Source organism: Nicotiana sylvestris, chromosome 5, assembly GCF_000393655.2.
Source record: "Nicotiana sylvestris chromosome 5, ASM39365v2, whole genome shotgun sequence".
NCBI classification, from domain to species: Eukaryota; Viridiplantae; Streptophyta; class Magnoliopsida; order Solanales; family Solanaceae; genus Nicotiana; species Nicotiana sylvestris.
Window position 1 is genome coordinate 103,316,186 of NC_091061.1, and position 72,089 is coordinate 103,388,274.

The 72,089-nt window shown below is 37.8% G+C and overlaps 3 protein-coding genes across 4 annotated transcripts; all 3 read right to left on the reverse strand.

Moving 5' to 3' along the window:
- Positions 1-7,761: 7,761 nt before the first annotated feature.
- Positions 7,762-34,130, reverse strand: LOC104245122 (uncharacterized). 2 transcript variants are annotated; one of them, XM_009800691.2, is made up of 12 exons: positions 33,963-34,130; positions 33,408-33,705; positions 32,502-32,578; positions 23,951-24,059; positions 22,682-22,749; positions 21,625-21,702; positions 19,416-19,480; positions 13,072-13,138; positions 12,764-12,946; positions 10,858-10,914; positions 9,898-9,993; positions 7,762-8,310 (listed from the first exon to the last, which is right to left on the reverse strand). In XM_009800691.2, exons 2-12 carry the CDS (start codon positions 33,697-33,699, stop codon positions 8,176-8,178), a joined length of 1,227 nt encoding a protein of 408 aa, XP_009798993.1. In that variant the 5' UTR covers positions 33,700-33,705; positions 33,963-34,130; the 3' UTR covers positions 7,762-8,175. The 2 variants fall into 2 exon arrangements, with proteins under 2 accessions (XP_009798993.1, XP_070030663.1); XM_070174562.1 differs by having other exon boundaries at positions 32,505-32,578; positions 33,963-34,109.
- A 12,998-nt stretch (positions 34,131-47,128) lies between these two features.
- Positions 47,129-52,474, reverse strand: LOC104245123 (uncharacterized). The gene is made up of 5 exons (XM_009800692.2): positions 52,347-52,474; positions 50,940-51,173; positions 48,174-48,415; positions 47,955-48,042; positions 47,129-47,386 (listed from the first exon to the last, which is right to left on the reverse strand). The coding sequence occupies exons 2-5, from the start codon at positions 51,166-51,168 to the stop codon at positions 47,373-47,375; spliced, it is 573 nt and encodes a 190-aa protein (XP_009798994.1). The 5' UTR covers positions 51,169-51,173; positions 52,347-52,474; the 3' UTR covers positions 47,129-47,372.
- A 7,848-nt stretch (positions 52,475-60,322) lies between these two features.
- Positions 60,323-62,343, reverse strand: LOC138869067 (uncharacterized). The gene is made up of 6 exons (XM_070146657.1): positions 62,275-62,343; positions 61,873-61,962; positions 61,609-61,767; positions 61,162-61,545; positions 60,541-61,076; positions 60,323-60,455 (listed from the first exon to the last, which is right to left on the reverse strand). The coding sequence occupies exons 1-6, from the start codon at positions 62,341-62,343 to the stop codon at positions 60,323-60,325; spliced, it is 1,371 nt and encodes a 456-aa protein (XP_070002758.1).
- Between the last annotated feature and the right edge of the window lie 9,746 nt (positions 62,344-72,089).

Sequence of the window (72,089 nt, forward strand, 5' to 3'; positions counted from 1 at the left end):
ACCACTATTAACATTTTCAATATATGTATCATCTTCACTACTATCACATTCAGAAGCTATAGCAACAAGTACACTATTTGCTGCTGTAAACTGGGTAAATACAGGAACATTTAGAGTATCATCCAAAAGGTCAACACCAAATAATTGTACATCAGTGAAACCATCATTAATTAGGGCTTGAATCTTCCTAATCCCTTCATCCCCATCTAACAAAAAATACCTCCCAGATGGGTCAATAAATATCGATTGTTGTACCTCAACAAATCCGATCACTTCAGTGTATTCTTTACACAAATCAATATAAGAGAGATGGTCTACTTCATAACCACTCAACAGGTGCACATTTCTCTTAGTATAAGACAGTGTAGGTTCCAATACCCACTCATCTCCATAATTAAAATACAAGTTCACTTTATCCATTATCCTTCGAATAAAATTACATGCAACAACAATAAAAAAAGGCAAAATGAGACCACATCAGCAATATTCAAGGCTTAAACAATAAAAATATAAAGATATGAAACCCCACCATTAATTAATTATACAAATCAACAAAAACCCTAGCTTTAATATGTAGGACCAAAACGATAAGGACCACCAAAAATAAAAGTAACATAAATAAATCTAGAAAGGCACAAAAATAGCTCAGATAACATAAAAACATCAAATGCAATAGACATAAACTTGTCAGTTCTCAAATATTCCTCAACCCTACAATTTAATAACTTAAAACTGTAATATACTTACTTTAATCGAATGATATTGCAAGATAGTGCTGGAAATCAAAGGTATTCCTGTTTTATGCGCACCAAATCGGACCAAACCACGAATCCTAAAGAAACCCTAAAATCATCATTTGATGGTTTAGATAGAGGAAATGAGAGAAATGGTAACAAAAAAATGTTTTGTCGTTGGGTATAAGGTAAAAGAACTGACCCACATAAAAAAGAGTGGGTCAGATCGATTAAATGGGTTTAAAATTATCCTAATACAATGTCAGTCCTTCTGAGCCACGTGGACAAATGAAAAAACGCCACATCATTTAATGAGAGGCCCACATGGAGTTCCATTAGTCACGAGGGTAAATTTGATAATAGAATTAACAAAAAAGGGCCAAAACTGCCCCTAACCTATTCGCTTAAGTTTAAAAATACCCTTCGTTCACCTATTTTGCAAAAATTGCCCTCACCGTTAAAAATCTGGCTCATTCATGCCCCTAACGTCAACTTTTCGGCCCACTCATACCCTAAAAACTAACAACCCTGTTTTGATTAAGAAAAAAAATTTATTATTTATTATGTGTTAATTTCCTTTTGGCTTAAATTAAAACCTCACCCCATATCCACTTATTAGCCTACTCCGTCTTAGATTTTCACCCTTCAACACCCACGGATCTCCCTCTCCATCTCAGATTTTTTGGCCTTAATTTAATTTTTAAATTAATATATTTTATTAAATCAATTTTCTGAGTGAAATTAGGTACTCTTTGAAATTATGCTTCATTGTAAGATTTTATGGTTTAAGAAGTTATCTTTTTGCCAACGTTATATTTGTTGTGCCACCATGTAGCTTTTAAGAGTTAACTGAAATCATATGAGCAAATTAGCTTCACAGTTCATCAATATTGATTTGGTTGGAAAACTGTAGGCGATGATTAAGCTGGGGAAGATGAACAGGGAAAGGGATCAAATAATAAATTAATAAAAAGAAAAATATGAAATTTTAACAAATGAAACTAAATAACGATTGGATCATGAGTCAGGTATGGAATCAAGTGGTTGAGGGACTAAAAAGAGTTTAACGGGTTGGAACGACTAAGATGGATCATTGTTGGGTTATATATAGATAAGATATGGGTTAGAATTAGATTTTTAATATTGATCAATACGCAATTGCCACGTCATATATAATAAAATACTTTTTTTGTTTCAGCAAATGTCCGTCAGAAATAAGGGCATGAATGGGCCAAAATTTTAACGGTGAGGGCAATTTTTACAAAATAGGTGGACGGGGGTATTTTTAAACTTAAGTGAATATGTTAGGGGCAGTTTTGGCCCTTTTCCGTAGAATTAACGTCCTATATATTTTCATATGGATAGATAGACAGACAGGGGGCTTTTATAAACCATTTACCATACGATAGAGGTACTTTAGGCCCTTTTTCGATTAAAATAACTGAGCCATAACAAATAAGAGTAAGTATTATAACTCTTGAAGAAGTTAATTACTTTTTACTATTATGATCGTAACTCCTATAAATTCATAAACTCTTCCATGATCTTCTCTCCTAATCTTAATGGTTAATGACATGTTCATGAATTATGGCACCCTTTAGTGTTTTTACTAGAAAGAAATAAGAAGTTTTTTTTCTTCTTTTTTACTTTTTTAAAAATCTAATTTCTTATTTAATATTGTTGCTTTGATTTAAATTTCTTAGTACGTTATCTGACCCGTAAATCTCTGACCTGAAGGTTGACTTTTATTTCTTGCGAGCCAATGTTCTGGTTAATCTCATTCTGAAAATCGGGAAAGAATAAGCAATTACAATATGTTGCTTAAATATACTCTCCGTCTATCAACCATATGAATTAAACAGAAATCTAACCAGCTAATAGGTAACTCATTGAATGTTTAATTCTTTGTCATTTTCTTTTTTGTGCTAGCACACTGTCCGATACAAAATCTTCGTGTGCTTGCATGTTATGGTCATCTAACATTTGAATTCATTACATAAAGGTCATTATTACTTATTTTATCACACAAAAATTATTTTACTTTGCTTTTGTTATCACAAAAATTATTTTAGTCAGATTCTAAAAACTCCCACCTGAAAAGTGACGTGGCAGCCTTAATTAGTGAATTTACTTAATTAAATATGATTAATGTACTTGACCCACTATACCCACATAATTTATACCCGATCCAGTATTGACTATAAAACAAAATTTGACCCACCTATTCCCTTTAAAATTTGATTCTTCCATATCTCTCTCTTTGTTACTTCCTCAGTTAGGACTCAATATTCAAACAAAGAATATTCCTTAAAAAACATGGACTCCTCTTCAGGGAATAAATTAAGCAGATCTCTGAGCTCTTTGTTCCCATCATCGTCATATGTTACTACTGTGATTAGAAAGAAGTCTAGGGGTCTCTAGGAAATTAAAAATTATGAAGGAGTATTTTTGTATTAAATTTACAGTTTGAATGGCATGGAATATGCATTTTTTAATTTTCAACTATGAGATTCATTCAAAGTGGTTGTGTTAGCTTATTAAGCAGTATTTTTTTGGGGGTTGACCATGCTTACTGGCCAAAACTGCTTGTGTTGGCTTATTAAGCAGTATTTTGTGTGGGTTGGTCTTGCTTAATACCAACACTTTGACATAGATTAGAATGCAATGTTATGAAATTTTATCACTTTATTTGGTTCTCTTTTTTTTTTTTGCAGCATTTTAATTAGTTTCATTAAATGAACTGGAAATTTTCTTAAGTTGCAGTTTAAATGGGTCAAAAAATACATTCGGGCAACTGGGTCAGGTATTTATGGGTCAAAACATGAGTTAATAAATTTAACTTGCTTAATCAATACAAAACACTAATTAAGGTTGGCACGTCACTTTTCAGGTGAGAGTTCTATAAAATCCGGCTAGAATGATTTTTGCGATAACTGGAGCAAAGTAAAATAATTTTTGTGTGACAAAAGAAAGAATAATGACTTTTGTGTAATAAATAAAATTGAATGACCGCCGATAAAATTTACTCTTAATGTTCTTGCCAAATGAACCGTGGCTTTGGTTTATCGAAAGTTCTGTCTAATGTTTTATAATTGGTTGATATTGTTAAAGATTAAGGACTGTATAGTTTTTAAAAATATATATATATTTTTTATGTATATATATTATATTGATACCTCTTGACTTCTTCGTAAGTTTACTTCTTTACAACAACAACAACGACCCAGTATAATTCCACAAGTGGGGTCTGGGGAGGGTAATATGTACGCAGACCTTACCCATACCCCGAAGGGTAGGGAGGCTGTTTCCAGGAGACCCTCGGCTCAAAAAAAAAAAACAATAAAGCAATAGGAGATGATATATTAGTACCATAAAAATGCGTAATAAAAATAACAACAATATATAAGAGATATGAAATATGAAATACAGGATATGAAATACGAAATACGAAATACGAAATAAATGGCTGGTATAGTACAACTAGAAGGTAAAGCCCTGCATCAATAGACGACCAATGACATTCCTAGTCTAACTCCTAACTGGATAGTCTCCCTCTATTGTGCTGTAGAAATATTCACTCTCCCCTAACCTACAACCTTAATGCTCGACCTCCATAATTCCCTATCAAGGGCCATGTCCTCAGTAATCCTAAGTCGCGCCATGTCCTGTCTGATCACCTCTCCCCAATACTTCTTAGGTCTTCCTCTACCTCTCCGCGTGCCCACTACAGCCAGTCGCTCACACCTCCTCACCGGTGCATCAGTGCTCCTCCTCTGAATGTGCCCGAACCATCTGAGTCTTACTTCCCTCATCTTGTCCTCCATGGGGGCCACACCCACCTTCTCTCGAATATCTTCATTCCTAATCTTATCCATCCTTGTGTGCCCGCACATCCACCTCAACATCCTCATCTCTGCTACTTTTATCTTCTGGGTGTGTGAGTTTTTTACCGGCCAACATTCAGTTCCATACAACATGGCAGGCCTAACCACTGCTCTATAAAACTTACATTTTAGTAACGGTGGCACTTTCTTGTCACACAAAACTCCCGACGCTAACCTCCATTTCATCCACCCCACCCCTATACGGTGTGTGACATCCTCGTCAATCTCCCCGTCTTTATATTTTAAAATTTATTAATGAAAATCTTGATTCCACAGCTATTGTTAATCGTGTTTTATGAGGTTATAGTGCGAATGGATCACCGTTCCAAAATTAATTTGTGAGTTTGCTTAAAACAGTTAGAAAAATCTCGTCATCATTTTGATATTTCATGAATGTCCACATGCTTTCGTCACCCTATATTCCATCATGTATTTTTGTTGATGTTTTGTCGTATTCATTCGGAATATTATTTTTACTACTTGTTCCAAAAGAGAAATCTGTAAATTAATTCAACTTTTTCTGTAATAAATTTTATTATGTCAAATTTACGAAAGCTTGAATTTGTGATTATACAAAATTATGTTCCATTTTCTGAAACGAATAAGACAGTTATGATAAACATTACATTAGGGTAAGACACCATGCATGTTTCAGTCCTAGTGTAGCATGATAAGGGTAAGACATCATATTCAAATTCTGGTGCATCATGTTTAGTAATTATATATAAAAAAAAAGGGGTTCTCATGGTAATCCTTCGAAAGGTGAAGGTAATATTTTATATTTATTATTAATATAGCATGAAAAAATAATAAAGCACATCCAGATGATTATAATCCATTTCTTGAAAAGAATGCGACTAGTGACAAATTTGTTAATATAGACCCATTCTTGAAAGTAAGTGTGGCAATAAGTGACAAGTTATGAATAAGGATATGTTTATGCATGACCGGATAACTACCACGACTCGTTTCTATGGGAGGTTTGAGATTCATAAAGAGAATGAATATTATTGTATAGCCGCATTTGAATATGTCATTGGTCGCGTATCTATAATACTCAAAAATATTCTACCAGACCTTACAAAAAGTTATTAAAGAAAAAAGTAAAACAAGAAACAGGTCTTGTCTGTAATAATTTTGACCAAGACAATAGTAACATAGTTTTCTCCGCGGAGGAGACGACATTCACCATATGGATGGTGCCATAGTATATTTGAGAGTACAACATTAATTTAGAGTGCCGGTAGAGCTAATTTATTACTACATTGTGTAATAAAATGGTTCATAGTATTGAACTATTGATATTGTAGTAAGTCTCAAACTTATTAAGTTCCAAAGACATTAGCCAAAATGACTATTATATTGAGACAAATAATGGAATTTTTAATATTTTCATATTACTACAACCAAAGCGGGGTAGAAATATATATGTTTGCCTACTTTTTTCTCTGATTTGTACTACAATATTTGTATGGCGGAATCATATGCGATAGTAAACTTGAAGTTTACTATTATGTATAGCTTATTTATAATCGTTGATATGTATATGGCTCCAATCACCTGTCATGTGAACTGTTTACTATTATATGATTTTAAATAGATATATTTATGGTCACATGTGCATTTGTTAGCAGCTTGCAATGTGATTTTTGCAAGGTTATTTGCTCAAATTATTATAGCACATATTATTATAAAATTATAATTGCTTATCTTGATAATGTTGGTTTAAATTCAAATTGGTTTAGCAAAAATTGTATATCTCCAACTATAGTTGAACCATTAGTTATGAGAACAAAAACTTCCAAAAAGAAATTTAATATGAGATGTGTTATTTAATCTGTAGTAGTACTTGTATGCATCAAGCCAACAAGTTATAATAAGTTTTTCTATCACGGTTGGTTCAGGGTTAGGAACCAAATAATTTTCATCTAGAAATTTAAATGTATGGTATATAATTTGATTGCTCTACCACCACAATATACGAATATGTGCTTAAAGAAGATTGGGGATATATGTTGGAGATCGCACAAAGATAGGTCCCAAAAAAGGCGGAGATATGTTTTGGTAATCCAACATTAGGGGACGAGAATAAGTTATACATGAAATGAGTTATTTAGATCCTCGATTCCTCGTATAAGAAAATGTGAACTTGAAGTTCAAGAGATAATTTATTTACGAAATATTTTCCGGCGTATTTATTGACTCAAAACTAAATATTATATTTCAGCAGCAAATACTTCAATCCTAAAACTAAGTCCTTGATGGACAAAATTTATGGCACACTTGAAACGTGAAAGATCAATCGATTTCAAAGATAAAACTTCTTCAAGAATCTACGTTCCCTTGGTTCTCTTCATTCTTTGTATATTAACTGTGTCATCCGTTGCTCATTTGTTTTCGTAATTAATTCCCCCGTTTCTTTGCCTCCTATTTCTTTTGTTTAGCAGACAACTAATTTCCTTTGATTCCATTACTTTCTCATTCAATTTTCCAAAGCTTCATTATCAAATTCCTAATTGTTCCTAAATTCCTCTATAATTCTCAATGCATGTAAATCCAAATACTCCTTATAATATACAGTAATATTTTGTCCAGTGAGTTTAACAACTTACTAATTGACATTAACTCAATACTCAATCATTGATAAAGAAATTATCCCCAAGCATTCCAATAACTTGTTCCACTCAAATAATCTCATGTAGCTCGAGTTTAATTACATTACATTCTTAAACTTGAATTTTAGCCGGAATTAGTTATAGAAATTAACAACACTTTACAGTGGCACAATCTATTCCAACATACAATAATATATCGAACTACTTCAACAAGTCTACGAGTGAGATTTCCAGAGTATTGATGTTCGTACAAGAATATCTGTAAATATAAATCCACCAAACATATAGCTTATCAATCTAATATTTGAGAATTTACATTCTTTAACGCCAGATGTCCTTCGCATTTTTTACTGACATACAAATTTCTAACAAAACTAAGAGATTCCTAACAAACATTAAGCATAATGTAAACATGCCAATATGACGATACCACCTAAATGGCATTATCCATAAGGATTCTTTCTTCCATTTTGCCCTATTTTACACTAAATATGCATAGATTTCTTCTTGTTGCAGGTTAGAATAATGCAAGACAACCACACATTAAATGTAATTCCACAAAATAAGAAATTAAGAGAGCAGATAGTAGAAAGTTGTACAGAACATCATTGCAATACTAGCAACAATTACGATGGTTAGTAGGATCCTAACTCGAAGTGCACAGCATACACACTGTAATTCGCCCATGACTCGAATAGCACTCTGTTCTTTAATTCGCCCATGACTCGAATAGCATTCTGTTCTTTAATTCGCCCATCACAGAATCTACTGGCACTTGGAACTATGTTAATGGAGTAACAAAATTAAATGCTTCCAAGAAATACAGAAACACTAGCAAGGATAAAAATGCAGCGCAAACAAAACAGTGAATCAGGCAAATCATCTTTTGATGTTTACATGCAGCCAAAATCCTTCATATTATGAATTAATTTACAGAAATCTTCAAGCCTGAACTGAATCTGAGCCGCTGGAAGCTGTTGAATGTGCTTTCCTTTCTGCTTGAAGCGACCTACACAATGTTTCAAGCTTTTCTTTCTGGTTCCTTGTTTTCTCCAATTGTTTCTTTAAAAGTTCACGCTGCAGAAAAATCAAGATATTTCAATATTCCTACTGTGAAAACAGAGTTCTACTAAGCCTACATGATTTGAGCATCAAGCCATATAATGGAAAAGGACAATGTTAATTCATGATAAGAAGCTTTTGACGAAACAGAAATGTCATGAAACAGCATGCTATCCCATGCAGAGAGTACTATGGCAATATTGACCCGGGCTACGAGGACAACAGTTAACAAGCTTCATGGTTTCAACACGGAGCAACACACAGAGAATAGACAGCAGATAGATTGTGTGAAGCATATTGCAAAAAAAGAAAAGTCATGATTTTTGTTATTATGATTAGGCAGCTGGTAGATGGCTTGACAGTATCAAAATTGGCGAAACCATGTATTACTGTTCAGAAAAGAGTTAGTAATATCTATTACTAATAACATCTTGTACTAGTTTGATTTTGGACTTGCTACACATTCTACTATGACTTCTAGTTTACATTGTGGAAAGGAACAATAGAGCTTTTCAGGGATATAGATGTCAATGCATACATTTAAATAGTTAAATCCCACTTCAACGCACAACCCTGATCAGGCACATGGAGAAATTTCCTTATTTCACCAATCTTCTTCAGTTTTTATTAGAGCTAACTTTATGCGAATGAATCATTTGTTTACAGACCCTCTCATGCTGGTAATTGTACAGGGAGGCACCCTTTTAGTACCATTAAACATAAAAACCCCACAAATACACTACTCTATCTTTTCAGAGTTTGACTTGGCACAGAGTTTAAGATATTAACTTTGACTTACGCATGATATAAATGCAGCGGAAGAAAATAGTAAAGCAATGGTTAAATAGTTAATTTGATAGTGAAAAAGATCGCATCAAAGTTTAAATTTTGAAATAATTTTAAGGATTTGAATTCTGGAAGTTGTGAAAGTTTGATAGAAATGGAATGTGGTCAAACGTTTTGGAACGTCCCAAAATGGAAGAGTATCGTATAAATTGAAATAGAGGAAGTAATTAACAAAAGAAACCAGCAGTAAAACTGATAGGAGTCTTAAGTACTGTTAGGGGAAAGAAACCAGCACCCAAAAATAATGAGTTAAAAGTATGCATTTGTAGTGTCAAAAATCAGCAATCTGCAGAACATCAATTCGAACCTTAATTTCAGATGGCTCATATCGAGTAAAGTCAGTGATATACAGAATATCAATTTGGAGCTTAATGGCGTCCAGTCATCTTTAAAGCTTTTCTATGCTGTTTCATAATGCTACTTTCAAGGGTTATTATAGCGTTTTCAGTTTTGCAATTACGACATGCATATGTTAGGAAACTTACAGTAGATTGCTTTACTTGGAACATTAAAAGTTAAGAAATCTAGAGTTTCAGTAACCGCAGTTGTGATGTTAGAGGAAAAACAGCTTATTGTCTTAAGTTGCTATACGACTCTGGATGTCATACTCTATGTTGCTTAGTGTTCCTTAATCTGTCTGCTGCACCAGTTTTGCATCATCACTTGCAGACAACAAACAATAGGAATAAGCAACCAAAGACAAACGAGTAATTTCCTTTCTTTAAAGAGAGTTAAGAGTGATAGAGACAGCATTACCTCCTCAGCGAGTTCAATGAGAGTAACATCTGTCTTGTCACATTTGCCCTTCAAGAAAGCATTCTCCTTCTTGAGTTCTTTTATTGATTTTGCCATCTAAAATCAGAACCGAGTAAACATCAAAAAGGATGAATATCGCGAGAGTAGATCTCAAAGAAATAGCACCTGACTTGGCACAATGACTGCAGCATGAAGGTGAACTACTCCCTCTACCCCAATAAACCTGACTTCCTTTCCCCATTGGTCCATCTCAAATAATTTGACCTCTTTCCTAAAATGAAAACTTCTTTCCCTTCAACAATTTAAACTAATATAAACTGATACTACTTTACATAATTTCAACTTTAGTTTTACATCGACAATTCCCCCTTTTCATTTCTAACCAATATTTTAATCACCTTACTACCGAATTTGAATAATAATCTACTCAAACACTATTCTAACTGTGCAAGCTAAACTATATCTAGTTTATCAGGACTAGGGGTGGCAATTTGAGCCCAACCGATTTAACCCACCCAAGGTTGGGCTGGTCATTAACCCGCCCATTTGTTGAACTCGACCCATCTTGACCCAACATATTTCAGACCATTTAAAGTTGGGTTGATTTTTAGCCCAAATTGATCCATGAGTAACTTTGCTAAAATATCTTTAAAATTACTTCTTCTTTTTTGTTTGATATGTTATATATGACCATAACACAAGAAAAAAGAGTTTTTTTCAATTATTAAACAATTTATAAGAAAACAATACACATTAATTAAAGCTTGGTAAGAGTTGGGTTATGACCCAAATTTTAGCCAACTTGACCCCGTCCATTTGATGACCCGCCCATTTATTGACTCAGCCCATTTTGACCCACCCAAAATTAGCCCAACCCGTCCATTTGACACCCCTATTTAGGACGGAATATGGAACCCTGGGAAATTGAAAAGAAGTTGAAGAGAAAAATGGAAGTAAAACCTTCTCAATATCTTGCTTGAACGTTTCAAAAACCTCATTGCTCTTCCGCAAAGCTTCCTGCAAGAGTAGAAAAAATAAGTGTTTTTTAATGTTTCATTTTCCAACTTTTCATGACACAAACACTACAACAACAGCAACAACAACAACAACAACCCAGTATAATCCCACTTAGTGGGGTCTGGGGAGGGTAGTGTGTACGCAGACCTTACCCCTACCCTGGGGTAGAGAGGTTGTTTCCAAATAGACCCCCGGCATCCTTCCCTCCAAGAACTTCCCACCTTGCTCTTGGGGATACTCGAACTCACAACTTCTTGGTTGGAAGTGGAGGTTGCTTACCATCAGAGCAATCCCTCTTGTCCTCATGACACAAACACTACAAGCAGCTAAATATAGAAACATAATCCTTTCCATTTTGATTTTGAACAATTGGTTTGTCCTATAATTTGATACCTCTAAGAAGCACATACTCCAGTTCACTTGAATAAGACATATAAACAAACATTACAAGGAAACTCTTACTTTATCGAGCACTAGGGAAGTGCATATTATATTGCTCTAAAACTATGTTTAAACAACAGGGCAACTAGTTTTCATTCCAAAGGTTGGATTTCATTCCTAGATTTTTGCTTTGGTATTTCATCAGTTCATAGGATAGACAGCAGATTACGGTCATATGGCAACCCAGACGGGAACCCTACCACTACTTTCAACCCATGCTAAGCCATCTCAGACCCACAACATCCATTCATTAGATACACAGTTACATGAGAGGAGTAAAAACCCATTAACAAATCCTATAGTAAAAAGTTTAGCAGAGAGGAAGGCATAGGAATGAGACAGGGACAACATGGAGATCCTTGAGGTCTGTGGCAAAGGCACGGCCTATAGCACCACCATTTAACCTTGTTTAAGCACTTCAAGTTCAAGATGAATGTGGAGACTGGCAAAAAAATCCTTCTCAGGTTTATCTCACCCCTATGAATCAATTGGCTCCCAGAAGTCAAGAAGGCATTCAGTTCAAAAAAAATTCTATTATTTTCTTGTCAATAAAATATATTACCAAATCAGAATAGTTTTTTCACTTTCGTGCATTTCAACTCCTCTAAAAAGGTTTCTAAAAAGCTTGATAGAAAGAACAAAAATAGTTCCCAATAACAACAAGCCATGTCAATCGCAAAGGGAATGTAAAAATTATCTCGTTTCCAAGTAAAGGAGGGTACTGATCTTTTTCAAACAGATAAAAAAAGGAAGGTACTGATCTTTTTCGAACAGATAAAAAAAGGAAGACTTCCCAACAAATAGGACAGATAATATTAAAAAAACAGAAAGGAAAAAGACCCAAGGAGGTGAAAGCTACCTAAGATCCTTAAACTTTCAACTCCAACAAAACAAAGGGAGCCATATCCCTGATACTTCCCACCCAATACATCAGAAAACATAAAGGAACACTTCTTTGACCCAAATATCAGCAGAAGTGGTATTCACTAACACAAACAGTTCTCTGATATCATAGCAGCTCTTTTCCAAAAAGGATTTCGAGTTGAAAGGTAATATAACTTGGAAAAACTAGATCCCTTCAAATTTCTTGTAACTTAATCAAATTTTGTCACCTATACTGTTCACCAAGATCAATATCTAAAGCTAATGATCTAATCAATACTTCAATATAACCAAAGATATGTCGGTCATTCGCCTAATCAAAAACCTTTTTTAAAGGAAATCAAATACTTTGAGGCATGACAGCCAATGCAAATTGTCCAAAAGAATGCCTATACCAACAGAAACTGCAAACCAATACCGGAAGTATGCATGTGATCTCACAACTGTTAGACATCTTACTGGATATGTTTGGTGGAGCAACTTCAGTTTGACACAAGTCATATTATTGTAAGACTAACAGACTAACCTGGAATTGCTGGAACTTTTCTCCATCGGCTGTCAATTGTAACCGCAAGTTCTTCTCTGTTGCTAGTAATTGTGACACTTGGTCAGCATATATTTTCATTTGGGACTGTTCCTGCTTTAATTTCTCTTCATGTTGCTTAGTTTTCAAATCAGCAAGCTGAAGTTCAAGATTCTTTTGCTTCAACTGCAAAGAGAAAGATATTCATCAGACCTTTATTCAAAAAGAAAAAACATTAACATCTGCAAAGATGTTTTATAAAATCAATAATACTAGGAAATTAGAAATAAATAAGAGCAAATGTGAATCACCTTGTTTGCAAATTGCTGTTCCGAGAGAGTATACTGATCTGCAAGTTGCTTCAGCTTGCTCTTTAACCTGCAGTTATTGAAAGATAATAGAAGTATTCAAAAGGCTAATCCTTTGAGCTTAACCAGTTTAATTTAAAAACTAAATTGACCCCCATTTTCAACTCAAACAATTCACAAAATTTGTGGATTTCCACAACTAACCCCAATTAACAGCAGAATTCTTGCTAGAAAACATCACATGCCAGTCCAAAAAGAGGGTGGCGATGGAATACATAGGAACAAAGCAGGATAAAAGCGCTTCTTTTGACAAAAAGTCATTACACTAAAGAAGCCAGTGCATGGCAGAACTGTCATTCTTTTTAAGAAAAAGAAACCTTTGCTGTGAACATTGACAAAGCCAGTCCCAACTTTCAGTAAAGCATTATAATGTTATGTTGTTGGAATACCCCACTATGCAAGTGGCAAGCAAAAGAGTAAAAAACCTATAACAAGAAATGATTTCCTAAAAACGATACCCGATCAAATGCACTAATTGATATCTGAGACCTCATGGGAGCACCAAAAGTTTACCCAATAAAAGCCCATTTTGTTCACAAAATCATTTTTCACCCTCTGAATGCTCTTCTATACCTTCCCCTCCAAAATTCTTACACAGGCCAAAGGGGCTACATGCTCCACATCTTCTCCGTCTACCCAACATCACGTCTTTAACCATAGCTGACATCAACCACCGTAATCCAAACAGATTCAATATCGTTCAGCATAACTGGCTTGCAACCTAGCAATTCACTAATATGTGATCCAGTCCCGTCAACATTTTGACATAAAGCATCAGCTTACATACCTTTTTCTATAATAAAAAAAACTTTCAGTTGTCAGAGTCATTCCCCTTATTGTCAACCATGGGAACAACTAGACCTTCTTTGGCACTCTGGAAATCCAAACTAAAAGGTGTCAGAAACTTGTATCCTCTCTTTTAAGTAACCTGTGATAGTAAGACTTCACCAAGAACAATTCCCTCCCACTTGCTTTCCATTTCCAAGTGTTATGGTCTATGTGATGTTTTGCTTATATAGTAATTTCACAACATTTTGGAGTGCATATATCACCCAGTCTTGTAGATATCTCTTAAACCTCAATTCAGATAGGCAGTGATGTCTTGTGTCCTATAGACATGAAGAATTGTCATATTGTTCTGACACAACATGTTGTAGATAGTTGGAAAAGCAGCTCTGAAGATATCATCACCACATGTGCTTCCCGGAACTAATTCTATTTCTGCTCCCAACTCTAAAAGTTATATCATTGCTAACTCTTCGTATCACTTTATGATATATCTCCACCAGTCCACTTTTATTAGGATAATGTGGTTTTTCATTCGCTTCCCCTTTTTGTGCACCATACTTGTCTATGATAAATGTGCTCGACAAATCTTGTACCTCGTTGCTGAACTTCCAGACACTTCCCTAAGAGTGGTTGATTGAATACCATCAAATCTCACTCTGGGCTCTTCATCCTTTATTCGGGATGTGACCATCTTCGAGTTCACCAAATGCAAATCTTTTACCATAATTTTTAACCACACAAAATTTCTTTGAAGCTTATCCAGTTTTTCCATGACACTAGCAAGCACGTGCATCAGAAACAAGTAATATGTCTGAGTATCTGACAAAGTGATCTTGATCAAAGTCACCTTTTCCCTTCTGATAAATACCGTTTCAGCTATCATGCTAGCCTTCTCTCAACCTTCCGCATCACTACGTTGCAGACTGCACAATAGATAATCCTAGTGGTACCCTAGATAAAGTCGCAGGAAGTTTTCTTGTTCTACAATACAACAATAACAACAACAACAACAAACCCAGTATAGTCCCGCAAGTGGGCTCTGGGGAGGGTAGTGTGTATACGCAGACCTTAACCCCTACCTTGAAAAGATAGAGAGGTTGTATCTGATAGACCTTCAGCTCAGGAAAGATAAGAAGAAAGGAGTAACAACAAGTAGTAACACCAGCAGGCCAATCAGAAAATCGAAGTGAACGAAACAACTGATAACAAAAATATAAGAATAAGAAAATACAAGACTAACACTACGTAGCACACTAATACCATTGGTATGAACGAGGAAAACAGAAAACAGTCGGCCACCTAACCTTCTAACCAAATTCTCGACCTCCGCACCTTCCTATCAAAGGTCATATCCTCGGTTAGCTGGAACATCGCCATGTTTTGCCTAATCACCTCACTCCAATACTTTTACGGTTTACCCCTATCTATCCTTAGGCCCTCCAAGATCAACCTCTTAGACCTCCTCAATAGGACATCAGTGTCTCTCCTCTTTACATGGCTGAATCTAAGTCTCGCTTCCCGCACCTTGTCCTCCACAAGGGCTACGCCCAACTTTTCCCGAATATCTTCATTCCTAATTTTATCTGACCTGATATGCCCTCATGCATCTCAACATCCTCATTTCTACTACCTTCATCTTTTGGACATGGGAGTTCTTGAACTGGCCATAACTCAACCCCATACAGCATAGTCGGTCTGACCACCGCTCTGTAGAACTTACCTTTAAGTTTTGGTGGCACATTCTTGTCACATAAAACACCGGAAGCAAGCCTCCATTTCATCCACCCCAACCCAATACGATGTGTGATGTCCACGTCAATCTCCCCATTCCATTGTATAACTAACCAAAGGTACTTGAAACTTCCTCTCCTAGGAATGACTTGTGTGTCAAGCCTCACATTCCCATGTGTTTCCTGATTGTCCAATATTGTCCCACCTCCTGCCTAGCATAACCTCGCACTTCTTAAATTGATCCTCAATCCCGACATTGCTTGAAACCACAGCACACATATTGATGTTTTAATTGCGATATTTCTCCTTCTTCCTCCTATTTGTTTTTCTTCGTCCTTTTTTTTCCTTCACCTTTTGTTGAGCCGAGGGTCTACCGAAAACAGCCTCTCTAACTTTACAAGGTCGGGGTAAGGTCTGTGTACACACTACCCTCCCCAGACCCCACCTGTGGGATTAGACTGGGTTTGTTGTGTTGTTGTAATATCACATAACATGCGGATATCTTCTGCTAACAAAAGGTGTGATACTATGATACTATCATGCCCCCTTAATTGGCTGAACCAGTTCAAAAGACCTCTTGCTACAAATTTATTCATCAATCTACTTAACGCTTCCATTACTAGAATAAATACCCCGAGAGATGACGAATCACCTTATCTCAATCCTCGTAACATTTTCCCAAACAAATGCACGTGCTCCCATTTACTAAAATAGACAATTTCACTGTCAATGTGCATCTCTTTATTTTCTTTTATCCACCTTTTTTCGTACCTCATCTTCATAATTACAAAATCGAGAAAATCTCAATTCAAGTGGCTATGAACTTTCTACTTTTGAGAATGTAAGAAAAAGGTATTATTGATCAAAATACTACTAAATTTGTGTTGTGAGGACACTTCAGGAACAATTTCAAAACTCAGTTTCTTTATTTGATAATCAGTGAGGTAGCTGAGGAAATCCATTAGACTATCTGCACCATATATAAGTTCATATTGCATTATAAACACAAAATAGGGAGACGAGTAATTTTTAGTTTGTGGATGCCCTCCTTCTTGCTTTCGGGATTTCTCTTATCTTTTTCCTATATGGTCCACCATATATACAGGCAAGCATGGTCCCCACAATCTTTTCTTAACATTCCCAAATCTTTTCCCACTCCAATAAAAAAGAAGACCCTTTGTTGTCCATGGCATGATTCAATTTAAGTTCCAATTTGTACAGATTTTCCCCCTTTCCCCTATTTTTCTAAAATACACTACCTCATTACGCTAGCAGTGCTGCGCTCAGAATATGTCTACCTTGTATGAACACTTTCTGAGAATTTGACAGTCTCATCTAGCACTTTTTTTGGTTAAGATATCAGAAAGCACCTTAGAGATTCTCTTGTAGATACTTCCCACTACACTAATAAGTTTGTAATCTTTACTGTTTGTTGCTCCCTCTTTCCTTGGTACAAGTTCAAAAGAGGATGCATTGAGACACTTTCAAATTCTTTGAACTCCTCGAATGGCTGTCTCGGGGATCTCACCTTTAACCGTGTCCTAGCATCACCAAAAGAAAGTCACTGTGAAGTCATCTGACCTTGGCGCTTTATCCCTCCACAACTTTGTACTGCTTCCTTTACCTCCTCCACCATATCCCTCTCCAACACATCCTTATACCCCCCCCCCCAAAAAAAAAAAAAGATTTTGACACCTACTAGCATTGGTACCCACACCTCACCTCCTCTTCATTGTATAATTGAGTGTAAAACTCCACTATTGCTTCTTTTAACTCATCCTCTCCCTCGCACATTGTCTCACCCACCTCCATAGGATTTACATAGTTTTTCCTAATGTTTACAACCACTAACCAATGAATGAATTTTTTGTTGAAGTTCCCTCTATCAATTGCAACGTTCTATATTTTTTGTCTCTGTGTAATCTCTTGAGCTATAAGCCTTATAGATAAACTCTCCCTTCAATTCTCTAGCGGAAGGTAGACAAGCCCAGTCCTATACATGAAAAGACTATCAGAAACACATTGAAGTGTATCACGTTCAAGTTGCAGCATCTTAAAGAGCTTCAACATTGAACTACAAGAAAACAAGTTATGTAGAGGGGGCAAAAGTAGAGACAAGAGAAAACTGTATGCTCTTAATGATGAAACTCAATATAATGAGACTCCTTAAACAAGAGCTTTATTGCAACATTCTATATTTTTTGTCTCCATGTAATCTCTTGAGCTATAAGCTTTATAGATAAACTCTCCCTTCAGTTCTCTAGCGGAAGGTAGACAAGCCCAGTCCTATACATGAAAAGACTATTAGAAACACATTGAAGTGTATCACGTTCAAGTTGCAGCATCTTAAAGAGCTTCAACGTTGAACTACAAGAAAACAAGTTATGTAGAGGGGGCAAAAGTAGAGACAAGAGAAAACTGTATGCTCTTAATGATGAAACTCAATATAATGAGACTCCTTAAACAAGAGCTTTGAATGTGGAGGTCGAGAATCAGGGCTATAGGTTAGGAGGGAGTCGAGCGTTTTTCTACGTTGTTCCGGGGGCGGGGTTAGGCTGATATTGTTTCGCCTTGGGTTGTTAGTGGTTTATGTAGTTTTTCACACTATTTTCCATGGCATTATTACTGGTTATTGTTATTGCTTTTACATTTATTTTTTGTTTCTTACAATGCTGATATTATTTTTCTGGCTTCTGTTGTTGTCACTGATCTATTGTCTATTGTCTATTTTATTGTTTATTTTCTTCTTCTTGAGCCGAGGGTCTTTCCGAAACAGCCTCTAGGGGTAAGGTCTGCGTACACTCTACCCTCCCCAGACCCCACTTGTGGGATTTTACTGGATTGTTGTTGTTTGTATATTACTTTATTTACAAGGACACAAAATAGTTTCCTAACTAATACAGAATAATCTACTGTTCAGACATATTTTGTTCATTGAATATGGACATTTTAGGCACAATAAATTTGGACTTCTATCTTTTTTTTACACCGAGAAATCCATCACGGCCAACCTTGGGACCACTCGCAGCCTTCGAAACTCGGGGATAATGGGGTCGCCCCTCTACCCTTCTCCACATAAACACCAAGCTCAGTTCGCATGGTGCAAGTTGGACATAGCTCTAGCTTATTGTCCCAAAATATGCTTACTCACAAATCATAGCATTTAAATATCACTGATACTTTTTACATGCCATTTTTGGTATAATAGGTGATTCGTAAATCACGGCGATCTGTTGTTTGTTACTTCTTTGGGTTAGTTAACAAGCTAGAAATTTAGAGGTGAATTTATTGACCCACGTCTGGCTGTGGAAGATGAACCTGGTTAATCCAGAGATCCTCCCTCCCACGGCAGTCCTATCCCTCCAAATCAGTGCGTCAATCCCATATTTAAACCATTCCATCTACCCTCAGTGCCATACTCCACCCTCAAACCTTACATAGACGCCCACTAACTTTATAACCTTTTTTTTAAAAATTTTAAGTTTTGAATTCTAAATTCGGTCATCTTCCAATCCCATTAAATAAGACCACCGAAATTAATTAAATGCCACCCAAAAATTCCCTTAATGACCACCCCTCCTATTCCCTTTGTGGTCACACCATCTACAATCTAACACTACTCTAATTCCCTGTCCATGTCAAGCCATATGTTTTGGTCTACATCATTATTTTCATAAGTGTGCCCCATATATATCATTGACAGATATAACCAAAAACATGGCATTGAAAGGCTACTAACATATGATAAATAAACACGGTAATCTTACATCTCATTCTCCTTCAACTGCAATAGACATTCATCTTTTTGCTCTTCCAGCTTGTTGCTAACTTCCTACATGGAGAGGAAAACGAAGAAGGAAACTGTTAAGATACAATTCAAGTTGACCAATCCTTTGAGGCGAAAACAAGCTTACTTTGGAATTCTAGTTTCAAGACATGTATAGTTTCCAAAGCCACCCTGACCCCACAAAGGCCAATCCTTGTTTATTGAAGTGAGCTAACAACCTTTATCTTTATCTCCCCTATTCTCTTCTTTTTTCCTTTTCGTTTTAGGTTGGATGTACAGGTGGAGGCATGGGTTAGTAAAGAAAAAAAAGTTTGTTTATTCATGGAGGAATAGATAATACAAAACATTGGCGGTATGCATACAATATAACAAGAAGGAAGAAAAAATAGAATACAGAAGAGAGTGAGGCTCTCTGAACAAAGATAACCAAAATTCAGATGATTGCAGAGACGATGCTAAATGAATTTTTTTTACCAGCCTAAATAATTTGACAAAATGGTTTCCTTGATGCACCTGCATAGTCAGGCATCCTATCCAATTTCACAAGGAGAATACCAGCGTTAAAAGAGAGATTCTGCTAGATTACTGTAATGGAGTCTCACTCTGGGGCCACAGGCACTCATCAAACTAGTGTGACCACTATGAGAACTTGGAAACATGTTGAATACATGATAGGAAGCACGCACAGCAAATGCTAAGTAACGAATCGGAGTATGGCACTCTGGGGAAGCTCACATGCATCTGATATGTTTGTTAAGTTATTGGATCAGGTGCCACATTTTGATAACAAAGGGACATTTTGTGCCAGATTCAAAAAGTACAATATTTGATGCCTTAGCGTGAAGGGAAGAAAACATAGAAGTAAAGATAAAGTTATAAACAATTTTGCCAGTTGAACTTAACTGTTTTGTTAGGACAAGTGGAAAGGAGATCAGGAAAGGCCTGCTGCTGTGATTACAAATGTGGTTGCTAACGGCAATGATAGCCAATGGTGCAGATGTACTTCACCTAAATCATAACCCAGGGGGGGTAAGAGGGGGCTGTTTCCCTTTTCTTTTTCTCCCTTCCTCCCTCCTTCTCATTCTGCTTCTAGAGCCCAAAGTGCCAAAACCTTTTTTTTTTCTGCTTCTTCTTCCTCTTACAGTCTTACTCCTCCTCTTCTTCTTCACGGTCTGTTCTACATGAGTGGGTGACAATTTCCCTTTCTTTTCTTTTTTTGTTTATATTGGAGAAATCCCTTGTGGGTTTTCTAGCCCAACTCCAGTTAGTGCTCTGGCTTAAAACTCCGGGGAGTATAGGTGAAATCTTTATTATTCAACTTTTCTAATATTTTTGCTATATGATCTTTTATGTAATATCAAATAAAAATGCGGATTGCTGAAATGTTGTGTTTGACGTTATGTTGCCTTGGGTGGTGTTATGTTGACATTTGATATCTGACATTTTCTTGGATGATTTATTAGTACTGATGGTTTCTGGAATATGTGTTTTTGATTATTATAATTATCTTTTTCATTATCTATTCTTGGCTCAGGTAATTGTGTCCAATTCGTAATGTCCACATAGTTTTGGAAAATTCATGTCTGCGTGTCCAGAGACGTGTCTAACATAACTACTCTATTTGTATATATATCTGCATCTATTCCACTTAGAGATACGCTATAAGAGGCAACATGTGAAATTTTGCAAGAATGTTTGACTTCATGTCAAAGATCTAGTCGGCTTTTTCAGCCTATCATAATTATCCTCTTCACAGGTAACAAAAATTATGATGGTACCTAGTAGTTAAGCCTGCTGGAGGCAGATGAAGCACAATAGAAGTGGAGATATGTGACAAGCAGAACTATAGAACCTTCATCATATAATATAGGAAGACTCTGTAACAGAAGTCCTCCCAACAGGCAAACAACAGAAAGTTAGAGGGAATTGCCTATTAAGATGGTAGATAAAAGACCAGGCCTTTTTCAACCTTTTTCAACATTTTACCATGAGTTTTTCTAGTAAAGTCCTTACACATACAAAATTTACTCAAATTTTCTTTATTTTTACAAATTACTTAGAGTAATATGATGCATGGGATAAGGCTAAGCGTAAATGACCACAGTCTACTTGAAAACAAAGGGCACGTCTACAAAAAACTTGCCAAATCTTCAGAAGATAGGCCTTCTCAGAACAGTAAATATTCAGACCTTAATTGCATCTTGAAACCTGTTCGATAAATCCAGCCTCAGATTTTGACCCTCAGTCGATACCCGTTTGCATTCATCCTGCAAATTACAGAAAACAGGCAATATTAAGCCATAGAAACCTAGCTGTAATTAAGGCCAAAACAAAAAATAACATACACTGGAGACTCAGAAAAAGTTATTATTACTTGGTTACCTATATCTAACCCGAGTGTAAAGAGTCAATTTAGAACCTGCCTGATAAGTAAAGTAGGAGACATCACATTGAAACATAGAAACAACCAATAAGCAAACCCATGAAAAGCCAAGAATAAATGGCACGAGTAAACAACTGCAACCCTACTTAACACAGATTTTATCCACCATAATATAAAATTGAGAAGAAGGCCATTCTTATGTAAAAAGGATTTATAATGACCATTTAAGAACACCAAAATGTAAATGATAACGATCTTGACAACTGGAAATCAAAAAACCAGTGACAAACTTTGAAAAAAAAATTGAAAAAAGAAAATGTACATCTCTGATGTCATCTAATTAAAAGATAATGATTTAAATGACTGTCGGCTAGCGATGTAAGTGCTCTAAGTGTGCTGTTCAATGAAAATCACGGTCACTAGCTGGTTTATGACAAGACAGACCACCATCAACGACACTAACCCTGCAATACTATATTTAGAAACTCAATCTAATTCGGCAAAGCAATGACCTTGGGTTATATACTACTTATTAGTAACCACTGTTACAACTTACAAGTCCGAAAATCTCTTTGGACTTCGAGCTTCCAGAAAGCTAGTCACTAAGGAGCAAAAGATAACAGATTTCAAGAAGATGGAATACTGTTGTTGTATGTGCCAAGGAATTGTATATGTTATGTAAAAGAGCAAGTCTTCCATACTCTTGGCATTTACTAACTACCAGACCTAAGATCCACCATACATATGGTGTATACTCACTGAGGAAGAGATTCTTCTTGTCCTAAGTCTGGGAGTGAGATTTTGGTGCAAACTCCTCGCCTAAGAATAAACAGAACCTACATTAGGTATGCGACAGATCTTACCATTAAAACTTTGTTTTGACGCTGCAACTCCCGGCATAGTGACTCCAGTTTATCCCGAACAGCAACAGCTGAATTAAACGAAAAAAAGAAGTGAGTAGTTTTTATGCCAATTGGTCGGATGGATTTGCCCCCAACAAGGTACATATCCTTTAAAAACACATCCGCTGTAGATCACCAAACAAGTTCTCCCAAATGTGAAATGGACAATGAAAACGAGAAACCTAAAAAAATAACATAAAATGGATTTCTGTTTAAATTGAAAAACAGGAAAAGCTTTTAACCTAACAGATTATATTTCTGCATTGTAATACTTGCACTTCATAGCCTATGTCAAATAATGTTGGGTGTATTTGCATAGCATATATCAAGTAGTTGTGTGACGTCGAATCCAAAAATTTATCATCGCTCGTGAAAAAAATATACTTAATCCATGTTCAGAGGAAACAGCAAAAACAAAAAAAAGAAGTGAGTAGTTTTTATGCCAATTGGTCGGATGGCTTTGCCTCCGACAAGGAACATATCCTTTGAAAACACATCCGCTGTAGACCACCAAACAAGTTCTCCCAAATGTGAAATGGACAATGAAAATGTGAAACCTAAAAAAATGACATAAAATGGATTTTTGTTGAAATTGCAAAATAGGAAAAGCTTTTAACCTAACAGATTATATTTCTGCATAGTAATACTTGCACTTCATAGCCTATGTCAAATAATGTTGGCTGTATTTGCATAGCACATATCAAGTAGTTGTGTGACATCAAATCCAACAATTTATCATCGCTCGTGAAAAAAATATACTTAATCCATGTTCAGAGGAAACAGGAAAACAAAAAAAAGGAAGTGAGTAGTTTTTTATGCCAATTGGCCGGATGGCTTTGCCTCCGACAAGGTACATATCCTTCAAAAACACATCCGCCGTATATCACCAAACAAGTTCTCCCAAATGTGAAATGGACAATGAAAATGTGAAACCTAAAAAAATAACATAAAATGGATTTCTGTTTAAATTGCAAAATAGGAAAAGCTTTTAACCTAACAGATTATATTTCTGCATAGTAATACTTGCACTTCATAGCCTATGTCAAATAATGTTGGGTGTATTTGCATAGCATATATCAAGTAGTTGTGTGACGTCAAATCCAACAATTTATCATCGCTCGTGAAAAAAATATACTTAATCCATGTTCAGAGGAAATAGGGAAAACAAATTATGAAAAGAAGGAAGCCCGACTATGAAAAAATAGCAAAATTAGGAATATAACAAGGCACCTGAATCTCTTTCTGCAAGAACTTGCTGATACTTCAAAGTGAACTCCAGAAACTCTTTTTCAGATTTAAAGGTACGTTTTACAGTCTTCCGTTTGGTTTCAGAGGCTTCCTAATAAATGAATATAACCAAAAAGAATTAAGTTACAAAATTTTCGGAAAAGAAGGGAACCTCCATATAACTTGGTATAAGAAACAAAATCCAAAAATTTGATAGCAAGAAAGGAAAAACCCATATAAACACAGTTTTGCTAGTAATGGGGGAAATGTAAAGGAAAAGCAGAAAAGAAGCACCTAGGGAAAGCTAGACTGTTCTTCGAACTACTTGCCAGCCAAATGACTTGTAGGGTGAATCTTAGTAATAGAGGAGGAATTTTACAGTTCATTTTAAGACCATCTCAGAGAGTTGGTGGCATTGAAGCACGTAAACCATAATGATGGTAACTGCTAAGGTGGAAAGCTACTCATAAGCAATAAAATGGACTAAGTTATTTGTTTACTAAAATTTCATTGATAGCACCTCTTTCAACATCATTTGTACATTGTCCAAGGGACATATCTTGACTCCCATCACCCGAGCATAGCTCCATTTTCATTTATCAGCATTATGAGAGATAACATTTGACTTCTCATTGTCCACAAATTTCTCAATTTTATTTGCAGTATCAACCCATCCTGCATCCTATATGATTTTGGGGACGATAATAACATCTTTCCTACGTTTAATAGAAATTATTCTGACATACCTCTGCAAATGTTGAAGTTTCAAAACATTTTTTTTATGGGTAAACAATATATTATATAAATATTTGCACTGAGCCAGTGCAACAAGCGTAATTACAGTTTGTGCAAATCAGCAATTGCGTCTAAAACATCATCTACATCTGGTGCAAAAGCCAGTTTGCACCAATAAGCGATCAACAAAATACATTAACGACCCGACTGGTCGTTTGGAGAAATTTCGTCCGGTTCGGCAGTTTGAGGTCACAGGTAGCTTCATATTATGTGTATCGACTTGCGTGCGCCGTCCGGGCGTGAAACCGGAAAGCTTTTATGTGAAAATATGAAAAATATAGTAATTTCAAGAGTTAAAATTTGGTTTTTAGTTGACTTTGGTCAACATTTTTTGTAAACGGACCCGGATCTGTGTTCCGACGATCCCAGGAGGTCCGCGGTAAAATATGGGACTTGGGCGTATGCCCGAAATTAAATTCCGAGGTCCCTAGCCTTAGAAAATAATTTTTGAAGAAAATTATTGTGCTGGTTTTTAAAGGAAATAAATAAATGAAGTAATGTTTGAACTCGTTGGTACCGGGCCCGTATTTTGGTTCCGGAGCCTGGTACAAGTTTGTTATGATATTTAAGTCCTATCTCTGAAATTTGGTGAGAATCGGAATTGATTTGACGTGATTTGGATGTCCGGTTGAAAAGTTAGAAAATCATGAGTTTTGAGGTTAAATTCATAGTTTTTGATGTTATTTTGATGATTTGATCGCACGAGCAAGTCCGTATAATGTTTTTAGACTTGCATGCATGTTTGGTTTGGAGCCCCGAGGGCTTGGGTGAGTTTCGGATAGGTTTAGGCTAGTTGCGCTTGTTTTTGGATGCTTCATTGTCGTTTCTTCAAGCAAAAATGATACCACATTGAGCAAATGAGATCCAAATTCAGTTTTTATTGAACCATTAGATCCGTATCGAAATTCCGGAGTCATAGGAAAAAGAATCATCGAATTTGGACATCGTGAGGAAGTTATGCTCATTTTCGTGTCGGGGAAAATTGCTAGTTTTTGGTGTGGTCGCAAATGCGAACTTTTTCATCGCAATTGCGATGCCTAGTTCGCAAATGCGACTTCTATCAGCTCTGCCTTGTTCGCAAATTGCGAGGATTCGCAATTATGCGACATCTGAGGCCTGTTAAGTGAGATTTTTGACGAGATTTTTACCCATTTTTTAATTTTCTCAAACCCTAAACCTCCATAGGCGATTTTCCAAAGACCCAAACTTCTCCAAATCATTGGGTAAGTGTCTCTAATCAATTTCTAACTATATTTTGTGATTATATCTTAAATTTAACATCAAATTCGTGAGCATCTAAAGGAAAATTTGGGGAAAATTGTGAAATCTTTCAAAAATGTAAAATGATGATTTGAATGACCAAATGGTATCGGAATTAGATAATTTTTGTATGGGTGAACTCGTAGCGGAATAGGTGTTCGATTTTTTAAAATTTTGTCAGGTTCCGAGGTGCGAGCCCTGGGAGTTGACTTTTGTTGACTTTTTGCAAATTGTATAAGAATCATAGTTTTGTCAATTGAAATTGTTTTCTCTTGCATTGTTTGATGTATTCAAGTCGTTTTTGGCTAGATTGAGCCGAGCGTTGATGAATCGGTAAAGGAAAAGCTAAATTGAGTATTAAATTGGCCGGATTGAGGTAAGTGTCTTGCCTAACCTTGTGTGGGGAACTTCCCCTTAGGGTTTGAGTCTTCTATGCTAATTGTAGTCCGTGCACGCGAGGTGACGGGTGTGTACTCGGACTTATTTTTGGGAAATTTGCCTCTAGGGTTTTTAGGTCCTTATGTTCATTATGTGCAAAGTATTTCGTCATGCTTGAGTTTCCTAATTGCTTAAATTACCTCTATATGCTCCATATGATGTTGCTAGCTTTCCTCTAATTCCTACGTGTTACTTGACCCCTAATTGCCTTAATTGAAGTGATTGTCTTCCTTATTGTTTTGATACTTCTTGATTGTGAGTTCCACTGTGACTTCGTGCAAATATGTTACATGTCCATTTGTTGTGGTTACCAGTGTAATTATCACATGCTTATTATGTCTTGTTGCTTTGTTAAGGTTAGTGTGCTTCTTGGTTTTCTTTTCGTGATCGTTGTTGAGTATTGACTCAAGTTGGGATTCATTTTGTGAAGTTAATTGTTGGAACGAGATTGGTTATTGTTGATTCTCTTGTCGGGATGTATTGTTTCCATTGCCGGGATGTTATTGCTTCTGATATTGTTTCCCTTGCCGGGATATTGTTGTTATACTATTGTTCCCTTGCCGGAATTCTTTTGTGATTGGTGTTGATTTGTATATTGGGATCGGGTTGCACGCCGCAACAATATTATATGGGATCGGGTTGCACGCCGCAACAAGGAGTAATAAGGGTGGACAGATGGGGTCGGGTTGCACGCCGCAACATCATTATATGATTTGGATCGGGTTGCACGCCGCAACATCATTATATGATTTGGATCGGGTTGCACGCCGCAACAATATTATATGATTTGGATCGGGTTGCACGACGCAACATCATTATATGATTTGGATTGGGTTGCACGCCGCAACATCATTATATGATTTGGATCGGGTTGCATGCCGCAACAGTATTATATGATTGGGATCGGGTTGCATGCCGCAACAAGAAAGAATAAAAGTGAATATTGATTCTTATGGTGAGAACGAGAGTAAAAGCACGAGAGATAAAGCACGAAGGGTGATGTCGTGCACTTTCTGTTTGCTGTGTTTATTTGTTGTTATCAATTCAAGTGTTTTAACTGTTTAGATTCCTTTACTGCCGTGATCTTTGTGTTGGAATTCATAGTGTTTTCAATACCTCGCCGTATTTACATATACATATTTCAATACTTCAAATTTCAAAAAAAAATCACATTTTTAATTCAATTAGTTACTCAATTAAATTCCCTTAAACCGTCTGAAGTTGTAATTTACTTAAAAGGGAATTTCTACTACGTTAATTTATCAAATCCCATGTTAAAGGTAATAATTCATTCAATGTTGTATTTTAAAGTGAAAATGGTACTTTCTTTATTCAAATGATTTCTAAAAATAACTTCATCTTTTCTTGTTGAGTTCCTAATTGGTTTAGAGGTTGTACTCTACTTTATGTTATGTAAATGAGACTCCTGGAACATCTTAATTGCATTAGTCATGGGTCCTATGTGCTGAGTAACATGAGAACGTGGTTGTACAAAGTGAGACAAAATATGTGGGCACAAGGTGCCGGATGTGCTAAAGGTTTGGAAGTTGAGATTATGATATGAGACATCGAGTTCTGAGATGGTTGGGGCTGTGCACCAGAAACGATATGATTGATTGAGTTGACATTGTCTTCCTTACTTGAGATCATTCTACTTCTCTGTGTTCTAGCTATGTTTGTGTTGATTTATTTGGTTATCTTTCGTTTCCATCCGAGTTTCCTTTTATTATTATTTCGACTGTTTGTAGATTGATTTATCCGTGTTGTTGGTATTATTTCGTTACCTTTATCGTGATATTTGTTATCATATCTTGTTTAATCTGTCTGACCAGTAGGTGTCTTGACTGTTCCTCGTCACTACCCATCGAGGTTAGTCTTGATATTTACTAGGCACCGTTGTGGTGTGCTTATACTACACTTATGTACATTTTTGTATATAGATCTAGGCATTTGATCGGTAGTAGCCGTGCGGGTCGTTGCGGTGGAGACTCAAGGTAAACCTGCTGCAGCGTTCACAGGCCTCGGAGTCACCTTCACTTGTACTTACTTCCATTTGTTCCTTTTGTTTCGGAACTGTGATGTATTTATTTTGTATAACTACTCTTAGAAACGCTTATGACTTGTACCGCCGGTTTTGGGAATTGCAATTTGTTAAGAGTTATTTAAATTAAAGATACCAAATATAATTGTTATCTCAGTTAATGTTAGGCTTACCTAGTTTAAAGACTAGGTGTCATCACGACTCCTTTGGAGGGATTTTGGGTCGTGACAAATTAAGTTTAAGGCACTATAAATTACTTCTTTTGCCTTCAAAAATTCTATTGTTTCTTTAAAGCCAGGCGGACCACCAGATCACTTGAGAAACGGTGTTCCAGGTCTTTTGAGCTTTCTTGCATAGACCCTCCTTGGTCCAGCACTTTAGCATTTCTGAAATGAAGTTAGGCATGGTCCAAGACATACCAAATATTGAAAAGAACATGTTCCATAACTGGTTTGTAACCTTGCACTGCAAAAAAAGATGGGTAACATCTTCGGATTGTTCTTCACATAAAGGACATCTGTTGCACAGCTTGAAACCCTCTTCTGGAGATTGTTTTCTGTGAGGCATGCCTCCATAGCCACAATCCAAGAGAAGCAAGAAATCTTTAAAGGTGCCATGTTGTACCATATTTTATTTTCAAGGCCACAACTCACTGTTGCTAAACCCCAGCATATTGTAACAGCTTTTAACTGAAAAAATGCCCTTGGAGTGACCCTTCCAACTAATAGAGTCCATTTTGTTGCAATCCAAAACAGTGTTGCTTAGCATTTGTAGCAAGAGGCCTACCCTCTCCATTTCCCAATCATTAATATTCCTTCTAAAACTCAAATTTCAGCCTTGCGATGTACAAAAATCAAGGAGAACTACGAATAGTAGGAGTATGTCTGTTCTGCAAAGTTTACTCCTTTGAGGATATTCTTTGACCCGAAGTAAGCAAGGAGAACTACGAGCTTGATTCAAACAAGCTTTGGTTTTTCTGTTCTTTTGTTTCATGGTGGCTTGTGTTGACACCAATGCTCCGGTGAGAGTTTGTAAACTTCAATGACTCTTCTCCCTTTTTTTCCGTGAAACTAAGAATTCTTTTCTTTCTCACTAGAAAGGGCCAACCGCACTCTGACTTCAGTGATGGAACAACCTCTGCACCCTGGAACTGCACTAAACATATAACTTACTATTGACTTTCCTCTTCTATTTTTTTGCGTTTCTTCCTTTCCTTCTCTATTTGTATTTATAATTTATCGCTGTTTTCTTTGAATTTTGTGTCTACGATGGCAAAATCTATTATGATATTGATCCTCAAAATCTAAAATTCAAAAATTTCCCCCAATTGGGTGGTTTTCTGTTTTTAATTGAAACATTACTAAAGCCAAAATGAATCAAGTTTGCCTATCTGTAAATCTAGGTACTCCTTCTATGACAAAGCTGAACCTTCCCTCTATTTTTGTCATTGTCAGACTAGTATTTTCAACAATAGCGATAGCTTCGGAAACAATCTCTCTACCCTCAAGGTAGGGGTAAGGTCAGCGTACACACTACCCTCCTCAGACCCCACTCATGGGATTATACTAGGTTTGTTGTTGTTGTTGTTGCAGTAAAGCCGACGTGTTTAGATTTGTTAGGACGCAATCTCTTCCTCTTTTTTCCCAAAAAAAATGGATTTGTATCATAACACCAATACATATATATTTAGTTGAATATAGTATAAATATGATCTTTATTTCAATTCATATCTATCCTCTTTGTTTCATGGCCCTTTCTTCCTTTACTCCCCTTAAAATTGATTCCCTTCCTAGTTAATTGCAAAACCTACCTTTTTAACGTTATTTATTTTTAGACTTCAAGGGTTTATGATTCATAAAAGTTTAAGCCCAAAAAACAAGTTAAGGGGGCAAACAACGCCCTCACACAAAAAGATTTGCCAAAGCAATCTCTTTGAGATTTCAACAAGTAAAACAAAGAGTTTCTTTCTGCCTTTACTGAAGTGATGATAATTTAGAAACTCTAGTAAAAAAGGACCTTGGTCCAAGAACACCACTCTAGTTGAAACCCTCTGCTTCTTTAGTATCCACCTTTAAATTTCTGGGCATGTAGGTATGTCTGATGTAAGCCCTCAAGGCTTAGTTCAAGTGAAAAAGGTTGAGGAACTTGTGACTTAGGTCACAGGTTCGATTCCTGCGTCATGCGAACTAAGCATGGTATTTAAGTGAAAAAGGATAGAGGAGCGGACCCATTATCCCTGAGTTTCGAAAGCTGCAGTTGGTTTTAAGGGTGAAATGGCCCCGGATGTATTTAAAGGTGGATACTAAAGAAGCAGAGGGTTTCAACTATAGTGGTGTTCTTGGACCAAGGCCCTTCTTCTTTGCTAGAGTTTCTAAATTATCGTCACTTCAGTAAAGGCAGAAAGAAACTCTTTGTTTTACTTGGTCATCAAAAACAACAACAACAACAACATCCCCAGTATATTCCCACAAGTAGGGTCTGGGGAAGGTAGTATGTACGCATACCTTACCCCTACCTGAGTTTCGAAAGCTGCAGTTGGTTTTAAGGGTGAAATGGCCCCGGATGTATTTAAAGGTGGATACTAAAGAAGCAGAGGGTTTCAACTAGAGTGGTGTTCTTGGACCAAGGCCCTTCTTCTTTGCTAGAGTTTCTAAATTATCGTCACTTCAGTAAAGGCAGAAAGAAACTCTTTGTTTTACTTGGTCATCAAAAACAACAACAACAACAACATCCCCAGTATATTCCCACAAGTAGGGTCTGGGGAAGGTAGTATGTACGCATACCTTACCCCTACCTTGTGCAGGTAGAGAGGTTGTTTCATAGAGACCCTCGGCTCGGGTAAGCACAGTAATCAGCAATAAAGAAATGTAATATATAAAAATGAAAAAGTTATGGGGAGAAAGCATAAGCAATAGTGAGATTTAAACAAAACGAACCAGAAGCAATAATAGGTAATAATATGCAAAGCAGGTCATCAAAAAAAAGAAAAAGGTATATCAGATGTAATTTTAGTGAACCTCTCCTTCAGGCATCTTCTCAAATAATCATGGTGATTTAAGACTTCCCTCCACATTTGTGATGCAACACTACACTTTGCGGTTCACACCCTTTGAGTTTGACTTCTGTCAACCATCTTTTAATCTCTAAAACCCGAGCATAGCTCCTATTTCCTCGTTGCCCATTTTCCTCGCACTAATTTGTTTCCTTTATCCCGATTTTTGTAATCTTATTGCAAATTCTTCTCACCCCTTATCAACATATATCCTAGGATGATGATAGAAGACTTTCTCACTCCTTTCAACACCACAATCTTCAGATATCTTCAATCCATTGAAGTTTGAAAAGACATTATAAGAGAATATTTGATTTCCCAGTTTCCATATCCTATGAATCTTCCATGTTCCTTCGGAGGACCAGCAGAAGATTCTACATACTTCCCGTAAGCTCGCCCTATCCATCATCATTCTACTCATCAAATTCTTCTTCTCTTAATCAAGGCATACCATCTTGAAATATTATTATCCATGTCTCTTAATTCATATCACTTATTTACAGCCTGAAAGAGGGTTTTCCTCTCATCGCCTAACCTAGGGCTTAAGTTACTTTGTAAAGCAAATCGCGATTTCAAAGAGTCAGTTGGAGCACAATATGGATTAAATGAAAGAAAGAACAAAGGACCTGCGGAGAGTGGATAGAAAGTACTATTGGAAATGGTGTACGATAGGAAAGTAAGGGGCATACAAAAGATTAAGCTGGGATATGGGAAAGATGATTATCATAGCAGGAACCAATTTAACAAAAAGGTGATTGAAGATAGGATAGAAATGGCAGCCCGGAATACATCCCAAAATGAAAGAAATATCCATTTTACTTGATAGAAAACCAGAGGATTTAATCTGAGAAGTGGAGGGTTTACCATAGCGCTACACAGAACCATGACTGGAGTGGATCAAAAAGCAGGAAATTGATACAGTCAAACACAATAACAACATAAGGAAAATGAAATTGATGTTTACTGACTACTTTTTTGTTTTCAGCACTCTCTGTTAATGATATCTCCTTCACAGTTGGAATGTTTTGATTCAACTCTCCTCCAGCTGCAGGAAAAGAAATAACACTTAGGGCGGACTGATTTAAGCTTAAAATAATCTAGCAGCAACATTGCTGTAACAAGAAACATCACGAAGCAAAGAACTGAAAATTATGGTATATTCAAGTCTATATTCATTCAGACAAGCCACCACAAACAGAAAATCGAATCAGACATTTCTCGAAGTAAGGAACATCATCATTTAAGAAGATGGTATCAGTCACTTCTCTTTTCTGATGGATATCTCTTTGGAATATAGTACTCAACACTGAACCTAACACTGATATGAAGGTTATTTTATTTGATTTCACAAGATAATTACTGAAAGATATAGCATGCTTTGGAAGCTCCAGTATTTTGTTAAATCAAGCAAATGGAACAGTATAATAGTCTGTCAAGTGGTCACATCTTCCAATGTTTTTGAACTGCTCGAAGATTTCTAAATGTTTCCATTCAATTCTCCAATCTCAGTCACTTTTTTCCCTCATTTCTAGAAATTTCCATTCCCATAACGATTCATTTGACTAAAACGAACCATTCTAAAAAGTCAATGAAAACTACAATGAAGCTAATATCTTTATATTGCACTCTGATAAGCGACAATCTAATAACAATTTCCAACCCAATACACTAACACTTGTATCTACAACAACAAAAAACCTAATGCAATACCACAAGTAGGGTCTGGGGAGGGTAGTGTATACACAGCCTTACCCTGCTTGAGAAGGTAGGTAGGTTGTTTCCGATAGACCAACAGTAACACTTGTATCTATGCGACATAACTATCAACATTTAACAAAAATCCCAATATAAGCTCACAGACTAAAGAGACATACAGTTGTCCAAGTTGTGACATTTCACTCTAACTTGATCATCCTGTCCCATATTTGCCTCTGCACTTCTACACTTGCTATTCTCACTATCTTCATAAGCATTTAACTCGGGATCGACTAACTTTTCTTCCTTATAATCAATCACCTCATGGCTCAATTTTTCCTGCTCGGGTTGTGGTGTTTTTGGAGCCAATGCGTCTGTACTTGAGCTGTCACCAACGAAACCATCGGGCAATGATTCTGCTTCTGGGAGCTGATTTGCAACAGGGTTTTGAATTGCGTTCTCATTTTCCATCTTCACCTACATATAAACATAAAAAGGGGAACAAATAGAACTCAATCCGAAAGACCTAAAAATGGAGATTTCCGCAAAGGCCCAAAAAAATGTGGACTTTCATGAATAAAAATTGAATCTTTGCTCAGTAATGTGTGTGTATAAAGAGAATATATGCAGACCACCATATATGTGATAGGTTTAAAGGAAAAAACACGCATAAATATGGAGAGTAAGATATGGCAAATGTCTTTGAAGTGTAAGAGATAGGAGCACAAGCATACCAGAATGCCTATTTGAGAATCTGTTGAACAGAAAGGGAAGAGGGTTGAAGCCTGAATATCAAGAGTGATACTGACACACAAAAATGGTGGGTCGTTGCACTTTAACTTTGTCTTTCCGCTTTGAAGGTGCCCCCGACTGTCCTTGCAATATGCAGGTTTCGTCTTGTACACGTGACATTATTTTGATGATCATTTTCCCTTCTTTCTTTTTTTTCTCTTTTTCCTCTTGTTGTTGATGGCTTTTTCTTTCTTACATTTTTGGGGAAAAGTTTAGATTTGTCGTTCGACTTTAGTAATTATCCACGTTTATCCTTAATTATACTATCCGTTCATTATCCCTAATTATACTATCCACATTTATCCTTAATTATACTATCCGTCCAAACATGTCTTTACTATTAAGAATGTAGATAAAATTATCCCTAACCCTAACAAAACTTCACTGTGGCACCAGGACCCTTCTCTTAAACTGCTAACTAGGCAAATTCTCAGCCCAATACCCGTTAACCCACTTAATAAAGTAACCAAATTTCTCCAATCGAATTCAAGTTTCAACCATACGCTCAATGACATATTAAAGAAAATCCAGTGATTAATTTCAAAAAAAATAGATCACGGATTCAAGAAAGTCAGATCATCTTTCTCGCCAAGTCGCCGCCGTAAAACCAACTCAAAATGCCTCAAACATTAGATTCAAATTCTAAAAAATATTTCCTACAAAAATTATTGAAACGATCTGACCGATCGTTTTGCTTTTTAGAACCCTGTTCCCCTGAATAAGACTTTTCGTACTTGATTTTACTGATCTATGACTTGCGGGGATGGTTGGTTTGGGATTTGGAAGAGTTTGGATTGAAATCGGCACACTTGGTTCCTTAAGGTTGGCCTGAAAGGCCAAGTTTGACTTCGGTCAACATTTTGAGTAAACGACCTCGGGATTGGGATTTGACGGTTCCAACAGGTTCGTATGATGATTTCGGTCTTGGACGTATGTCCGAATTGGGTTTTGGATGACCCGGGAGCATTTTGGCGCCTAATAGTGAAAGTTGGTTCTTGAAGGTTTTTAGAAGTTCCTTAAATTTGGTTTGGAGAGAGTTTTGGTGATATCGAGGTCCAAACAAAATTCCGAGACTGGGAATAGTTCTGTAATGTCATTTAAGACTTGCACGCAAATTTTGGTGTCATTTTGAGTAGTATAAGTACTTTTCGGCACATTGGAAGTAAATTAAAGAACTTGAAGTTCATAAATTTGTTTCAATTGGTTTTAGGGTGTGATTCTTAGTTTTAATGTTGTTTCGGGTGTTCCGAGAGTTCGAGCAAGTCCGTTTTATGATTCCAAATGTGTTGGTATGTTCCGGCGGGTCCCTGGAGGCCCCGAGCGTCAATCGGACGAGGCTCGGACCAAGTTGAAAGTTGGAGCAAGAGCTGAAGCTACAACTGCTGTCATAACCGCACTTGCGTTTGGTCAACCGCAGGTGCGAACCAAACACCGCAAAAGCGGCCAAGGAAGGGCAGCCTAGGTGCTGCAGAAGTAGCTCCCTTTCTTCAAAAGCGGGAACCCATTCGCAGGTGCGACGCCAGCCAACCCAGCCCATTTCCGCAGAAGCGGGGGCGCAGATGCGGCCCAGTGACCGCAGGTGCGGAAAAGCTGGAGGTAGTGCACTTCATTTAATACGGGATTTAGGCATTTTTCATTCATTTTCACTCCATTGTTGGGCGATTTTTAGAGCTTCTTGAGATGGATTTTCATCTAGCTTTTGGAGGTAAGTAATTTCTACCATATATGAGTTAAATACTTAGATTATGGGTAGATTAACATGTATAGATTGTGAAATTCATGGGTTTAGAATTTAGATGAAAAACCTAGGGACAAGAATAAGATTTTTACCACGAAATTGACTATTAAACTTAGTGATAATTATATATTTATGTTCCTTAAGTTATGGGTAACAACTTCCTTCAAAAAAATTCAGAATCCGGGCACGTGGGCCCGGGGGTGAATATTAGGAATCTTACCTTTGGGGTTGAGTAATCACTTTAATAGTTAGAATATGAACTTTTGAACCTATAATGATCGGTTTTTACACTATTCGAATAGTTTTGGATTGTTCGGCTCTTATTTGAGGGTTTGAGCACATTCTTGAGTTTGCAAGTAGGATTAGAAGCAAGGTAAGTCTATTTTCTAACCTTGTAAGAGGAAAATTTCTCTATACGTGAACTTAATTAATATGTGATTATTTGTGTGGGCTACGTACGCACGAAGTGACGAGAGTCCGTATGTAGCTACTATTTCTGTTATGTCCGGGTAGTTTTAGGTTTACACTATGCTTTGTGGACACCATTATTTGATTATATGTGCTAATTGTAACGAAAGGAATTAAGTTGAGGATTTCTAAGGATTTAAAGACTTCAAGTTGAATTGTCTTCATTTAAAAAAAAAGAATCAAGAAAGGATTATGATTTAAATGATAAAATTATGTTTGACCGCGTCGAACGTATGATCCGCGATCGGGGTTACGTTTTGACCGCGTCGCATGTATGATTCGCGAGAGGGGTGAATAGATGCATCTATTATTTGCGTCGTTCGACCCTCGGCAGTGCACAGTTTACTTTTATGTTGGATCGGCCGAATGTCCTCGGCGGTATTTGTGTGTGATAATAGAACAGGAACTCTTTATAGTTTGTATGATTTGTTGCTTGAAAGCTCACTTGCTTTAAATAAAGAAAGTGCCTTGACTTCTTAAATATGATGGAAGGATTTTTTGCAGTTGTTATTCTTGTTTGAACTTGTTGTTATCTACATACATTATGATTTAATAATTGGAACTTCATATTATTAAATTATTGGCCCTAGTAAGTGTCGGAGTCGACCCCTCATCACACTTCTTCGTTGTTAGACGAGATACTTACTGGGTACATATTTTTATGTACTCACACTATACTTCTGTACTTGATTGTACAGGATTTGAGGCAGAGTGCATCTGGCCATCAGTCTGGCGCATAGAATTGATTCCTCAGCTTGAGACTTCCCGGTGAGCTGCCCTTTTGAGCCGTTCTGCAGCAGCTGGAGTCTCTCTAATGTCTTTATTTTCCTGTCTATTTCTTTTCAGACAGTAGGATAGTATGGTTTTGTATATTCTACTAGATTGCCTACATACTTGTGACACCAGGTCTTGGCACACACACTAGTAGACTTATGATTTTGGTTTACTTACATGATTACGATTCGTATTTATTGCTTCTATTTATTTATGTTAAAATTTCTAACTCCTAAACTTTTTATCAAATAGGGAGAAGTTATCACGTACTAATTTATTTAAAATTGGAATTCACTAATTAATCGGTGTTAGCTTGCCTAACAACGGTGTTGGGCGCCATTACGGCCTATAATGGAATTTGGGTCGTGACAACATGGTATCAAAGCACTAGGTTCACGTAGGTCTCACAAGTTATAGGTAGACCTGGTAGAGTCTTGCGGATCAGTACGGAGACGTCTGTACTTATCTTCGAGAGGCTATATGGTGTTAGGAAACTACTTCTTATTCACCTTCTATCGTGCGGTTGATGGTATACTAAATTTCCTTCTTCTATTCTCTCACAGATGGTGAGGACGCATACGGTGGATATTCTAGACCCGGGAGGAGCTACTCTCTCCGTTGCTAGAGGTCGAGGCAGAGGTCGGGGGAGGGCACCGGCCCGAGGTAGGGGACGAAGCCACCCTAGAGCTGCCCTAGTAGCACCACTAGCAGATCTAGTGGAGGGTCATGTCATCGAGGAGCATGGCGAGGTGCTTGTTCCAGAGCCAGCCCTGGTGGATTTCATGACGTGACCGGGCTTTTAGGAGGTCATGGGTCGTATGATGCGGTTCATAGACACTATGATTGTGAGGCGAGCTTTTAGAAGCTCAAGACAGCTTTGACCACAACACCAGTTCTATTGTTGCCTTCTAATTCAGGGATGTATACGGTTTATTACGATGCTTCACGCGTTAGCTTGGGTTGTGTATTGATGTAGGAGGGGCGAGTTATTGCATATGCTTCACGTCAGCTGAAGATTCAAGAGAAGAATTACCTCGTGCACGACCTAGAGTTAGCCGCGATTGTTCATACTCTTAAGATATAGAGGCATTATCTGTATGGGGTGTTATGTGAGGTTTATACTGATCATCGCAGCTTATAACATTTGTTCAAGCAAAAAGATCTCAATTTGAGGCAGCTTAGATGGCTTGAGTTACTGAAGGATTATGACATCGCCATTTTTTATCATCCGAGCAAGGAAAATGTGGTCGCGGATGCCTTAAGCAAGAAGGTAGAGAGTATGGGTAGCTTGGCATTCATTTCAGCAGAGGAGAGGCCACTAGCTTTTGACATTCAGTCCTTGGCTAACATATTTGTGAGGTTGGATATTTTAAAGCCCATCTGAGTTCTTGCATGTGTTATTGCCCAGTCTTCATTATTGGCGCAGATCAAGGCTCGACAGTTTGATGATCCGCATTTGGCAGTTCTTAGAGAGACGGTACTACTACAGGGTGGTGCCAAAGAGGTTTCTATTGGCGAGGATGGTGTTCTGCGACTCCAGGGTCGTCTATGTGTTCCTAATGTTGATGGCTTGAGGGAGAGGATTCTAGAGGAGGCACACAATACACGATATTTTATTCATCTAGGTGCTACGAAGATGTATCGTGACCTGAGACAACATTATTGTTGGCGGTGGATGAAGAAAGGCATAGTGGAGTATGTATCTAGGTGCCTAAATTGCCAGTAGGTCAAATATGTGCACCAGAGGCCAGGTGGCCTACTTCAGCAGATGATTATACCTGAGTGGAAATGGGAGCGCATTACTATGGACTTTGTAGTTGGGTTGTCGCGGACTTTGCGGAAGTTTGATGTAGTTTGGGTCATTGTCGACAGGTTGACCAAGTCGTCACACTTCATTCCGGTTGTGACTACATATACTTCAGAGAAGTTGGCCCAGATTTATATTGGGGAGATAGTTCAGTTGCACGGTGTACCTGTTTCCATCATATCAAATAGAGGCCCTAAGTTCACTTCACATTTCTGGAGGGCCGTACAGAGTGAGTTGGGAACCCGTGTAGAGCTCAGCACAACATTTCATCCTCAGACCGACGGGCAGTCGGAGCAGACAATTCAGATATTGGAGGACATGCTAAGAGCATGTGTGATGGACTTTGGAGGACAATGGGATCAGTTCTTGCCTTTGGCCGAGTTTGCTTACAACAACAGTTATCAGTCCAGCATGAAGATGGATCCATTTGAGGCTTTATATAGTCGGCGATGTCGTTCTCCCATCGGGTGGTTTGAGCCTGGCGAGGCTAGGTTATATGGTACCAATCTGGTAAAGGATGCCTTGGAAAAGGTAAGGGTAATTCAGGAGGGACTTCGCACAGCACAGTCCAGACAGAAGAGTTACGCGGATCAGAAGGCACGTAATGTATCATTTATGGTCGGCGAGAAGGTTCTCTTGAAAGTCTCGCCGATGAAGGATATTATGAGATTCAGGAAGAAGGGCAAGTTGAGCCCAAGGTTTATAGGCCCATTTGAGGTGTTGAGTCAAGTTGAGGAGGTTGCTTATGAGCTTGCTTTACCTGCCATCCTCTCTGAGGTTCATCCAATTTTTCACGTGTCTATGCTTCGGAGGTATCACGCCGACTTGTCTCATGTGTTAGATTTCAGTACTATTTAGCTAGATGAGAGCTTGGGTTATGAGGAGGAGCCAATTGCTATTATTAATAAATAGGATCGCCAGTTGAGATCCAAGAGGATTTTCGTGGTAAAGGTTTAGTGGAGGGGCCAACCAGTCGAGGAGGCGACCTGGGAGTCCGAGGAGGACATGCAGAGCAGATATCCAGACTTATTCAGCACTTCAGGTATGAATCTAAACCCATTCGAGGATGAATGTTTGTTTAAGAGGTGGAGACCCGTTCCCCTGAATAAGACTCTCCATACTTGCTTTTACTGATTTATGACTTGCGGGTATGGTTGGTTCGAGATTTGGAAGAGTTTGGGTTGAAATCGGAACACTTGGTGCCTTAAGGTTGGCCTAAAAGGCCAAGTTTGACTTCGGTCAATATTTTGAGTAAACAACCTCGGAATCGGTATTTGACGGTTCCAATAGGTTCATATGATGATTTCGGACTTGGGCGTATATCCAGATTGGGTTTTGGATGACTCGGGAGCGTTTTGGTGCCTAATAGTGAAAGTTGGTTCTTGAAGGTTTTTAGAAGTTTTTTAAATTTGGTTTGGAGCGGATTTTGGTGATATCGAGGTCCAAATGGAATTCTGATACCGGCAATAGTTCTGTAATGTTATTTAAGACTTGCACGCAAAATTTGGTGTCATTCCGAGTAGTATAAGTACGTTTTGTCACGTTGAAAGTAAATTGAAGAACTTAAAGTCCATAAGTTTGATTCAATTGGCTTTAGGGTGTGATTCTTAATTTAAATGTTGTTTTGGGCATTCCGAGAGTTCGAGCAAGTCTTTTTTATGATTCCAAACGTGTTGTCATGTTCGGGCGGGTCCCCTCGGGCCCCGAGCATCAATCGGACGAGGCCTGGACCAAGTTGAAAGTTGGAGCAAGAGCTGAAGCTCCAACTGCTGTCATAACCGCACCTGCGATTGGTCAGCCGCAGGTGCGAGCTCTCAGGTGCAGACCAAGCACCACAAAAGCGTCCAAGGAAGGGCAGCCCAGGTGCCACAGAAGCGGGAGCTCGTCCGCAGGCGCGACGCCAGCCAACCCAGCCCATTTCCGTAGAAGCATACCCTTGTCCGCAGAAGAAGGGGCCCAGATGCGGCCTAGTGACTGCAGGTGCGGAAAAACTGGAGGCAGTGCACTTCATTTAATACGGGACAAGCATTTTTGACTTATTTTCACTCCATTGTTGGGCGATTTTTGGAGCTTCTTGAGAGGGATTTTCATCTAGCTTTTGGAGGTAAGTAGTTTCTACCATATATGAGTTAAATACTTAGATTATGGGTAGATTAACATGTATAAATTGTGAAAATCATGGGTTTAGATGAAAAATATAGGATTTGACAAGATTAAGATTTTTACCAAGAAATTGACCATGAAACTTTGTGATAATCATATATTTATGTTCCTTAGGTTATGGGTAAAAACTTCCTTCGAAAATTCGGAATTCGGGCATGTGGGCCCGGGGGTGAATTTTAGGAATCTTGCCTTTGGGGTTGGGTAATCACTTTAATTGTCAGAATATGAACTTTTGAACCTATAATGATCGATATTCGCACTATTTGAATAGTTTTGGATTTTTCGGCTCCGATTTGAGGGTTTGAGCGCATTCTTGAGTTAGGAAGTAGGCTTTGAGCAAGGTAAGTCTCTTTTCTAACTTTGTATAAGGGAAATTTCCCCGTAGGTGAACTTAATTAATATGTGGTTATTTGTGGGAGCTACGTATGCATGAAGTAACGAGAGTCCGTACGTAGCTACTATTTCTGTTATGTCCGGGTAGTTTTAGGTTTACACCATGCTTTGTGGACACAATTATTTGATTATATGTGCTAATTGTAATGAAATGAATTAAGTTGAGGATTTCTAAGGATTTGAAGGCTTCAAGCTGAATTGTCTTCATTTTGTTTTTTAAAAAGAATCAAGAAAGGATTATGATTTGAATGATAAAATTATGTTTGACCGAGTCGCACGTATGATCCGCGAGCGAAGTTATGTTTTGACCGCGTCGCATGTATGATTCGTGAAGGGGGTGAATAGATGCATCTATGGTTCGTGTCGTTCGACCCTCGACAGTGCACAATTTACTTTTATGTTGGAATAGGCCGAACGTCCTCGACAGTATTTGTATGTGATAATAGAACTGGAACTCTTTATAGTTATATGATTTGTTGATTGAAAGGTCCTTTGTTTTAAATAAAGAAAGTGCCTTGACTTCTTAAATATGATGGAAGGATTTTTTGCAGTTATTATTCTTGTTTGAGCTTGTTATTATTTATATACATTATGATTTAAAAATTGAAACTTCATATTATTATATTGTTGGCCCTGGTAAGTGTCGGATTCGACCCCTCGTCACTACTTCTTCGAGGTTAGACGAGATACTTACTGCATATATATTTTTATGTACTCACGCTACACTTTTGTACTTGATTGTATAGGATTTGAGGCAGGTGCATCTGGCCATCAGTCCAATGCGTAGATTTGATTCCCCGGCTTGAGACTTCCCAGTGAGTTGCCCTTTTGAGTCGTTCTGCAGCAGCTGGAGCCTCTCTAATATCTTTATTTTCCTGTCTATTTCTTTTCAGACAGTAGGATAGTATGACTTTGTATATTCTACTAGATTGTCCACATACTTGTGACACCAGGTCTTGGCACACACATTAGTAGACTTATGATTTTGGTTTACTTACATGGTTACGATTCATATTTATTGCTTCCATTTATTTATGTTAAAATTTCAAACTCTTAAACTTTGTATCAAATAAGGAGAAGTTATCACTTACTAATTTATTTAAAACGATAATTCACTAGTTGATCAGTATTGGCTTGCCTAACAACAGTGTTGCGTCATCACGCCCTATACTGGAATTTGGGCAATTATAACACCCAATTGAATTCTAATAAATATTTTCAGATCTGATTGTTTCTTCTATTTTTCTTTTTAATTCAAGCTCGAAGCTCCTTCAATACAAGCCAAAAAATTTCCTCAAAGTCGATTCTCTCGCAACAAACATATAAATAAAATCACTTCTGCCAACCGATTGAAACTCTAAAATTAAAGTAGAATAGATCTATTTCAAAAATCTCAAAAATCGATATACATAGTAATGATCAGTGGTTCGAAGTTAGATTTCTTTTTTCAACAAATGAAGTTAGAATTCAAAACTTTGATTAAATTCGGTTGGAGTATTACTACATTGAAGTATTAAACTTAGATTTTTTTATGTGATTTGGTAGTGATGAACCAGTAGGAATGGAGTTTAGTACTGGATGCAACGGCTATGGTGGAGCTAACAGGTATGGATTTTGGCTATTTATTGAGTGGGCTAACAGGCTCATAGATAGTAACATCAGTAAAATAGATCGGGTCTTTTAAACTGGATTGAGAATTTGCCTAGTTGGCAGTTTAAGAGAAGGGTCTCGGTGCCATGGTGGAGTTTTGTTAAGGTTAGGAATAATTTTATCTACTTTCTTAATGGTGAGGACGTATTTAGACAGATAGTAGAACTAGGGACAACGTGGATAATTTACTAAAATATGGGGGACAAATATGGCCTTTCTCCCTGCATCTTTTTTAGGACCTATTTGGAAATTCATGTGTAATTATATGATAATGTAATTACTAGAATAGTAATTATATCCTGATAATCATATTGTATAATAATTGTAATGACTTATTTATTTGTCACAATATAATTACAGTATAATTTTCAATAACATATTTGATTGGACAAGCATAATTATATAGTTAAATAACGTTTTTAGATTAACATGTGAATATATTTTACTATTTAATAAACATATATGTACATAAAAATATAATTTTTAAAATAAATATTATTCTATAAAAATTTATTAAGTAATTATATATTAATAAATAATATCATAAGAATTAACACTATCTTACAAATAAATAATATTATTTCTTAAATTAATTAACAAACTTTCCAATAATAAATTATTATTTTTACCAACTCATGTGAATATATGAAAGTTAAATATGAGCTTAGAAAAATTATTCTATAACAAATATATATACTAATGACTAGAAAATAAAACTATATTATATATATATATGTGTGTGTGTGTCTGTGTGTGCGCGCGCGTGCATGTGAGAGAGAGATAACTATGTATTCAAACTATATATTTTTTAAATAAATATATTAAATAATTATAAGTTGGTAACTAATATCTTAAAGAATAATTGGTATATTAATATTTTTTCAAATAACTGATATCTTAATTTAAAATAATTAATACAAGTTTCAATTAGAATTTAATTTTTTACTAAATCATATGAATACAATATGAAAGTTATTTGACTATTAAAATATCAAAAATATAAGCATGAATTTATAATGTATTAGATAACGAAAATGTAACGACCCGGCCGATCGTCGTGAGAGTTGTAGACCTGTTCCCCATTTTACTACTTATTTTGTGCTTTACTGTTATTTTATGACTTGCCAAGTTAGTCAGTTCGGGTCCAGAGAGATTTCGAAAAGAATTGAGACATTTTAGTCTCATAATGGAAAACTTAAGTTGAAATGGTTGACCGGATATTGACTTATGTGTAAACGACTCCGGAAAGGAATTTTTATGGTTCTGTTAGCTACATTGGGTAATTTTAGACTTAGGAGCGTGTCCAGATTGTGATTTGGAGGTCCGTAGTTGAATTAGACTTGAAATGGAGAAAGTTAAATTTTTGGGAAGTTTGACCGGGAATGGACTTTTTGATATCGGGGTTGGATTGGGATTCTGGAAGTTGGAGTAGGTCTGTGGTGTCATTTGTGACGTGTATAAAATTTAGGGTTAATCAGACGTGATTTGATAGGTTTCAGTGTCAGATGTAGAAATTGGAAGTTCAAAGTTCATTAGGCTTGAATCTATGTGCGATTTGTGTTTTTGATATTGTTTGAGGTGATTTAAGGGTTTGACTAAGTTCGTACTGTGTTATAGGACTTGTTGCCATGTTTGGTTGAGGTCCCGGAGGCCTCGGGTTGATTTCGGGTGGTTAACGGATTAAGCATGGGACTTAGTGCATTGCTGAAGTTGGAAGTTGCTGGTGTAATCACACCTGCAGAAGTCTCATCGCAGGTGCGAGCTCGTAGAACCGAGAAGGGAATCGCAGAAGCGGCCAGGAAGGAAGTAGGCAAAGGTCATAGGTGCGAGGTCCTTTCCACACATGCGTGTAGGATCTCATAAGCGGGAATGAGTGGGGAGGTTGGTCCGCAGAAGCGGACGCTTTTGTGTAGATGCGCACTCGCATAAGAGGGGACGAGACCATAGAAGAGGTTGTTTGGCAAGAGTGAGATCCGCAAAAGCGGATGTTAGACCGCAGAAGTGGCAAAGTATCCACAGAAGCGTAATGACTGGGCATAGCATATAAAAGCAAGGGTTCGCAATTTTCCTTCATTTTGGACATTCCAAGCTCGATCTAAGGCAATTTTTGAGAGGGTTTTTGAGGAGATTCTTGAGGTAAGTCCCTTGTGCTCGTTTTTTATCAATAATCTTGTTTCCCCATTGATTTTCCCACCTAGTTTGTGTGTTTTTGAGGTGTAATTTGGGGGTTTGAGGCTAGAGATTTGGAGAGTTGATTTTGGGGATTTGAGTGGCGATTTGGTATCGGATTTTGATGAATTTGGTATGGTTAGACTCGTGGTTGAATGGGTTTTCGGGTTTTGTGACTTGTGTTGGAATTCGAGATGTGGACCCGGAGGCCGACTTAGAGCCGATTTCGGATTTTTGATTTATAATCTCGTATTTTCTTGTGGAATTGATTCCTTTAGCCCGTGTTGATTGTATCGTATTAGCATTTGGAGGCCGATGCGTGAGGCAAAGGTGTGTTGGAGTTGAGATTGGCACGGATTGAGGTAAGTAATAGTTCTAAACCTGGTTCTGAGGGTATGAAAACTCGAATTTTGTGTTATGTGATTGGTTTGAAGGTGACAAACGTGTGGGCGTGCACCGTAGGAATTGTGACTTGGTCCATTCCATGGAATTTTGAAGTTGAATAACTTGTTGTTAGCTATATGCTCTCCATATGTTATAGAAATTTGACTGCAAATCATATTAGAAATCATGTTTAGACTATGTGTTGGTACTACTGGGACCCACAGAGATCGTGTTACATGTTGAATTATCCGCTAATTGTTATTTGTACTCAGTCTCAATTGTACTTGCATATCATATTTCAGTCTCTATTATTCCTTGTTGACACCATATCATTGTTGTTTGGGCTGATTTTCATGATTTCTAAGAGCCTGGAGAGGTTGATGACTGAGTGAGGCCGAGGGCCTGATTGTGAGGATATTTATGGGATTGGGTTGCGCGCTGATCACGCCCAACTATGCCTTATAAAAAAAAACAAAGCGGCCGCTGCAAATATAATCCGAGTATTTAGCCTAGAGTCGAATCCACAGGGAATTAACCTACCAATTACTCTTGTTAGACTCATTAAATTCTTCGTAATCAACTTCCCATATATTTTGAATAACAATTGGAGATGTTTTTACTAACTATAACTGAATAAAACAAGTAAACTAAAAGCTAACTATGACCGGGTTGTATGCAATTAAGAGAAAGATCTAAGGTTATGATTTTCTCTATTGATTGAATCCCTTCTTGTTATGTTTCGCATAGATTTGCTCAATCGTCTCTATCGATCATGAGCACTCTTATTACCGTAAATCTCTCCCGAGTAATCACGACAATTTACTAGACGCACTCTCCCGACACTACTACAAAAAAGACCTTTAGCGGCAATACAAAACAGCTTTAGCGGCAATAACTATAGCCGCTATATCTTTCACCAGCCATTAGTATTTTGTCGTTGATGTTGGGGTCGGCAAAGGCTTTAGCGGCATTTGTCGCAAAAGCTGGTAAAAGGTATGGTTTATTGCCGCTAAAAATTATTATCTTTAGTGGCAATTGTTTGCGGTAATTATAATGGCTACTAAATTCAATCCAAAATGGCCAACTATACTTCTTTAGTAGCTATTTTTATTGCCGCTACATTCAAACTAATTGCCGCTAAATATTTTGTATCTCTAACGACAATTGTTTGTGGCAATTATAATGACTATTAAATTCAAACCAAACGGCTAATTATACTTCTTTACCATCCATTTTTATAGCCACTAAATTCAAACTAATTGCCGCTAAAAGTTCGCATCTCTAACGGCAATTGTTTATAGCAATTATAATGACTACTAAATCCAATCCAAACGGCTAATTATACTTATTTACCATCCATTTTTATAGCCACTAAATTCAAAATAATTGTCGCTAAAAAGTCCGCATCTTTAACGGCAATTAATTTGCCCTTTTAGCGTCCATTTTAATAGCTAATATGTTTAACTAAATTGCCGCTAAAAATCAATATCTTTAAAAGTCACTAGCGATAATATCAATAACTTGGCGACAATTAATACTAGTTACTACATTTGTATAAAATATGACCCAAATAATAAAATATATTAATATTAATTCAAAAAAATGTAATATATCTCATTAAATCTTAACAATCAAAAGGAAGTACTAACCAAAAATATTAATATCACAGTAACTTAAAACATAAAAATATATTGTTTGGACTAAATAGCTAATGTCATCATAGTAATAATCCAGAATGATGGTCTTCAAATGATTTCCGCAACTTTTCATCTTTTTGAAATCTTCTAACCGCTAAATTATCGAACATTAGATTGTATGACCTGACATTATAAAATAATTGTGTTAAAGGACCTGAAATACCATCACACACTATGATCAAAAATAAAACAGAAGTGATTAACAAGCATTCAATTTTAAAGCTAAAGATTCACTGCGTCAAATATCCTATGAAACATACAATACTAATATATCACTCCAGTGTAGTGAAATTAGTGGCCTTGAATTTTCCGAGCCGACGTTTAAAATCAACAGGGTTAAGAGCAGCAACAACAACCTTAATCAAGACTTGATTTTCCTTAATTTCTGGAACTGATACATTGGACTCAAACTTCAAAACATCAGCACTTCCATAATCAGAATAAGTTCAAGCTTTCATTTAAGAAGAAATAGAAGTGCTTGTTGATGTTTCAACAGGAGCAGTTTGACAACTAGCAGAAACTCTAAGGGGAAAAACAGTGGAAAATTGGCTCCTTTGAATGTAATTTTCAGTTTTTCTACTACCCTTTAATCTAAGCACATAACATGAAGAAAATGGAAAATGAAGAGAAGAGAAAGAAGAGGGTGGGTGAAGGGGTTTGAGTTGAAGAGTAGTGGAATGCACGTACTCACCCTTCAAACTGCACTTGTAATCTTTCCATTTCTTTCCTATTGACTTTAAGACCCACGCTTCTCCACATTTTGGGATAGAGAACTTCTTCTGAAAAAATAAAAGGCAATATTTATGAGATAACATCATGTATAAAAGATAGAGCATGTTCAAAAAAAATATTAATAATAATAATAGCAACAATAATAATAATGACAACAACAACAACAACTATTCCATACCCTCACAAAATTGACCAATTTCTTCTTTTCTTCGTTGTCAAAATTTCTCCAATCATCTACATGTAGAGGTGTTAGTTCTGGAGTTCTGGCGATAATTCCTAGAAAACTAGCATGCTTTCGACCCTCTTTTCCAATAGCTTGGTTACGATTATTAAATGGTACATCAATTATCTTCCCCGGCGGAAGTTTCCAAATATCTTTTAGTAAAGTAGGCCCACGAACCTTTTTTGCTTCTGAATTACCTAGAATGAAAAAGAGAACAGAACGTTAGGTAGTACAATAGCTATTTAGGGAGGTTGTCCCTAAGGCTATCATAACTCTCCAGCTGATGCAATACATAAATCACAGATTGTTGTTTAAGGCTCATATGTAAATAAGCTATTGCCTACAGCAGGAACTCCTAGACCACTTATTCTACACTGTATGTTCACATATCAGATAAATTTGCGCACATAGAACAGGCCTAATTGTCTAGCCTCCTCACACACACAATGTTTCAGAAACTAGTTTCAGCATACTCCCATATGAAAGAGACCTTTAAAAATAAGCAATGTTATTAGTTCATTGGTACTAGTCCAATCCAAACAGTAAATATGCAATGCACATCATACAAAATGGTAGCAGAATACTCACTCCAAGAACAATCAAATTCAAATGTTATATCCTAACAGTACTAGTCCAATCCAAACAGTAGATATCCTAATCTTTCATATGCACAAACAAATCCATTTTCAAGTGTTATTCCAGGAACAAAATTTCAAATTCATTAACTATTTGAATCTAAAGTTGGCGTCTGAACAAACTATTTGAATCTATACTTGAGGTTTTTCATTTACTACACTGTTTAACATTGCATATGATTTCAGTGTGTTCTCTTCTCAAGAAAAACTGAAGGTTTTGTTCTTTGTTTCAAACAATGGATACCATTTTCAGGGTTAAACATCCTCACACATAAGGAAGTTTCTAGCTCATTGTTTCTGAAAACTTTATTCTGCTGCTTTAATTGATGAAAAACTGTGTCAAGCTGTTGAGAGCCAAAGATCTGCATAACACATTGCAAATATGGAGAAAATGTGATCTCATTATATGCAGACAATTGATGTCATCAACAAACTCCGTATGGATTTTGTAGAGAAAATAAATATAGTGGATGATAACATTTCTGGCTGCAGTAGGCATCATTTCATGCTCATCTACCAAAATACAGATCCAACATAATTTTGCGGATGTGAGGCTGCTACAACACAACTAGCTGAGAGGTCAGCAAATTCTTGTATTTGAAGATACTGATGTAGCAAAATAATAGTACTATGACTCATTCACCATACTGATTAGTATTTGAAGTACTTCTATTTTAAGTAATAAGTTCACGTGAGGTGGCTATATGAACAGGAAAAGACTCGTGTGGGTGACAACCGGTAACTATTTTCTCAGTAAGGCAATTCGCTAAGGCAGGGGCAGAACTACATGGTCTGAAGGGAATTCAATTGATATCGTTGAATCTTATTCTCAAGTAAAACTTTTAATGTACTAGTGAAGTGATTCAAACTATTATGGGTTGTAGATTCAAATTTCAAGCATTACATGTTAAATTTTTTGAATTCCATTATTAGAACTTGTAGCTTCATTCTGTATCCGCTTTTAAAAGTTGTGAAATTACTTGGTTACAGAATCAGGAAACGAACGTAGTTATTTCTTGTACCGTTTGTATTTTGTGATCACTCCATACTCAACATAAAATCACAAGTTAGCTGACCCCGTGGGGTACTAAACCCCAAATAAATGGAATTAGGATACAGTGAATAGAATAGGAAATGTGGAACTGTCTTGATTACAAGACCAACCCTTAATTATGGAAGAATCTCTACCATTAACTGCGCTCAACTGTCAGCCTACCTTGCTTCAATCATACTCATATACTTAACTATTGCCGAGGCTTAGTTAATGTTTCCATACCATACAATAGTGGGGAAATTCGAAATCAACCAACATATATAGCAGATAATGAGAAGAGAAAAACTAATAACAAGGAATAGATATAACATACCAGCATTGGTTTTGGAAACAGGAAACCTCTCATATCTTTTTACAGTCTATAAATTTACACAAATGTATCTGAAAGACGGCAGCATGGTAATAAATAAGTTGCATCCTTATTTAAATCGTTACCGCTGCCTATCTAGTAAGATAAAGCAAAAATGTACATTCTGAGGTTACCAGTAAAATCTTAACGGAAAATGAATAACCAAAATAGAAGCACAAACTGGTCTAAAAAAGTAAATGTACCAAAGGTCGTGTTTATGTTGTTCCGAAGTCAGACCCAGGCTTCCTATCTAATGCCTCTCTTATTGATGAACTATATCTACTGAAAACCATCCGATACCCCCAAATCCAACAGAGTTGAAAAAGAAATAAGAACAAGAAATGGGGAACTGTGTCAAGCTGTTGTTTCCCTTTGTTCTTCTTTCCTTCTACTTATAAAGAAGTGAACTTTAGCACAATCTTAAGTATCTAGATCTACCTTTAAAATCCATCAGGAGACATATAGACTCTTTAGAATTAGGTAAAAAGTAATCAAGAAAAGAGTGCAAAATGAAGCACAAAGTAAATCAAATATCAACTTCTGTTAAAAAAGACCAACCATTGGCACAACTTCTGTTAAAAAAGACCAACATCCAACCATTACAAGGAAACAAGGATAAACAGTATTGAAAGCCATCATCTAATATTATACATAATCAGATTGAAATACTACAGAAGCATTACCTGACTTGTCATCATGTTGAATCTCAGTGCCACCATTAGAACTATTCAACTCATTAGATTGACCATCATGTGCTTGAGCGTCAGAGTAGTTCTGACTATCCATCAATTGCTCAATATATGGCTGGGCTCTAGAGTAGTTTTGACCATCCATCAAGTGCTCAATATAAGGTCTCACATCTTCATCATAATCTTGTTCAATTACCAGTCGGTTGTGACCTCTAGTTTGCATAGTTCCTTTTTCCAAAATAAAGAAATTATCTAGATGCATTAAGTTATACTAATACCAAATTAACTCCAACCAATTAACATACAGACTTTGGCAAAAGAAAAGGGCACAATAGAAACATTGTGGAGTAAATTCTCAATGCGATACAATAGTATAACAACACAGGATAGATTTCATGAAAGGAAAGGATTCAATAGGAGGCTAAACGAACTTCTGGCCAAAAGCAGTGCATTTGTAAAGTACATGACTTTGGAGTTAACTATTTTATCTTGTTGCACATGTGATGTTATTGTGTCCATGAATTACAACTAGAAGAGTTATCGTAATGGAATCGATGACTCAGTTGATGAAGTTAATGGGCATCAGCGTAACCAAAACATGCTACTGCAAACTAATGGGAGGAAGTAGCTGGGGATACTATCAAAATTCATCAGATAAGTAAGGACAGTAGGTGATAATGGACACACAGAATGGTCTATGCCCAAAAATTGTTGTATATTATATGAAAATGCAGGTACTGTACTGGATTCCAGATGTATAAATTACAACAACATATACGAGAAGCGAAAACAATCCCACTGTCTAGAGTAGGGGTCCTCATGCTATCACGCTAGGATGCAAGAAATGCACAACGGCAATATCGAAGTGAACTATCAATCTAACAGCAACCACAAACGACTTAGCAAATGCAGAAAAAACTGCACTTTCACAAATTCATAGCCTATTTAAAAATCTACAGCCAAACATGAAGTCTTGAAATCAAAGTTTCCTAAAATGTAAACATTCGAGCAGCATCAATCAAAAATCTATTGCAAAACGATTGCAAAAAACCGATTTAACAGGGGGAGAACAGAATCGACGAGGACTATCAATTTATCAGAATTTTGAACCAATTTAACAGGGGAAGAACAACCTATTTAAAAATCTACAGCCAAACATGAAGTCTTAAAATCAAATTTCCTAAGATGTAAATAATCGAGCAACATCAATCCACTGTAAATCAATCTATATAAACAATCGAGCAACATCAATCCAAAATCTATTGCAAAACAATTGCAAAAAATCGATTTAACAGGGGAAGAACATAATCGACAAGGATTGTCAATTTATCAGAATCGAATCGATTTAACTGGGGAAGAACAGAACTGATTTCCTAAGTTCTCAATTATCAGAGAACTTACCTGGAAAAGAATAAGAGGACTATCAGACTATGGCAGGCCGTTGACGCAGTAACAATTAGGTTTCCCTATGGCAGCGACTGGATCCCTTCTATTCAAGGGAATATTGGTTTCCTAAACTTTTCTAATTGGAGGGAACCGATAATCTCGTCCAAGGTTTTCCTAAACTTTTCAAATTGGAGGGAACTGATAAATCTCGTCCAAAAAATTTGGAGGGAAGATATTTCTCTTTTTGTGTCGCGGGAAAAGTTAAAAAAATAAAAATTTTAATTTAATTGGTAATTTTTAGTGGCAATTGTTTTTTCATTGCCGGTAAAAGGATAACTTTTACTGGCTAATGGCCATGTGCCGCTAATTTTTTAGCTTAAAGAATTTATTAGCAACAATTGTCTTATTGTCGCTAAATAATTGCCGCCAAAAGTCTTTTTTGTAGTAGTGCGAATTACGCTAGCTAGCTTTTATTACAGCTCATTTTAGATCGCACCCAAGGCTTCGTTATCCCTAATCTCGCCTTTAAACCCTTAGTTATTGATCCCTCATATACTTTGGGAGTGGTGTTGTTCAACAATTACCTAAATATGCACTCTCTCCCGAGTAATACATACTAAATAGGCATAGCTAATTGAGGATCCTATCAATTAACTACAACAAGACGTAGTTGAACAAATAGAGAATAAACCGAGCAAACTATATTAACATAACACGAAGTTCATCCTTCAGCAAAATCCATCAAAACCCTAGACTAAATATTTAGCTACTCATAATCGTATTCATCATAACAATAGCAAAATTCATCATAAATGGTAAAATACAAAAGGAAGAAAGGAAGAACTCGATGTTGAATTATCCTCCTTGCCTCTTGCCTCTCCTTCCTTCAACTAAGCTGTAAAACCTTGATAATATCCCTTTAGGCGAGCTGGACCTCTTATAGGTTAAGTGGAATTACCCCCGAACTTCCAAGTTTACCCCTGAAATTATATAATCCGAACTGGACTAGCGCGGCCGCGCTCGTGCCCACACTAATGGCCGCGCATATAACATAGTATTCTGTCTCGAGGTTCTGGACAAGCGCGGTCGTACTAGTGGGCGCGCTAATGGCTGCGCTAAGCTGGTCATCATTTTAACTCATCTTTTCTCTCTTCTTTCACACGCACTCAGCTCCGAAGGGCTTCCCTTTCTTTGATTTAGCTCCAAACACTGTCCTAAGTCCTCATAAGCGCAACTCGCTCCTGCAAAACATGAAATTCACAATTAGAGCCAATTTATTGTCATTTAACTATCCTAGAACAGTAAAACATAGTCAAACTGGGGCATAAACAGTCGCCAAATTACATGAATCTAGCCTATTATCAACACTCCACACTTAAATCATTGCTAGTCCTCGAGCAATCCACCACACTCTATAAAGGTTCCTTCACTAAGCTTTTCCCCTAACGTATCACACCAAGAACAAATCGCCAAATTTACGTGTAGTGTACAATCTTTGTCTCAAAAATCGACTCTCATGTGCCATGCAATATTCGTACTTACTCATATTACTCTATACATAAGTCAAAACTTATCTTTCCTTCGCGAATCACACGCTCTCACATCACATAAGAGAGTAGTTCCACAAATAATAATATTAAGAACAATTAGGAACTTATATAGACAAAATCCGCTCACTCTCCGAAAGAAAATTCTTATGCCACACAGATGCACCATAGGCTTGCCCGTAGTGTACTACTCTACTAATCGAGCCCATTCAGTCAAAGATCAATTAGGACTTCATTTGGTTGTAATGTAGTCTAAGGGACGAGTAGAATATATTTGGATATATTGACTAACCTCCCTAAGCACTTTTAATACAATCTAATTAACATTCAAAACCATACTTATGTCAACCAGACATTCCACCACACTTCTATTTATAACATCCCACTCCATTAGGTGCAATTGTATCAAGTCACCACTTATCAAATACTACTTTTACTCATTCTATTTTCTTTTTTTCTCTTTTTTTTTTTCTCTTCTTTTTAAGTGGTGCTTATTCTTTTACTTTTTTCAAATACTGCACCTTTTCTCTATTTCACCAGTTCCACTCAAAAATCAAACCACAACCCCACACTTTAGCTTTTGCATATTTCATAACCATTCAAGTGCTCATGGGAGGTAAAAGGGTTCAAACAGATGGGTCGTTCAAATAATTGGGTAAGGTTCGTAATGTGGTTGCCAAAGAAACAGGCTTATAGGCTCAACGAGGTTAACTACAATGTATTGCATTTAGGTGGGTCTACTTTATATATCTGGCTTAACAAAGAAATGCCTATATCACTTCTAAGACTGAATAAAACTACTATTTCGCTTTGAAAACACACGGGGCAAGTTCTAGGCATCAAATGCAGAGCATAGAATATAGTACAACTCACACACACATGACACATGACTCACTCCAGATTGGCTTATCAAGACACTCTCGCTTGAGTATTCAAGTCAGTTACAAACATACAATTTATGCACTCTAGCAAGAATCAACCACTGAGACTAAGCATTACACTCTAGTGTCTAATGTGTTTAGGTGTATCAACGCCAAAGGTTTCTCTTTCTATTTCAGCTCATAGCCCATCAATACTAACAAAAAACTAGAAACAAAATAAACAAAAACTAATTACGCCTGGTTCAAGGAAAACTCTTGGAAAAGAACCGTGGCCCAAAGAAAAACCAAAGGGGAGTTACTACACTACCTAAAACAAAAAAAATCTTTTTGGTATCTTCTTTAGACTTACTTCCCTCAAGAAAACTGTCTAGAAGATCCGTCATCAGGAAGAGTCCAACATATTTCTGTTTTTTTTTTAGATTTTCACGTCGACTTAGACCCTCAAGAACCCCGTAGAAAGAGATCCATCATGGGGGCAAGTCAACTTACCTACTTTGAACTTACCTAATTTGACTATTACTCAAAACCACCAAAAACAATCAAGAAAAATAAAGAAAACATCAAACAGTCAAGTTGTTACATATACACACATACATTGAAGTATCCCCCACCCCACGCTTAAAAGGAAGACATGTCCTCATGGCATACAAAATAAAGAATAGTGAGATAAAGGAACTTCCCTAAATGATCACTTTTGATCGGAGACCGTGTCCGGGTTCAGATTGCAAGCACGACCCAGTGCTCTCAGCCAGCCCAATATTTTCTTCTCCAATTTCACCTACTCGGCAGCCACTGCATCAACCTGTGTACCTAAGTTAGCGACCGAGGTACGCAATCCAGCCACCTCCTACTCTATAGCTGTGAACAGGGTAACCCGAGCAGCCCTAGATGGTGCTGTATCTGCTGCAACTTGCTCATGGGCCGGTGACTCGGCCCTCACATCCTCCTGCTCAGCCTCCTCTTCCTCAGAGTCATCAGATTTACCACTATCATCACCACTTGCTGCCACCGACTCCTTTCTAGTGGTTACCTTATTTGCCCGGAACTTGGAGTCTTTTGGCACTATCCCATCCACAGCTGGATTTTTCGGCACCCGAACTGCTCGACACAGTATAGTAACTAAGGAAGGGAAGAAGAACCCATACCTTTTAACCGAACAACATATGAATATCTCCTCATGAATCAGCTTGGCCACGTCAAAGTTATGACGATTCATAAAGCACCATATTAGAGCCGCTCGAGGACCATTTACCTCTGTGGTGTTGGAAGACGGGATCAGGCGGTTGTTGATAACATATAACCAGCACTTCCCTTCAAAGGTTAGCGCCGTGGAGTGATACTTCTGACCATACTTCATCCATGTAATTTCCTTGCCGGGTACACAGATTGTTGGAAAGAACAGCTCCCACTACGTGTGTGATCTGCCATACATCTCATAATAGTCTTCATACAGATCCACAAGAGCGGCATTTAGTATATCCTTCGTATAGCCTCAACAGAGGCATCCACCGCCTTTCTGTGCACCGTTACTACGCCATTCACATGTTCCTTTACATTGGCGTAAAACTCACGAACAATCATCATATTCCCCTCGTTCGGCTCTACAAGGAAGATTTGTATCCCCTTCCTTACCAGCTCATTATACAAGTTTAGGGTAGCCTAGCTGGACCGACCCTATATCTATGCCCCTTTCCAGTATCGGTTTCTTAGGGGCCTTATCTGCAAAGCGATCCTGAGCCTTGGCAGAGACGAACCTACTACTATCAAAGGGACGAGCATGAGCTGACCCGCGTGCCTTGGACGATCCAGCTTGACTGCTGGAAGAAGCACCTATGGTGCAGCGTTTCCTAGATGGAGCCATAGTACCTGGAAAAGGAATAGCATTAGCACATCCCAAAAAAATAGGACGCAATGCAGTTACTTAGACTTCATGCGCACAATTGGTCAGAATTACTCATTTACGTTCACTGTGGCATTTAAACAAACACCTTGTGGGCACTATATACCCACACCCCAATTCAAACATTTTGCACCCTAATACCACTACAATTTCCCCAAAATTCACCCACTAAGTTAAGATAAAACTCCACCAACATTACCACCCACAATCACTACAACAACACTACAATTTCTACTAAGAAAATAAAAGAAAAGGCTACTACATAATTAACAAAAAATAAAAGCGAAAATCTGAAGAAGAAAAAAAAAGAAAATTGGAAAAAAGAGAAACCTTACCTGTAGTGAGAGTAGATGGTGAAAAGCGAAGAAGAGTAGGGGAGGGTTGGGTTTGAGCCTTGGGGAGTTTGGGAATGGAGAAGAGGGAATTGTTTTTTGGAGAAGAAGGGAGTTAGGGTTGGGAATTTTTGAGCGTGTGGGATTTTGGGAGTGAAGAAGAGGGGAGTAATTAGAGTTGGGGGGGGGGGATAGTTGGGGGAAATAACACTTAAACAATTATACAAAATAAAAAAATAAGACAAAATGTTAAGTTAAACAGGCGGAACTAGTGCGGTCGTAGCGCGGTACGAGCGCGGCCGCACTAGTCAAAACAGTGTACTTGGCCATATGCGCGGCCATTTGCGCGGTCACAGTGCGGTCATAGCATTGTCATAGAGATGTTGAGGCAGAATTTTTGCCCATACGTGCGTCCTGTAGCGCAGTGGGTAGTGTGGGCGCGCTCCTGGGCACGAAAAGTTTCCATTTTTTCACCTGTTCTTTTCGCGTCTGATGGACTTATCACCTGCCCAAGCTCACCTATATTGGTTAGTACTTCCCAAAATCAAAATTAATAACTACTAACTATTATTGGGTTGCCTCCCAACTAGCGCCTTAGTTAATGTCGTGGCACGACAATTACAACATTGCCTCCCGTGCAGCACCTGATTTAACATCGCGGCACGACGCAGATAAGCGCATTTAAGGCTCGCCCGACCTCTGAGGTTCAGTCAGATGGATCTATGACACTTCCTTTGGTTTATTTATGCTCACATATAGTTTCAATCTCTGCCCATTGACTCTAAATGTATAGGAGTCTTTCTCTGAGGCATCTCTACGGCACTTGAAGGGAATACTTCGACCACTCGAAATAGTCCAGACCATCGTGACTTGAGTTTACCCGGAAATAACCTTAATCTAGAGTTATAAATCAATACCATGTCTCTGGGATTGAAATTTTTCTCAACAATGTTCTTGTCGTGCAACCTCTTCATTCTATCCTTATACAGCCTCGTGCTCTCAAAAGCAAAATATCGGAACTCGTCGAGCTCATGCAATTCTGTGACTCTAGTTGTGCCCTCAACCTCAATGTCTAGATTTAGTTGTTTCATTGCCCACCAAGCTCTATGTTCTAGTTCCACTAGCAAGTGACAGGTCTTCCCGAACACCAACTTATATGGTGACATACCAATTGGTGTTTTAAAAGCAGTTCTGTAGGCCAGAGTGCATCATCTAGTTTTTTCGCCTAATCAGTTCTTGTGGCGTTCACAGTCTTGGTCAGTACACTCTTTATCTCTCTATTTGACACTTCGACCTGTCCATTGGTCTGAGGGTGATGCTGGTTTGCCACCTTGTGGCGTACATCGTACTTTGTTAACAATTTCTCGAAGGCTCGATTGCAGAAATGAGTGCCTCTGTCACAGATAATAGCTCTTGGGGTTCCAAAACGGGTGAATATATTCTTTTTCAAAAACACCGCTACCACTCTTGAATCATTGGTGGGAAGTTCTGCAGCTTCCACCTATTTGGACACGTAATATACAGCAACAAGTATGTACGTATTGCCAAAGGAGCTGACGAAGGGGCCCATGAAGTCTATCCCCCAAACATCGAATACTTCAACCTCTTGAATTGGGTTTATGGTCATCTCATGGTGACGGGAAATGTTCCCGGTTTGCTGACATTCATTTCAGCCCTTCACCTATTGATGTGCATCCTTAAACACTGTTGCCAGTAGAACCCGACTTCTAGCACTTTCGCTACTATCTTGACTCTTCCAAAATGCCCGCCATACGCCGATGCGTGACATGCCTGCAAAATAGAAGATTGTTCTATTTTGGGGACACACCTCCGGATCATATTGTCAACACATATTTGAAATAGATAAGGTTCATGCCAATAGTACATACGGCAGTCACGATAAAACTTTTTCTTTTACATAGAGGAAAGGTCATAGAGAACTACTTGCCAGGTAATTTGCAAAGTCTGTATACTATGGCACTTCCTCAAGGCTTGTAGTGAGTAGATGCTCGTCTGGAAAGGTTTCCAGAATATTCTCAACCTCAACTGAGTCAAGGAGCTGATAAATGATCAGCGACTTGGTTTTCTGTGTCCTTACGGTCACAAATATGAAGGTCGAACTCTTGCAATAACATCATCCAATGAATTAGGAGCAGTTTGGACTCCTTCTTCTCAATCAAGTACCTAAGAGCTGCATGATCAATATATATAATTAACTTAGAGCCAATCAGGTATGATCTGAACTTGTCGAATGCAAACACCACAGCCAGTATCTCTTTTTTCAGTCATAGTGTAGTTCAGCTAGGCTTCACTCAACATTCTATTGGCATATTAGATTGGGTGCCTTATCTTGTCTTTACGGTGTCCCAGCACTTCCCCCACTGCATAGTCACTAGCATCACACATGAGTTCGGATGGTTGCTCCCAGTCGGGGGCAACAATGATGGGTGTTGTGACTAGGTTCTTTTTCAACTCCTTAAATGCTACCCTGCAATCATCAAAAACCAGAAAGGGTGATCTTTTTCCAACAACTTACAGAGAGGGTTGGCAATTTTTGAGAAGTCTCTTATAAATCTCTGGTAAAAATCGGCATGCCTGAGGAAGCTCCTGATTGCCTTGACTGAAGTGGGGGGTGGCAGCTTTGCTATCACGTCAACTTTAGCACGATCAACCTCGATTCTCTTGCTTGATACTCGGTGTCCCAAGACTATGCCCTCTTGTACCATAAAATGGCACTTCTCTCTATTAAGTACCAGGTTAGTCTTAATACATCTTTTCAACACTCGGGTCAGATTTATAAGGCACTCGTCGAATGAGTTTCCCACCACTGATAAATCATCCATGAACACCTCCATTATGTCTTTGACCATGTCAGTGAATATGGCCATCATGCACCTTTGGAATGTGGCGGGTGCATTGTATAGGTCAAAGGGCATCCTCCGAAAAGCATAAATGCCATATGGGCATATGAAGGAGGTCTTCTCTCTGTCCTCTGGTGAAATGGGTATTTGATTGTACCCTGAGTACCCATCCAGAAAATAGAAGTGGGACCTCTCTGCCAGACTGTCAAGCATCTGATCAATGAAGGGAAGTGGGAAGTGGTCTTTCTGGGTGACCAAATTTAATTTCCTGTAGTCCATATAAATTCTCCAGCCTGTGACGTTTCTTGTAGAGATCAACTCATTATTATCATTTTTGACCACTGTCATATCACCCTTCTTGGGAACACATTGCACCGGGCTAACCCAGTTACTGTCAGAGATGGGGAAAGTGATTCCCGCATCCAACCACTTAATCACCTCTTTCTTCACCACTTCCTTCATGTTGGGGTTCAGCCTTCATTGGTGTTCCCTGGAAGGTTTGTGTCCCTCTTCCAGTAGAATTTTATGCATACAATATGCCAGGCTGATTCCCTTAATGTCTGCCATGGTCCACCCAATGGCAGTCTTGCACTCCTTGAGTACCTGCAAAAGTTATTGTGCTAGCACATCTACCAAACTAGATGAGATAATAATAGGTAATGTGGAGTTAGGTCCTAGGAACTCATACCTAAGATGGGCGGGCAGTGGCTTCAACTCCAGCTTTGGTGGTTCTTCTATGGATGGTTTGGTTGGAGGAGTTTCTCTGTTTTCTAAATGCAGGGGCTCGAATTCAAGTGTTCTATCCCAAAACCCTCTGCCTTCTAAAGCCAACACCCATTCTGCCCATTCTTCCTCATTCACATCATCTAAGTTTACAAGACAAACATCAAGAGGGTCCTCAATAGTCAACGTCTCATCATCTGCTTCAACGATTACATCCATGGCATCAATAAGAGAGCAATTGGTGAATTCACTTGGTCGCCTCATAGATTTCTGCACATTGAATGTTATCTCCTTATCGTTTAACCTCATTTTGAGCTTCCCAGTTTCACAATCAATGAGAGCTCTCCTTGTGGCCAAGAACGACCTTCCAAAAATTATGGGAATTTCTTCATCCACCTTGCAATCTAGAATCACAAAATCTACAGGTAACACAAATTTCCCTACCTGAATCAACACATCATCCAAGATACCAGAGGGTATTTTCACGGTTCTGTCAACCAGCTACAATAACACATACGTGGGTTTAACTTTTCCAATCCCCATCACTCTTATAGATCGCCAGGGACATGAGATTTATGCTAGCCACCAAATCACAAAGTGCCTTGGCAAAAGCAAAGTTACCAATGGTGTAGGGAATTGTGAAACTCCCTGGGTCAGACAACTTCTCAACAACTGGTCTAGTTACCACAACACTGTAGGTCTGAGTTAGAGTCACTATGGCCAAGTCTTGGAAATCGAATTTTCGGGACATCAAGTCCTTCATCATTTTTGCATAACCAGGCACCTCCTTCAAAGCATCAATCAATGGAATATTTATCTGGATTTGTTTCAGCATCTCCAAGAATTTCTTGTATTGCTCCTCTTTCTGGTACTTGACCAGCCTCTGTGGGAATGATGCTGGAGGTCTCTTCTTCCCAATGATTTGGGTTTTCACTTTATCAGACACCACCTCAATTACCTCATGGGCTATCTAAGATTCTTTCTCAGCCTCAATTTATGTGTTGATTTCTTCCTAGGCAGGCTGTACTGTCACCTCTGTCAGTTTTGTTGAATCATCTTGCTCAATGGGCACTAGTACAAGTGTCTCAACCTGTCTGCTTTCTTGATCCCTCTCTTGCTCCAAGTCTAAGTCTCTACCATTTCGTAGACTTAATGCCATTAGCTGCTTCAGACCTTGATCTTTTGGATTTACCTACATGTCTGGAGGCAATGTCCCATGAGGACAATTATTCAGAGACATCGAAATATAGCCCATCTACACTTCAATATTCTTTATAGCTGACTCATATGCATATACCATTTCACTCATTTTCGCATTTGACCCAATAACCTGCTGCATCATTGCCTCGAGTCTAGCAAACCCATCTTCTTGTCTTCCACCATGCTGCTGTTGAGGAGGATGATAACCCTGTTACTGATTTTGAGTGTTGTATCCCTGTGGCCTTTGGTAAGGTGCCATATTATTGTGAGGTCGCATACCTCCCATATTTTCATTGTTGGGTTGTGGCTGGAGTGGCCTGTATGGCTGATTCTGTTGGCCCTAATTCTGACCACCCTGTCTCTGGCCTCCATAATTAGACAAATAATTCATGTCCTCAGGGTAGTGATGATGATCACTTTCTGCTTTACATTGGTTACCAATTGGCTAAATAATGCAAGATGTGCATAAGCCCCCATTGGTAGTATCAACAATGTGTACCTGCTGCTTCTGCCCTGACTCTTCCACCTTTTTGGTGAGTATACTCATCTGTGCCATTAATGTGGCCATATTTTCAGCAAGAGTGTTGGATGGATCTAAGGGCACCGAGTGAACTACTGGAGTGATAGGTGCATTCCTGGCTGTCCACCCCGAATTTTATGCCATCTTGTCAAGCAGGCTTTGGCTTTCTCTCCATGTTTTGCTCAAGAATTCTCCACCAGCTGAAGCATCAATATTGGCCTTTACGCTATCTATCAAACCTATGTAATACCGCTGCTCCAATATCTGATCTGGAATACCGTGGTGCGTACATATAACCAACATCCCTTTGAATCGTTCCCACGTTTCTTGCAGTGTCTCCATTGATTTCTGTTTAAAGCTCAAAATTTCATCAATTTGCTGAGCAGTCTTGTTGGTGGATGAAACTTATTCACAAATTGCTTGACTAACTCCTCCCAAGTCGTGATGGAATTAATGAAGAGCGAGTTAAGCCAAGTCTAGGCAGCTCCTGTCACTGAGAATGAAAACAACTACATCTTTATTGCTTCTTGAGTTACGTTGGGTTGCCTTTGAGTTTTGATTCACAGAAAATTTTTCAAGTGTTGTTGAGGATCTTCAATGTATGACACCCGAAAAATAGTCCCTTGTTTTGCAATAAGTGCAGCATGTTGTTTGTGATTTGAAACGACTCGACCTGTATCTGCGGGACTAATATCGTTGTGGCCAAATTCTCTGTTGTGGGTTATGTCCAGTCATATAGAGCAGCCTCTGGCACAAGAGGTGCCACTGGCGCCAATGGCGCAGTTGGGTCTAACACATTATCCCCCATGTCTGGTTCGAGTTGTTCAGTTGATTGTTGTTGTTTGTTTTTCCGGTTGGTCCGATTCAAGGCCTTGAAAACTTTATCGGGATCTGATAATGCTTCAAATACTTCACCAGTTCTTGATGGGTTTCTAGGCATGCACTTGTACAACCAAGTCAACAAACATTAAAATTTGAATGTATAGATTGAAAATAAAGAAAATTGACTACACTAAGAATTTTTGTATTTCTTTCAACTGTAATTGATAACACCGTTAATTCTCCGGCAATGGCGCCAAAATTTGATCATGCCCAACTATGTCTTATAAAAAGGACAAAGCGGCTGCTGCAAATATAATCCGAGTATTTAGCCTAGAGTCAAATCCACAGGGAATTAACCTACCAATTACTCTTGTTAGACTCACTAAATTCTTCGTAATCAACTTCCCAAATATTTTGAATAACAATTGGAGATGGTTTTACTAACTATAACTAAATGAAAGCAGTTAAACTAAAAGCTAACTATGATCGGGTTATATGCAATTAAGAGAAGGATCTTAGGTTATGATTTCCCCTATTGATGGAATCCCTTCCTGTTATGTTTCGCATAGATTTGCCCAATCGTCACTATCGATCATGAGCACTCTTAGTACCGTAAATCTCTCCCGAGTAATCACAAAAATTTGCTAGACGCACTCTCCCAAGTTACGCTAGCTGGCTTTTATTACATCTCACTTTAGATCGCACTCAAGGCTTCGTTATCCCTAATACCGCCTTTAAACCCTCGGTTATTGATCCCTCATATACTTTGAGAGTGGTGTTGTTCAAAAATTACCTAAATATGCACTCTCTCCCGAGTAATACATACTAAATAGGCACAGTTAATTGAGGATCCTATAAATTAACTACAACAAGATGTAGTTGAACAAATAAAGATTAAACCGGGCAAACTATATTAACATAACACAAAGTTCATCCTTCAACAAGTTCCATCAAAACCCTAGACTAAATATTTAGCTACTCATAATCTTATTCATCATAACAATAGCAAAATTCATCATAAATGGTAAAATACAAAAGTAAGAAAGGAAGAACTCGATGTTGAATTATCCTCTTTGCCTCTTGCATCTCCTTCCTTCAACTAAGCTGTAAAAACCTTGATAATATCCATTTAGGCGAGCTGGACCTCTTATAGGTTAAGTGGAATTACCCCCGAACTTCCAAGTTTACCCCTGAAATTATACAATCCGAACTGGACTAGCGCGGTAGCGCTCGCGCCTGCGCTAATGGCCGTGCATATAGTATAGTATTCTGTCTCGAGGTTCTGGACTAGCGGGGTCGTGCTAGTGGGCACGCTAATGGTCGCGCTAAGCTGGTCATCATTTTAGCTCATCTTTTCTCTCTTCTTTCACATGCACTCAGCTTCGAGGGGCTTCCCTTGCTTCGATTTAGCTCCAAACACTGTCCTAAGTCCTCATAAGCGCAACTCGCTCCTGCAAAACATGAAATTCACAATTAGATCCAGTTTATTATCATTTAACTATCCTAGAACAGTGAAACATAGTCAAGTTGAGGCATAAATGTCACACCTCCTTTTTCCGCCCCCGCGAGGGGTGAAGGATTTTTTTCCAATTAAAGGACAATCGAAACGGGATTTATTTGTTTATTTTAGAGTCGTCACTTGGGAGATTTAGGGTGTCCCAAGTCACCAGTTTGATCCTGAATCGAGGAAAAGAATGACTCTGTATTACAGTCCGCGAACCAGAAATCCGAATAAGGAATTCTGTTAACCTGGGAGAAGGTGTTAGGCATTCCCGAGTTCCGTGGTTTTAGCACGGACGCTCAACTGTCATATTCGGCTTGATTATCTGATTTTATACAAATATGAACTTATGTGCAGATTTTAACTCTTTACCGCTTTCATTATTATTATTATTATCTTACAGGGAATTGCAACATTGTGAAAATGTGTCTCGAACCGCGTCACAATCAATGTACCCGTGGTCGTCGACACACTTTGACTCCGTTGAGATTTGGATTTGGGTCACATAAATGTGCACCCGAGTTTCGACTAGCGTATCATTTACTTTGGGTAGGGCCGTGAAATTTTGCTAAATGGTCCATCCCGAAGTCTAAGCAATTTTAAAGCAAATATTTACTGAGGGCCCCGCAGTTTTGTATTTTTATTCGGCGAGGCTCATCTCATTCTTATTTTTTAAAAAGGAATTTGCAACATCATGGACACGCATCTCGAACCACGTCACAATCAATGTACCCTTGATTAAAGACACATTTCGACTCCGCTGAGATTTGGATTTGGGTCACATAAATGTGCACCCGAGTTTAAGAAAGTAAGATTAATTAAGACGCGTCCTAAAGAAACTAGCGTGTTGTTATTTTGGGTAAGGCCGTGGAGTTCGCTAAGCGGCCTATCCCGAGTTCTAAGTACTTAACACATACATTTTTTGTGAGGGCCCCGCAATCTGTGCGTTTTATCTGGCGAGGCTCGTCTCATTTTTATTTAAAAGGTCGTCCTATAGTGGCTATGTTTTCTATTGAGTTTGTCTCTAATAATGAAAGAAGAAGAATGGTCCAACTTTATTTACATGCTTACAAGTTAGTTATAGTCAGGTTCCGAATATGATTTGCAAAATCCGAACATGAACGCGTATATGGGCAGTCGTTTAGATATTACGGGCCCAGACCCAATGTGCATAACGTGAAACTCGGCCTGGGCCTTCCTTATTCCAATTGGGCCTACTTAACTTATTTGGTATATGTTTGACATTTATAAAGGGGGGGGGGGAGAGGGCTGAAATGTAATGTACTGCTTGTCTAATCAAGCCATATTCCTACCAACTTAAAAAAAAAACAGGCCATTTGTTTAAGGAAGTAACTATTGGGTACCTAACATGCTTCTTGACAAACAATAACGAACTAATAGAACATGGCTACTACAACATTAGTCCCTTTTAATTATAAGCAACACATAGAGTTTTCCAACTAAATGATATGTATAAAGGTTCAATTACATCACAGCTAACTACATAGTTTTATTAGAGAAAGCAAACTATCATACATACAACTAATGTTCAGTATATGTCTAAAGGGAATCCAAAATAACTTCAACTCTTCATTTCTTTGTATTCATACTTCAAATTTCAGCCTACATTGATCAGTGTATCAGTGGTGTACCTGATATTTGGGAAAGCAAGAGAAGAAGAGGAATGATCAGTGGAAACAGTAGCATACATAGCAACAACAACAACAAGAGAAGCAGCACTCAGCAACAAACAACCCAGCAGGCAGATTTTTAAAACCAACACAAACCCAGCAAGAAAATCCAATAATAACCAATAGGAGGAAACAACAACAAATTTAAACCAATCAGAAGACCAGTGAACTATCAGACCAACAGAACCCAAAACAACTCAACTGAAACAGTGCTCAATCAAGTAAAGGACCCAGTTTGCAGCCCAGCAACATCAAAACAAATACAGGCTAAGCAGAGAAGGAAACAGATGCAGAAAAGCAGTAGTTTCTGATTGTTATGGTCAAAAATCCAGCACACTCTTAACTCTTTATTACCCTGAAACAGACTATCCTCTAAAGGTTGGAAGACCAACCTTGTTTTTGCTTTTCTTTTCTCTCTCAACCTTAAAACTGTCCAGCCCTCAACTTAACTGTCTAGCCCCTTTAACTCTAAAAATCAGCCTATTTATAAGCCAGAAAATGGCAAGCCCCCAGACTGCCTTGATCCCTTCAGCCTTTTTCTGCCCATACCCCTTACTTCCCATGCCTAAGTGCCTTTTCTTGATGCCCACTATATTGTTCCCCATGCTTGTCCTATTTGTTTTAATCAAGAGTCATGGGTGTATTATAATATTTACTTAATTCCCATGCTTGTTGTTTTGTTCCCCATTGTCATTAAAATAAGTTTAATAAATGACCCCTAGGCAGTCCCCAGCTTTAACAGTCTGTTAACATACTACTAAACTCCCAAAATTACCCTTAAACCTTGTATATTACTGTATTACCCTAACTCTTAATAGTCAGTATATAAACCCCTCTAAATTCAACTAATCACTGACTATTAGCTAATCAGCTTAAGCCTAACACTGATTCCTGTTAGGTTTCTACAGCTATATCCAATTCCTAAACTAAGTTCAACTCAAAAATCAGATCACAAACAGGGGTGCTAATCAAATGGTATGAGTTGGTCATATTGGGAGCCAATCCTGACAAACTCAGAGCCAACAAATGCTAAAGACAACAGCCAACAGGCTAAACTCGAAGCAGTAATGAATAATAAACAGGCTTCTATGAAAATCATGATGTTACTGAATGAATGAGTAGTCTAATTCACAGACAAAACTGAACATATCCCAAAGGATCATTATAAGTTAGCATACAGATTTTGATGAATTACTGCCCTGGCAAACATACATGGAGGGTATTAATGAGCTACTGTCCTGTTTTCCTCTAATTTCAAACAAATTAATTGACGACACTTATTTAAATGACTATACAAGCTATAATATACAACAGACAATCAATAAAACACCAAAACAAACTAAACACTATCTCAGGGTTCACAGAATTGACAGAAAATCAGAAACAAACCAAACTAAACATGAAAAACAGATAGAATTTATAGGAGAACAAAATAAAGGACAAAAATTACCTCAGGGATTTGAAATCAAAACTGACCTAGGCTCGAACTTGGAATCGACCATTTTTGGGGTCGAATGGACCTTAATCGAGTGTTCCCAACTGAGAACACTTCGACTAAGGTCGATTAGACCCCATATCGTCTTTCAATTCGGACAGACCTCCACTTTTGGTCTTTTTAGGGTTCTTGGTGGTCTGATTTGGGATTCGTTCAGTTCTGGTCAGATTCAAAAGGAACCAATAGTGTTTAGGGTGTGAGGGAGGTCAGGAGGTGTTGTGGTATGAGTTTGGGGTCGGTGGGTGTAGATCTGGTTTTTGCCTGAATCTTCGATTGAAGATTCGAGAAGCTGCATGGTGATTCGAGGTAAATGGTTAACGGATTCGTGTTCAGGGTGGTTGGGTGCATCAGGGGTGTTCTTTTGGTAGTCATCGGAGTCGTGGTTGTCGGGTTTACGGTGGGGGAATCCTAAGGCGACTAGGGTTTGAAGGGGGTTTAAGGGGATGAAGGTGAACAGTGTGTGAGAGGGGGGGGGTTAGTTTGGGGTGTGGGGTGATGGATTGGGCCTTATATACGGGGTGGGTGGTTTAATCCTGGCCGCTGGATCAATCAAGATCGATGGACAGGATTAGGGGGGCTTAACAACACGGCGTCGTTTGGTTAAGTATGGGGGTCGGTTCGAACCAGGCAACGAGTCGGGTTCAGGAAACGGGTAAGGGATATGAGACCCTGGCCGTTGGATTGATTTAATCCAACGGCTCCGATTAAAAGGAACCAAAACGATGCCGTTTGAGGCGTCTAGAAGCTTGACCAAATTGGACCGGATATGGGGTTGCTTTGGGCTTGAATTTGGGTCCACCTAGGGTGGCCCAATCCCGATTTCCTTCATTTTTCACCCATTTTCCTTCTTTTCTTTTAATTATCAAAATTTAAACAAAAAATCCTAAATAAATTATAAAATCAAAAATAAAATTACACACATATTATTTAACACCTATAATAATTAACACACAATATTAAAAAATAAAATCACACAATCACAAGAAACACACGTGCATATTTTTTGTGATTTTCTTTTAACCAAATTATGGTTTATTAATTCGTAAATGCACCACTAACTCCTAAATGCATGCAACATGTATTTTTGTATTTTTAACTATAGCAATGCGAGCATTTACGGATAGACAATTATCAAACTGTCACGCGAATTCTCAACATTGTACCCGAAGGTAACTTGTTTTATTTCTTTTTGATTTCTTTTGGAGTAGTTTTCGTGAAGCAAAGAGCTTTCGTGCAAAGATAAAGTTAGCGGATACGAGCGATTTTTGTCCTGTTGGAGTACTCCGTGTGAAGCATTTTTTTGAGAAGAAGATTTAACTGAACCTTTGCTTCAAAGGTTTCCTACATATCCCTGGTTAAAGGGGAATCAGGTTAATGTAGTTCGGGAAGTGTTGATAGATGGGACTACCACGGGACTGCGATTTGCTGTTACTGTTGCTGCACGCTGTTACTACTACTTACCGATCTCCTTATTACACTGTGCTTAAAAGAAAAATCAAGGAGCTAGGCTAGATAACGGATCACAAAATCCCATCTATCCTCCGTTTGTTTTTGACGCCTTGCTTTCTTGTCGGCTTGCGTCTATTCCAGTGCTTCTTTTTCCGAGAAACTGACGGGGATGATACCGGTCTTTTGCTTTTCTGAATACCAATTTCCATTGTCTGGTTCTGTCCGCTGGGGATACGGCTTCCTTCATTAAGCTTTTGCTATGCTGGGAATAATTTGATGTTCAAAAGCCGCTCTTCTCGAGATTTGTCTTATCTTCCTTTTGGCTCATGCGCTTGAGTTTGCACTGGGATCTCTTGTTGCAACCTTCTGTTTTCTGGTGAGTTGCTGGTTTCAAGACCTGAAAATGCAAAGACTGAAAAATATTCCTCTTGTTATACAGGTGGACGCCTATTTAACTAAGACATGAAACTATTCCTCTCATTATACATGTGGGCGCATATTTATCTAAAGCATGAAAATATCCCTCTCATTATACAGGTGGGCGCCTATTTAACTAAGACATAAAAATATTCCTCTCATTATACAGGTGGGTGCCTATTTAACTAAGACATGAAAATATTCCTCTCATTATACAGGTGGACGCCTATTTAACTAAGACATGAAAATATTCCTCTCATTATACAGGTGGACGCCTATTTAACTAAGACATGAAAATATTCCTCTCATTATACAGGTGGCCGCCTATTTATCTAAAGCATAAAAATATTCCTCTCATTATACAAGTGGACGCCTATTTATCTAAAGCATGAAAATATTCCTCTCATTATACAGGTGGGCGCCTATTTATCTAAAGCATGAAAATATTCCTCTCATTATACAGGTGGGCGCCTATTTAACTAAGACATAAAAATATTCTTCTCATTATACAGGTGGACGCCTATTTAACTAAGACATGAAAATATTTCTCTCATTATACAGGTGGACGCCTATTTAACTAAGACATGAAAATATTCCTCTCATTATACAGGTGGGCGCCTATTTAACTAAGACATGAAAATATTCCTCTCATTATACAGGTGGGCGCCTATTTAACTAAGACATGAAATATTCCTCTCATTATACAGGTGGGCGCCTATTATACAGGTGGGCGTCTATTATACAGGTGAACGCCTATTTAACTAAGACATGAAATATTCCTCTCATTATACAGGTGGGCGCCTATTTAACTGAGACATGAAAATATTCCTCTCATTATACAAGTGGGCGCCTATTTAACTAAGACATGAAAATATTCCTCTCATTATACAGGAGGGCGCCTATTTATCTAAAGCATGAAAATATTCCTCTCGTTATACAGGTGGGCGCCTATTTATCTAAAGCATGAAAATATTCCTCTCATTATACAGGTGGGCGCCTATTTATCTAAAGCATGAAAATATTCCTCTCATTATACAGGTGGACGCCTATTTAACTAAGACATGAAAATATTCCTCTCATTATACAGATGGACGCCTATTTAACTAAGACATGAAACTATTTCTCTCATTATACAGGTGGGCGCCTATTTATCTAAAGCATAAAAATATTCCTCTCATTATACAGGTGGGCGCCTATTTATCTAAAGCATGAAAATATTCTTCTCATTATACAGGTGGGCGCCTATTTAACTAAGACATAAAAATATTCTTCTCATTATACAGGTGGACGCCTATTTAACTAAGACATGAAAATATTTCTCTCATTATACAGGTGGACGCCTATTTAACTAAGACATGAAAATATTCTTCTCATTATACAGGTGGGCGCCTATTTAACTAAGACATGAAAATATTCCTCTCATTATACAGGTGGACGCCTATTTAACTAAAACATAAAAATATTCCTCTCATTATACAGGTGGGCGCCTATTTAACTAAGACATGAAAATATTCCTCTCATTATACAGGTGGGCGCCTATTTATCTAAAGCATGAAACTATTCCTCTCATTATACTGGTGGGCGCCTATTTATCTAAAGCATGAAAATATTCCTCTCATTATACATGTGGACGCCTATTTATCTAAAGCATAAAAATATTCCTCTCATTATACAGGTGGGCGCCTATTTATCTAAAACATGAAAATATTCCTCTCATTATACAGGTGGGCGCCTATTTATCTAAAGTATGAAAATATTCCGCTCATTATACAGGTGGGCGCCTATTTATCTAAAGCATGAAAATATTCCTCTCATTATACAGGTGGGCGCCTATTTATCTAAAGCATGAAAATATTTGAATTTATTTCCTCGTTCCTCCAAGAAATTTTTTGACAATGGCAGAAAATTTTCTGCCCCGGTTTCGGTGACCTTCCTTGTGGCGTGTCTTTCTGCCATCATCAACCTTTATTTTCCTGTAGCAATCAAAGAAAATTTTGTTAGTTTTAATATGGTGAGTGGCCGTGTCACTCCTGCTGGGGGATGATTTTTCCTTTCCCTTTCCCTTGCTCTGTGCTCCCAAAACTGGTTGGGGATAAAGTTGCTTGCTGAGGGTGATATGTCTGTTGGGGATGGTATTTCTGCTGGGGATGGTTTTCCATTTATCCCTTCCCCGCTCTTTTGTTTCAAAACATGCTGTGGGAGTCCTCTTCAACTCCAAAACTACTCCCTTAAAAGTTTACTTTCTCCCGGCACTGCAAGGCATAAAATGTTATCACCTGGGGATAACGTTATTGAGGATAGAACTGTTGGGGTTATCTTGCTGGGGATTAATTCTCTCTTCCTCCTTCCTCCTTCCCCCTTTCTGTGGTGTCTGACCACCTCGGACCTTGGTCTGTGATCTATCGAAGTTCTGTTGGGG

What these genes read in the sequence shown, in the direction of transcription:
- LOC104245122 (XM_009800691.2), bottom strand. Translation starts at nt 33,699, where the DNA reads ATGGAAAATGAGAACGCAATTCAAAACCCTGTTGCAAATCAGCTCCCA. An exon ending in CAGTTGAAGGAGAATGAGAT is followed by an intron (nt 13,139 to 19,415) that starts GTAAGATTACCG and finishes CAATAACTGCAG; the next exon opens with GTTAAAGAGCAAGCTGAAGC. An exon ending in AAAAGTTCCAGCAATTCCAG is followed by an intron (nt 10,915 to 12,763) that starts GTTAGTCTGTTA and finishes CTACTCTTGCAG; the next exon opens with GAAGCTTTGCGGAAGAGCAA.
- LOC104245123 (XM_009800692.2), bottom strand. Translation starts at nt 51,168, where the DNA reads ATGCAAACTAGAGGTCACAACCGACTGGTAATTGAACAAGATTATGAT. An exon ending in TCAACATGATGACAAGTCAG is followed by an intron (nt 48,416 to 50,939) that starts GTAATGCTTCTG and finishes TTTTCATTCTAG; the next exon opens with GTAATTCAGAAGCAAAAAAG. An exon ending in AATTGGTCAATTTTGTGAGG is followed by an intron (nt 48,043 to 48,173) that starts GTATGGAATAGT and finishes TTATTTTTTCAG; the next exon opens with AAGAAGTTCTCTATCCCAAA.
- LOC138869067 (XM_070146657.1), bottom strand. Translation starts at nt 62,343, where the DNA reads ATGGCCACATTAATGGCACAGATGAGTATACTCACCAAAAAGGTGGAA. An exon ending in CCAAGGCACTTTGTGATTTG is followed by an intron (nt 61,077 to 61,161) that starts GTGGCTAGCATA and finishes GTGTTATTGTAG; the next exon opens with CTGGTTGACAGAACCGTGAA. An exon ending in CCACTGCCCGCCCATCTTAG is followed by an intron (nt 60,456 to 60,540) that starts GTATGAGTTCCT and finishes TAACTTTTGCAG; the next exon opens with GTACTCAAGGAGTGCAAGAC.